This window comes from Ictalurus punctatus, chromosome 14 (assembly GCF_001660625.3).
Source record: "Ictalurus punctatus breed USDA103 chromosome 14, Coco_2.0, whole genome shotgun sequence".
In the NCBI taxonomy this organism is placed as follows: domain Eukaryota; kingdom Metazoa; phylum Chordata; class Actinopteri; order Siluriformes; family Ictaluridae; genus Ictalurus; species Ictalurus punctatus.
In genome coordinates, this window is record NC_030429.2 from 3466249 (window position 1) to 3538337 (window position 72089).

Sequence of the window (72089 nt, forward strand, 5' to 3'; positions counted from 1 at the left end):
TGGGAACGGTCACCAAACTGCTTCATTACTGACCTGCTGCCACTTGCTCTCTTGGACGCTTGCCTTTTTAGTATTTTGTTTGTGTTCTTAAAATATGCTGGTAATGATAACTGCTTTCTTTTCACCATAACACTCTACAACGCATGATACGTGACTGTAGGCTTCGCTTCCTGACAACGAATTCAGGTGAACTTTGAACTTGTAATGATTACGTTACGTGAAAGAGGCTGTTGATTGGCTATTAGCAATATTTGAGCCTTTCTATTGCCGTTTTTTGTTGTTCTGTTTTACTTTTGGTGAATTAAAAACTAAAACTATTTGTTTTCATAATACTGCTGTGGGAGACTTTACGTCCAGTTGCAGAGCTGTCAGAGCCACATAAAAAGGTGCCAGAACGTAGGTGTGCTATATTTTAGAGGTGCCAGATCCCGGATCTGTCTCAAATTAAGCTTTGGTTGTAATGTTTATGCTATGGTTTTGTCTGTAATCTGGCCTACTTTCTCTTGATGTATCCTAAATGAGCTCTGAGGCCTGTACATACTATGAGTTTAACGTCCCAATTTTTTGGGACAATGTGTGCAAATCTTTGTTTTTAGCATTTTTTACTGTGTTAAAATGAAATATTTTTGATGTGGATACAAAAAAGAATGCTCTTTAGAACCATGGATGGATGATTATAGCTATGTATAGTAAATTTATATATTTTAAGTTTATGGGGAAGTTTAAGAGGTTATCCATATTTAAATGGTGGACTCTTGTATGAGTTTTCAGTTTTCTTTATTTGGCCATTTTCAATAGTCTAGTTAAAAATAACTAACTTCATCTAGCATTCATTCACTGGACCCAAGAATGAAAAGGGAAAACTAGAGTCGACTCTAAATTAGGCCCCAAGGTGGGAGACCTCTCACAACCTTCAAACCTAACTTACATATTCTTGATGCAGTCACCAATTCCCAATTCCCAATGCTTGTCATTTTCATAAATCGAATATGCAAATGTAGACTCCCATGTTCCAATCTAAAATTGTCTCTAAGAAAAGTGGCGAAAAACTAATCTGATAAACACTTTTATGTAAGTACGCTCAGGCTATTATGCAATCGTTACTCCTAAGATGAAAACTCGTGAATTTGAGAGCTTTTGTGTTTATGTGGTAGATAAACTGAGAATGAAAGCATTTTATCTGTATGTGAGAACATTTTATATGAGAGAAGTAAATCTGAGGGCCCGTTGTGTGCATGTAACATAAATAAGCATTAAACATAAATATGAATCATTTGGGTGTGGCAAGTTAATGGATACATTTGATTACATTTTAGTAATATTAGACCTCGTATTTAGTTTTTCTTATCAACCATATTTTTATAGTGATCTTCCACCAGAGAGTGCTGTACAGTAGAGATTATCCTGCATTGTGTCATTATATCCACTGCCATGTGAGCCATACCATGTACCAAGTAACATCACATGCTGTGACCTGTGCAAAACGATGCGACTCAAGCTGAAACACATAAATGGAGCTACAAAAATGTGTTTTTCAAATAAATGATGATATAGGGGGCATAAATTACATATACTATAAAGCATGTTTTGATTTATGAAGATGTATCCAATGTTCCCTCAATTTTTTGTTTCTGCTGGAGTAAAACCTATTATTATTGTGCAGATCCTTTTTCCAAATTAAACTGAAATACCCAATTAGCTGCATAGATCACGCCTGCCTTGTCCCTGCCTGATTAGCATTAGCTGGCTAGGCAGGGTGTACTTTGCTCTAAGTAACTTTATCTTTTTTTTAGGATAAGAAAAAAGAATTTCTTCTATAGACTTTTCACGTTTGTGGCATGTATACATTTCTAGTGTCTACCTCTTAACTAAACAATTACGAACGATGCCTAACTCCTACCCCCAAGCGCCTAGTGGTTACCATAAAACCCTGTATATATGCACAGTACAGTTTCTACATTTGATTAGTGATTTGTGGCAGGAAGTGTGTACCAGTGTGATGTTCAGTGATGAAGTAGAAATGCTTTTGTTTGTGGTGAGTGAATGTGAGACTAACAGGAGGTTTCTTAGAATTCGGTCAATTAATTCTGTTAATACGAATGAATATCATTCAATAAATTAATAATCTTACTTTAATCTTCAGAATTGAGTTCATGTGTTAATGTTAATTAGGGTAATGTGTTAATGTTTATGAGACCAGTTACTGTGAAACAACTTGCTGAAATGGAGAGAATAAAGTTTTTATTTGCATTTCTTTCAGAATTGTGGAATTAATTATTATTCATTTAAAATAAGGTATAAAAGGCAGAACTATCGGTATCGGCATCCCTATATTATACCCAAAATAAACACCTCAGTGTAAGTCAATGGTAAACCTAGAATAATTATTATTGATTGTATAGTATAAACAGTGTGTGAATACTTCTACAATACAGCATCTGTTCTGTTCTTTTACATTCCTTCATGCTGCTATGTTGACCTAAATTTCCCCTATGGGGATTAATAAAGTTATATCTTATCTTATCTTATCTTATCTTATCTTATCTTATCTTATCTTAATGTTATTAAATAAGATCGCACTGGAACAAAAGATTATGGCACCTTTCTGTATGAATTAAGGAAAGCAGCTGTTACCTATCCTGAATAATCAGATTTTTTTATTTATTATTCAGGGAGTAATTTCTCAAGAAAAAAAATAATAAACATTCAACTATGAGAAAACAACTACAAAATGACAACATGTGCAACTCCCTATTTTTATTTCAACATTTTTTAAATACAAGCTCTTTAAACAAGAGCTGTATGGCACAGATCTTTAGAGCAAAGTCTTCTTACGGCCACCACCACCCATCTTCTCCATAGCTTACTTTAAATATTTGGACATTATTTTCATGTGTGTTGTTCCGTAGATGCTCATCTAAAGAAAAACAAACCACACATAAGATGAATGCTGCAAATTTCAGACCATCTATAAAGAATTCTGTGTATTTTTGCAAACCATTTTCCAAAGTTGTATCAAAGTCGTTTACATAGTATCAGTTTTTCCCACTTTGCATGTCAAAATACACTAAAGTGCACAAACTCTTCGTAGCCACTAGTTAACCATGCTTCACTCCAGAATGTCGTATTCAAAAGAACTTCACAAAAACATTCATTTAAAACACTGGTTAGAACACAAGTTTAAAAGTAATCATGGATAATAACTAGCTGAGGATAGTGGATAAGCACAGCCTAAATTATATCTCACAAACATGCACAAAACTTCAAATGGACAAAAACGTCCAAAGTCATCATCTTGATATGAAGTCATCCTCATATTTTTTATTAACATTTTAAAAACTTACCGCAGATGACCTGGCAAAGCATGGACTGAGAAAATGGCAGCTTTCCACATTTCCCCTTCAAACACATCTGGGCCATTAACCCATTTGAGAGAGTTCTGAAAAACACAAACATTAAAGTTTAAAAGATTAAATCTAATAGAACGCAATTCTTTGGGTTATAAAATGTCAACTGTAGCCCAAGAACAAGTTATAAATTTAACTAACATTGATGCTCATTTTTTATTTATTTCCCGAACAGTTGGCAATACTCGTCAACTGATCATTAATCGTTACCCGACAAGATCAAAATGTTAAACTAGATAGGTAAAGTTTGTCACTGCAACATTTGATGTTGGCTTTAGAAAGCAAGCCAACATCTAGGGTGTTCTGGGTGGTTGCTACACAGTTGCTAGGGTTTGATGGCAATTTAATTAGCTGGACAGATAGGGTGCCAATACCTTTCGAGTTGAATAGATAGATACTGTCCCAATAGTTTCAGAGCTAGACAGATAGATGGCGTCCCAATAGTGTTGGAGCTAGATAGGATGTTGGGTGGTTGCTGCGCGGTTATTCTGGGTTGCTAGGGTATTGCTACGCGGTTGCTAGGTTGTTATGGGTGCTATTAGCCATAGCTGGCCTGTTGATAGCCCTGGCTCACACTGGCAATAAAAACAAAAGATACTTATGGAGAATTTTTTCACCATGTCCACATCATCCACACCACCAGTTTAAAATAAATAAATAAATAAATAAATAAATAAATAAATAAATAAATAAACAAACAATTTTTTACTGATCTGTAAGATGAACAAGTTTGAAACAATAGCCTTGCTTACTGGTAGTTTCTTTTCTTTTAAGTGACCACACTTTATCACGTGCTAGAGTCGTTATACAAAATGCGTTCATTAAGAAGATTTAAAATGCCCAACACTTTTGATGTATGTCTGTGGAAATCAAATACTGGACTGTGCAATTTTATCCTAGGACATAGTGCATACGTTAGATAATCAAAATGGAATCAAATTAAAAGGCCATCTTTTGTTTAATTAAGTAGATAATTAAAAATCATTATACTGCAGTCAAAATTTGTTGCTGTATAAAAACAGACATATTAAACCGATTGTAATTGTATCATTTGAATACATGCAGAGATGATCTTGAAGAAATTTTTTAACTCACCAAGGTTGCTCTCTCATTTTCATCCTTCAGACTCAAGTTCTCGGAAGTCCATTTGAGTATTGGATGGCTTAATTTCAAATACTTTCCATCTGTGGATCCTATAGCAACTTTAATCGAATCCCTATCTCAGTCAACAGTTGGAGCACTTTCTTCTGAATTCTAAAACACAGGAGACTACAGATGTCACTTGGAACTGTTATTTTACTACAGATACCATAATAACCTGAATAAGCAGTGAAGTGGAACATAAACTCTACCTTGTGGAGAGAGATTAAATACAACAGTTAACGCAAATTGTGTCTAATATTTAAAAACGACGATTTTCAACAAACATTAGTAAAATGAGTGACCACTTACTTGCCTGTATTAATAACCCCTGCATCATCCAAATCATCACTAGAAACACTGTGTGATCCCCAGCTTGCCTCTGGGACCTCAGACGGACCCTCCTCTGGATCACTGCTTGACAATGCCATTGCACGCAACTCAGCATTTCACCTCCATTTTTTATAGTAGGTCATCTATTAACATAAAAAGTATGTGTACTTAACAATACATTTTCACTGTCCTAACTCATATTTGTTCCTTCATGCATTCGTACACTCTCTGACTTTTTTCCCCCTAGCAGTCTCTTTATCCATGTTTCCAAAGATTTATCATATGATCTGATACTACAATATTCTACTAAGATTATTTAAATATATATATTTCTATATACTTACTGCAGAAATGCACCAAAATTGCCATAATACTGTTTTAAATAATATGTTTTATTTATATAGCGCCTTTCAACAAGCTCAAGCATGCTTTACACCATGCATGTAACAAATCAAATTCAACAGAAGAAAAATATAATTAAAATATGTTCATGAAAATATGGTTTTAACAATTAAAAAATTTGGCATTTTTTACAGATAATGTTTTGAAAGTGGAAGGAGTTCATAGATTTTGGAAGTTTATTGAATGCATTTTGGCAAAATTATTCATTATAAAACAGATTGCTCCGGTCCTTGATTCTGACTGGTTGAGTCGTGTTCATTCACCTGTGTCTTCATTACATCAGTATTACTGCGCCACTGCATCTGTGTGTTAATTTTTTTTAATTCCATATTTGAACCATGAACAATTAACCGAAGTACAGGCAAGTATAACTTTAATTATTATAAATCTAAATAAATATTAACCCTTATGCTCTGTTGAGATTTGCTTCACCTCCTTGTTGTTTGAGGTCACTGTTACCCCAATAATTACAGTGTGAAAGGGGGGGGTAATTAATTAAATAAAAACAGTAAAATATTATCTCCCTTCAATCCACCTCCAAATAAATCATTACCATTTAAAAAAAGATTCCCCCTACCTCTGATATTACACTACATTTTTCAATACTTTTAAAAGGATATAAATCTACCTATAAATCTATATTCACAAAAACACATGGTGGAAGTACCACTACTGACAAAAAAAATATTCACGTGAGCAGAGAGATTTTTTGTCCCCAGAGCTGGAGAATGCATCTGAAGAAGAGTTTTGATGATTTCAGTGTTGACCAATGCGTCTTTACAGTAAAAAAAAAAAATCTAAATAGGAGGTGAACATAAGCTAGTTTATAATCCACATTATATTGAGAGAAAACAGCAAAATGGTGCCAAGTTTTTATCACCAGCTTGCCAAAATCACTTTTAAAAGCTCCAATAAAAGCTCGGCGCCATTTTTATGTCCTTAAAAGGGAGTGGAACCACCAAAAACGCCGCCATACTTTTATGTAGCGGTCTAACATTTTTTCCCTGACTAAGCAGCAATTAGCAAACTGTGGTGTTTGTTTTACCAGGATTTGGCATCAGTCATTTTAGCAGTTTCACTTTTTATATGTAAATTATTGTAAGTAAGTCAAAATATTGACTTACCTTTAAATCTAAAACCGTATGACATCTTTGCTGCACTCGTCAGCTTCTTGATCTGCCATTACAGATTGCCGCTCTGAATTCATACGTGTGCAGACGTCACATGCTACAGTCTTGCGAGATCACGCCACCAGGTCCTGAAGTTCCAGACAGCTCGAAGGTCTCATTATGTGAAGGCCTCGATGTGTGAGATTTCTTTCGTAATTGTATATCTACTCATACTCAACTACAATGTATTATTATTATTATTATTATTATTAATAATAATAATAATAATAATAATAATAATAATAATAATAATAATAATAATAATAATAATAATATTTTATTACTCGTAAAATAATAATTTAAAATGCAACTATGTTGTTGAAAACATTATATTCATACAACATACAGATCTTGGCAAAATTTCAACGTTGATTTTTAAGTATTTTTTTTACCTTTCTGCAATCATTCAGCACCAATCGTTGTTTCAATGTTGAAACGGCAACTGACATTATTTCAACCATATTTCAATGTTGGTTGGTCGTGTGCTGGCTAAATAATCACAGGTTCTGTTTTACTAAGATCCTTAATGAAGGATGCTAATTGGCATATGCAGTGGGACCAATTGAGCATGAAGATGGTCTGTGTGTTGCAGGTGATTTGCACGGAATAATTGCATGAATTACTTCATGTGGATAGTTGGGAGAAGGTAGAATATATAAATGAGATTTATTGTGTGCACCACATGTTCCATGGTAGTAGTGGCAAGTTCAGATTCCCAGAAGAGTAAACTGAGCTTAAACTGAACTCTCCAGACTGTAGGTCTGGAACTAAGGATTATTTTCATAATCGATTAGTTGACGATTATTTTTTCAATTAATCAAAAAGGGGGGGGGGGGGGGGCTAACATTCAGTACCATTTTTTTCATTTCTTGAAGTACATGTTCATTAAAATAAAATCCACAAACTGAGTGTTACAAATATAAACTTCAGACTAATATATATATATATATATATATATATATATATATATATATATATATATATATATATATATATATATATATATATATATATATATATATATATATTACTGAAAAGAACCCAATACACACAGACACACACACACACACCAGAATATATATTATTCATTTAGGACTGTAGTTTAATTCAGTGCTTTTTGTGCATCCATAAAAAATTATGCATAAATACTTATATATTAGTTTATATTATTTATAAACTTATATTATATAATAGTATTTATCCATAACTTTTTATGTGTGCACAAAAAGCACTGAATTAAACTACGGTCCTAAATTAATAATAAAAACTCACTTTCACTGCACCTTATGGTTTCTGTTGCTCACTGCTTTTAGTTATATTGTTTTACTTCTGTTTACTTTTGATCATAGTGTTTTAATTAGACATTACAGGTCTTACTTGGCATCATTACTAACAGATCACTTCTGTTATAATAAATGACACTGCATGCATGCAAATACAGCATATAATGACAATAAACTTAAATGAAACTAAATCTCTTAAGCAACTTATGCCAGTTTCCCCTTGGGGAAACGTTCACACAGTGGAGCATTTTGGATTTGATCTCCGCGGTGTTTTATGCTTGTTTAATGCTTCCCTGCCTCAGAGGACTTGGAGGTCACTAACTTTCTTCCTCAGTCTCTTGACATTTACACCTCCGTCTGATGGTGACTGAGGTCATGTTGGGAATAAAAGGTAACACTGACATAAACAGTAAACTGAAGAAAGTCATTGTCATTGACTCTGGCTATCTGCTAAAGCTAGCAGCATCACATTACGGCCATATGACTGGGAAAAGGGTTATACTTCCAGTCAGTAAAAAAAATGTTATTGTTCCATTTAAGATGATACTACCCTTCTATAAGAAGGGTATGTACTCTATGTACTCCAGACGGTAGAGTATATAGTACATAGTGTAAGTGAACAGTACGTCATTTGTGACACAACTTTAGTATTTCCTCTGCGATGCGTGTTTTCAGAACAGAAATAACGTAGGGAGTAAACGTACCCTGTGCCACACGCAGACCAACTAATCGATCACGAGATTCCCTGACAACGCTTTTCATAATCGATTATTAGTAATTTTATCGATTAGTTGTTGTAGCTCTAAATTCAGTATAAGATGTGTGAAAAAAATATTAAATATTTTTTTAAATACCAAAAATAAATATTCAAATGACTCAGACCTGTCAACCTTTATGCATTTTGTGTAGAAGCTCTGCATTTAAAAATGTATGCAGGAGTATGCCAATATAATATAATATACCAATAGAGCAGTCTTCTCCCACCCAATAAAAACAACACTTGTGCCAATTGACATGTGAATCTGAAATAATTGACATTTGCAAAGGTGTTTTCAACTCTCTGATGTTATTTGACAACCATGTAAACCGGAACGCTTCCACCAGCTCACATTAGTACTATCCTATCTTTGTTCAGTTGTCGTGCTTGAAAGTTTCTGTTAAGGTGCATGGAGAATGTTTTGATTTCATTAATGTGAAATATTAATGTCATTAATGTCATTAATGTCAACGTGATGTATAATTAAATAGGTCAAATCAGTTGACTATGTTTAATGAAATGCCACAGAAATTTTTGGGGGTGAAATGATGAAAAACGGAAAAGGCCAAACATTTTGACTGAAAATAAAATGTCTGGATTATGCATGCAACCCTGTTCCCTGAGAAGGGAACTAGACATTGTGTGAGCTTCATGCTGTGGTGAAACGCCCTCGCGCATGACCAGTAATTGAAGTATGTTTAAAATCACACCTATTTATAGACCTTTGAAGGCTTTATCCAAAGGGGTACCCTTACAGGATGTGTGTGCTTCAGTGGGGTGGTCTACTTCATAGACAGTCATTCGGTATTACAGTTTGGACATGGATTCCACCCTCAGTATGATGGAGTGGGTATACTTGTTCCCACAGCATGAAGCTCATGTAATGTTGACTTCCCTTTGAAAGGGAATGTCTGGGTTATGCATGTAACCCTGTTTCCTGAGAAGGGAATGAGACATTGCGTAGCTTTGTCATACTGGGGCATGCCTGTGAATGGCAACTTCGCTTCAAATAATAAAAGCTGATGACATGGTTTATAGGCACAGTTTTATAGTCATGCCATGTGTGAAATGTGTGAAGGACACAGACTTCAGATACTGGTCACGCGTGAGGCTGCTTCCCACAGCGTGAAGCTCACACAACATTGAGTTCCCACAATATTTCAGGCTTAGCAAATCTCACTGCGGGTGCCAGAATTAATTGATTTGCATAGATACTACACTGTTTTTGAGACCTTTAGGTAGAGTCTACGGAAAGTGCATATTCATTAACCAAATGTGTAAAATGGACATGGCACAATATGGCACAATACTCCATTTTTACACATGCAAAACTTTGTAAATTAAGGTCATAGTGTTACTGTGTCCCCAGTAGCAGAGCTGTACATGATACATGCACTGTGCAACAGAGGAGGTATAGAGGAACAGATGTACTAAACTCAGCAACTGTACACATGTACAGGTGCATAGTGGTAAGTATACCTGATAATATGCTCAGTAATTGTGGCTATCAGTAAAGAGTACCCAATAAACCAGCTATTAAATGTATTTATGACTGAAATAAAAAAAAAAAAAACATACAAACAAACATTCACAACAACACAGCTTTACTGCTTTGGTTCTCAGAAAGCTTTTCATGCCTGTGTGTATACTTCCTGGAGTATATTTATTAGTGCATTTGGAGACTTCAAAGCCAACAAATCATCCTTCATCTCCCTCTTTTGTTGCCATGGAAACAAGAGCAGCGAGGGAATGTAGGAAAGGATTTCTGTTTCCTTTCTTGGGATCTCCTCCCGATATATGCATAGGGTCTCAAATATTGCAAGTACATTTCATACTATCACAGTAATAGCTAAAGCAGTTTAGCTGGGAAACATGACGTCAGACAATCAGCAGTTTATGTGAAGTGAGACCCTTTAGTGTAGTCTAATCATTTGCTAGTCATATTCAATTATTTCCAAAATTTACACCACAGCACATTTCTCTATTGTGCTTCAGCCCAAACAGCAGATGTTAATATTTTGGATAAGTGTTTGGATAAAAATTCCATATTTTTCAGATGCAGCAATTGATTGCTTTATAGACTAAACAGAGAATGTGTCAGAATTGCATGACTATGGGCTATTTTTTTAAATCATGGCACCTGCACAAAACTATAAGACTATCTTTGTGACCATTCCAGATGGAACCATTCTACTGAGCAGCATAAATGTAAAAAGGGGTTGCATTTGAGTTAATACAGTATCAAAAGTTGTGGTTATGTGTTCTCTAGTATAATTACCATAATGAAAGAATAAATGAGTGTAGACATGAGTATGCATTATGTTAATACAGTGCATTTAAATGAAAACCTTTTTAAAGGCCCTGTTAAAGTGCTGTTGGAATGCTGTATGTGCAGTGAATATCTAATAACCTACACTTTACCATGGTAATATTCAGTAATTATTTTCAGAAACTCTGTGATTAAGGAATAATCTAGATTATCCTTACTAATTTAAATTAAATTGTATATTTTTTTGTCTTCAACTGGTGGAAATGGGCTGCCACAAATGCATGTTCTTCATGTGTTAATTTGTACATACAATTGCTGTATCCAAAGAGACTTAGTAAATCATATTGCATGGGCAAAATTAATCAGGTTAAATCGACACCACCAACATACCTTTAGCAAGAAGTGTCCTTCTGTAAATAACCAAACATAGAGCCTGTGATTAAATCAGTTTGCTTTTTTGGTGGGGGCAGGTGTTATCAAGTTTGCATTTGTTTTTATACATGCAAATCTTTAGAATATCAGGGCCTTTTATTGTGTGCATTTTTTGCATTCCATCTCAAAATGTTACATATCTTCATGTGCAAATGACTGAAAATGTCAGGTCAGATAGATGTTGTTTGTGCATGATTCTTTTTGAATAAGTCACTAACTTGAAAAAATTGGTATGAGTCACTGCATTGCATTGAGTTATTCCTTTTGCAATTGCAAACTGCAAAACTGAAACACTGAAGCCCTACACTTCCATACATATCCATAATCGATCCAAAATCATGATTATCAAATAGTTTTCATGTAGGTTTGTTTATATGTCGTTTATACATCTATTAGTATGTTTTAATATTTTATTCATACAATCCAGTTATAAGGACAATGTATTTTAAGGCACAGGTAATGATGCATGTAGCTGTGGATCTACATAGGTTTTAGTAACAACAGTCTACATATATCTACATAGGCATTAATAACAACAATATAGTACTCTGTACACAAACATAAATATGAAATAAAACAAATTATAATGCTTTATAACCTCTCTGTCCCAAACCGTAGCATGTTTACTCTAGTTGCTTTTTCAGCAAATGCAATTGGGGGAAATTCATATTGCCATTTCATTTCTGATTCAGATCTTCATCAATAGTTTACAGTTATAAATATATATAATTTATAATTGCACTATCCAACAAGGATCCTTGTCAGATACAGATAGGTTCCCTTTAGAATCTGGTTCTCTTAATGTTACCCCATGTTGTCTCAGGAAGTTTTTCTCAGAACTGGCTTGCTCATTAGGCATAAAGTAAAAATTTTAATAACTATTTCATATCTGGATTTCTGTAAAGCTGCTTTGTGACATTGTACATAAAACTGATGTAGGACTGCAAGTAACGATTATTTTGATCATCGATTAATCTGTTGATTGTTTCTTCAATTGATCAATTTAGTTGGATTAAAAGGCCAATTTTTATTTTCTGTATTTCTAAAAAAACAAAAAAAAAAAACAAATAAACAAAATACTTTATTTCACATTCTGCCCAACGTTGTCCTTCGAATATTGTGCAAACTGAAGGCTATGTAAAAGGTATTATATGTGGTATTATATGTGGTATTTTAAAAGGTATTATATTATCTATATGGGCTATGCTATACATTGGGCAAAGGATTTTTTTTTTTTATATTGACATTATATTTTTTAAGCAAAAAAAAAACAAAACAACTGATTGTCCACAGGCTTTAAAGCAGAAGTTAAATCACTATATTAAAAAATGCAAAACAATAAAGAAAAAAAAAAAGAAAAACAAAAGCAGAAACTAAGTGTTAACTGGTAAGAGGTTGAATGTTCTGCAGTAACACACACATTCACTCATCTGAACACAGTAACATGTTCCTTTTTTCTGTAAATGTATGACACTTCTTACATTTAAATACAGTTACAGGTTATAACCCCCTTACAGTTACTGATCTCAAAAAAAAAAACCACAATTACTTTAGTTTATAAATATCGCTAAATATAGCATCAAACAACATATTTGATCAAAATTAAAATTTTATGAGTTATTGCGCTTCCTTTCTGTTGTGCGCTGTTTGATGCTCATTCATTGAAGTTTAATGGAGACTGACTTGCTGTCAGGACGAGCCTTTATGTAAAATGGAAATACTGGCGTGAATTTATAACATTTACAGATAAGGATATACAGTATCTCACAAAAGTGAGTACACCTCTTACATTTTTGTAAATATTTGATGATATCTTTTCATGTGACAACACTGAAGAAATGACATTTTGCTACAATGTAAAGTAGTGAGTGTACAGCTTGTGTAACAGAGTAAATTTGCTGTCCCCTCAGAATAACTCAACACACAGCCATTAATGTCTAAACCGCTGGCAACAAAAGTGAGTACACCTCTAAGTGAAAATGTCCAAATTGGGCCCAATTAGCCATTTCCCCTCCCCGGTGTCATGTGACTTGTTAGTGTTACAAAGTCGGGGAGCAGGTGTGTTAAATTTGGTGTCATTGCTCTCACACTCCCTTATACTGGTCACTGGAAGTTCAACATGGCACCTCATGGCAAAAAACTCTCTGAGGATCTGAAAAAAGAATTGTTGCTCTTCATAAAGATGGCCTAGGCTATAAGAAGATTGCCAAGACCCTGCAGAATGGTGGCCAAGACCATACAACGGTTTAACTGGACAGGTTCTACTCAGAACAGGCCTCGCCATGGTCGACCAAAGAAGTTGAGTGCATGTGCTCAGCGTCATATCCAGAGGTTGTCTTTGGGAAATAGACGTATGAGTGCTGCCAGCATTGCTGCAGAGGTTGAAGGGGTCGGGGGTCAGTCTGTCAGTGCTCAGACCATATGCCACACACTGCATCAAATTGGTCTGCATGGCTGTCGTCCCAGAACGAAGCCCGCATGAAAGCCCGCAAACACTTTGCTGAAGACAAGCAGACCAAGGACATGGATTACTGGAACCATGTCCTGTGGTCTGATGAGACTAAGATAAACTTATTTGGTTCAGATGGTGTCAAGCATGTGTGGTGGTAACCAGGTGAGGAGTACAAAGACAAATGTGTACAGTCAAGCATGGTGGTGGGAGTGTCATGGTCTGGGGCTGCATGAGTGCTGCCGGCACTGGGGAGCTACAGTTCATTGAGGGAACCATGAATGCCAACATGTACTGTGACATACTGAAGCAGAGCATGATCAGTATGCAGTATTCTAGCATGAGTACAACCCCAAACACACCTCCAAAACGACCGCTGCCTTGCTAAAGAAGCTGAGGGTGAAGGTGATGTCTCCAGGCCAAGCATGACTTCAGACGTAAACCCTACTGAGCCTCAGTGGGGCATCCTCAAACGGAAGGTGGAGGAGCACAAGGTCTCTAAAGTTCACCAGCTCCGTGATGTCGTCATGGAGGAGTGGAAGAGGACTCCAGTGGCAACCTGTGAAGCTCTGGTGAACTCCATGCCCAAGAGGGTTAAGGCAGTGCTGGAAAATAATGGTGGCCACACAAAATATTGACACTTTGGGCCCAATTTGGACATTTTCACTTAGGGGTGTACTCACTTTTGTTGCCAGCGATTTAGACATTAATGGCTGTGTGTTGAGTTATTTTGAGGGGACAGCAAATTTACACTGTTACACAAGCTGTACACTCACTACTTTACATTGTAGCAAAGTGTCATTTCTTCAGTGTTGTCACATGAAAAGATATAATCAAATATTTACAAAAATGTGAGGGGTGTACTCACTTTTGTGAGATACTGTATATGGGTATAAATGTCATTTCTGTGCTGAAGAAAACATGTCTGGAACACATTAAACAGCACACACATCTGTCGCAGGATCTGATATGACAAGCCACATTAATACACTTACGAGTTTGTTTGAAGTGCTTAATATAAAAATTCTCATGTTCTGGACGACCTGGATCATGCATTTTTCCCGCACTGTTTTTCAGATGTGTTTTTCAGATGTATTTACAATGTCAGAAGTGACGTTGCTGACAGGAGTTATCCACAGTGACGTCACAGATCCAACTAATCGATAATTAAATTCATTGTTGATTATTTTAATGATCGATTATTATCGATTTTATCGATTAGTTGTTGTAGCCCTAAACTGAATTGAATAAAATTTTATTAAATAAGTGCATTTGAAACATATTTTCAGATTTGCAACAAACCATGTTCCAAACCTGATCCATGACTATTTAGTTGGTGAATCCTTATAGCCAAAACCAGTATTTATTTCCTTTCATTCACGTGAGTCAATAAATACCAACAAATACACTTGGCTCAATAAATCCCATTTCCATTTGTGAGCTGGAGATTTGCAGTGTTTCAGTGCAGGTAATAGGGGTCTAGGTTGTGGGCTTGGTGTGAAATAGAATTCTTCTAATCACAGATGTGTGAAAGGACATTATAAAATAACAAAATAGTGACTATTATTAGGTTTTTTTTCTTGTTTTTTTTTTCTTGTTTTTTTTTTTTCATTTTTTTTTTACAGTACTCAAGCTGTTCATTGCCTGCTTTAGACAGCAGCATGATCAGGCTGCACATGTGACCAAACATGCAACTGGTGAACAAATTTGTATGAATCATTTAATATAACAGACAGAAAAGACTTCTTTGCATGTAAGATACCATCACCTACAAGTAGGGACACAATTAAGGTAAAAGTATACAATTAAAGGTAAAACTAAGTGCACACTGTCCAATAAAATTCAAAGTACATAAAAGGACAGAAAAAAAGGTTATAGCCAAGTATGTGGGAAGTAGGAGTGCTTTCAGGATTCCCTTCAATGTTACCGCAACTGCTAAATAATGATTATATTTAGATTAAAAAACAGACTAAACAAACTTTAATAGTATTTTGAAAGATTTTGAATTTGGATGTCAGAGATAACATTTTTCTTATACCACAGTGATTTGCCAACATTTTTTTTTCTTTTTTAATGAACAATGCATTAAAAAAAAAAAATCTTTACATATTATGGAATGTTTGTGAGGAGTTTGAGTTCCCTTTCAAAGGGAACTTTGACGTTGCGTTTAGCATAACACTATGGGAGCGCCTGTGGCATTGGTGGGCAAGGCCTATGCCAGCGATGGGCAATCTTATCCGGAAAGGGCCGATGTGGGTGCAGGTTTTCATTCCAACCAAGCAGAAGCCACACCTGAGTCTACTGAAAGCCAAGATCAACTGATTAAACAGGTGGAATCAGGTGTGGCTCCTACGTGGTTGGAATGAAAACCTGCACCCACACCAGCCCTTTCTGGATAAGATTGCCCACCCCTGGCCTATGCGGTAGTAGTCTTGATTGTGGGTCACTGCAGACAATGACAGTGTTGCAGACCTACCAAGCAGACCTGCTGAGTGAGCTCGACATATGGCAGCATTCAGCCAGTTACTTCCCTGTTGTCTGATCTGAAAATCAGTTTCAGTGCTGGTTTGTGACAATAGATCTAAAAGGTGCATATTTCCACATAGAAATATTGCTAGCTTTATCCCCTCGCACCTTCACAAAGTGCATGGATGGCACTCTGGCTCCATTGTGACTCCAGGGCATCCGTGTACTAAACTACATGGACGACTGGTTAATTCTAGCACGATCCAGGGAACTGGCTGTTCAACATCTCGATGTTGTTCTCGCCCACATGAAGAGCTTGGGGCTCAGGTTGAACCTCAGAAAAGTATGCTTTCCCCAGTGCAGTGGACAACTTTTCTAGGGGTTATAAGGATTCTACTACGATGAGGGCGTTTCTATCCCTAGCATGCGTAGGGTCAATCCTATCAACACTGAGCAAGATAAAGCTGGATCTTGGGAGACTATTGGCGCTTATGGTGCTATTGCACAGGAGACCATTCAGTGGTGGCTGAGAAGTTGGGGGTTTCACCCAAATCAGTGTCACGCGGCGATGCCTACGTGCTCTGAGAATTTGAGTGTCCCCGGTTTCTAGCCTTGGGTCACACTCTAGTGGTGTCTCCTTAGCGCAAGGCGGTAATGACAGACACCTCCCTCACAGACTGGAGCACGGTCTTAAACAGCTGTCCAGCTCACGGTCTCTGGTGCGGCCCTCATCTGGAGTGGCATATAAATTGCCTAGAAATGTGGGCCATATTTCTAGCACTGAAATTCCTTCTTCCTCGATTGAGAGGTCACCATGTGTTTACAGACAACACACTGGTGGTTTCATATATTGACTACCAGCGAGGATTATGTCCATGCCCCCTGTTCAGGCATATGCAACTAATTCTTCTCTGGGCAGAAGGAATGTTTGTCAGTGAGTGCAATGTACATTCTGGGACTATTTTGCCAGCTCAAATATGGTTAGCTGAGATAATATCCCTGCTAGATGGAACTCCATGGGAGATTCCCATCTGCAGGGATCCACTGTAGACCCAGTGAACTGTGCAATAGCTATACTCTTGGAGTTCTTACAAGAACGTTTCTCAGCGGGGTGGGCTCCTTCTACAGTCAGGGTTTACGTGGCCGCCATTTCGGCCAGCCATGCCCCTGTTGATGGAGCCTCTGTGGGGTAACATCCTCTAACTTCGAGGTTCATGCGTGGTGTCAGGCAGCTGAGGCCGATCTGCAGGCCACGCATACCTTCCTGGGACCTTTCTGTGGTCCTGGACGGTCTGTCAGGGGCTCCATTTGAGCCCTTAGTGTCAGCCTCTGAGAAGCTTCTGACCCTAAAGGTAGCTCTTCTGCTGGCCCTGACATCTCTCATGCAAGTAGGAGATCTACAAGCTCTCTCTGTTGCCCCTTCCTGCCTTGACTTTGCCCCTGGATTAGCCGGGGACTTCCGGTATCCTATGCTGGATTATATTCCTAAAGTGCCTACATCGGCTGCTCACCCTGTGGTGTTGCAGGCTCTCTGCCCTCCTCCATTCCCCACACCGGAACACGAGAGAAAATGCACCTGCTGTGTCCAGTAAGGGCTCTCTGTACTAACGTCCAGTGGTGTAAGATGGAGCAGCTGCTGGTCTGCTTTGGCAGCGACAGTAGAGGTGATGCTGTGTCAAAGCAGCACATCTCTAATTGGATAGTGGAAGCAATCTCTATTGCTTATGAGGCATGTGGTCTCGCCACGCCTCTGGGCATAAGCGCTCATTCCACTAGGGCGGTTGCCTCTGCGAAGGCTTTGTCCAAAGGGGTATCCTTAAAGGATGTGTGTGTGCAGTGTGCTGCTGCAGGGTGGTCTACGCCACACAAATTAATTCGTTATTACAGCCTGGATATTCATTCCAGCCCGGGCTCAAGTGTCTTGCAGTGACCCTCGGGCTTGGGTCTTTTTGAACAGGCCGTACCCACGGTATGATGGAGTAGGTATTCTCATTCTCATATGCTAAATGCAACGTCGAAGTTCCCTTTGAAAGGGAACGTCTCTGTTACACATGTAACCCTGTTCCCTGAGAAGGGAACGAGATGTTGCGTAGCTTTGTCATAACAGGGCAGGCCTGTGAATTGCGTCTTCGCTTCAGATAATACAGGCTGATGGCGCGGTTCACAGGTGCCATATTTATATCACGTGCCGCGTTTAATTGCCACGTCACCTGATCATGGCAGGCCTATAAATAGCCATGATTTTACACAAGCTTCAGATGCCGGTCACACGCAAGAGGAACTCCCATAGTGTTATGCTAAACGCAACATCTCGTTCCCTTCTCAGGTAACAGGGTTACATGCGTAACCCAGACGTTTTCCAGTTAGGCATCATGACAAGTTGCATTTTTGTTTGTTTGTTTGTTTCGTATCCCATTTTCTTCAAGAGAGAGAAAAAAAGAGGCTTGTGAGGGAATGATTATTTATAGCTGCTATAATGTGTTAACAGGAACTAACTCCCTTGTCGGGAAACTTAATGACTTTTACCAAGCACTGACACTATTATATAACGACACTTCTCTGTGACTACTGATGCCTGTTGGCAGTGTCATTTTAAGCAATCTCACGTGGGATGGAAACAACACCTGTATCACAAAAAGGAGCTCAGCAAATGCAGTTTTTCCCATGACAGCTGAAGAAACTCAGTCTCCCCCAGGCAGTACTGGTATAGTTCTACACAGCTATCACTGAGTCCATCCTCCATAATTGTCTGATTTGATGCTGTTTCTTCTCAGGCCATGGGAAAACTGCAGCACATCATCCACTTTTTAAAAAGGGAAAATTAGGTGTAGTCCGCTAATCATCATTGAACCCATTGTTACATTATTTATATTTGCACTGTTTTTTAATATTATTTGCTTATTATTCAATGTCTTATATTATCTGCACTGCACTGCATATCTTGTCCATGTATGTACACTAATTCTTCCAAGTAAAATTCCTAATACATGCAAGTGTACCTGGACAATAAAGTGATTCTTTTTCTGACTCTGTGACCTAAGTACATTTGTGACCTTCAAAGAGCTGACTGAAAAGGAATGCCAGTCTTTCCCTCTTTAACAAAAAATCTTTAAAAACTGTCAAACATTTTTCCCCCTCAAGCAGCAGACTACTGACCCTTATATATGAACAAGAAGCCCAGTTAGTCTAGGTGGTGGAGCAAGTACACAGATGTGAGATGTGCTCATTCACCTGATCACAAAACTTATTGTCCAGGATTTTGCCAGTTACTATGTAACTGATAGTATGTTAGTATGTATGGGGCGGCTGTGGCTCAGGTTGTAGAGCGAGTTGTCCACTAATCATAGGGTTGGAGGCCCACATGTCTCCACATGCCAAAGTGTCCTTTGCCAAGGCACTGAACCCCAAGTTGCTCCCGATGGCAAGCTAGCACCTTGGCATGGCAGGAGCTGCCATTGGTTCAGCCATTGGTGTGTGTGTGAATGGGTGAATGAGAAACAGTGTAAAGTGTTTTAACTGTTAAGGATAAAAAGCCCAATATAAGACCATTTTCCATGTCAACCAAGAACTGGTTGAGCGCTCTTGCTGAGTTGCGAGGATTCTGGATTCTACAAGCGTCTGCCATTCCTAAACACTGATTGCTGAAGATGTACAGTAGATTAAGATAATGGTGCAGGCATTATCCACTTTATGCCTTCATCATATGACTAGCATTCATCTCTACAGGTATGGTCTGCTTTGTAGCATTCCTTTTCAAATTTAGGTGAAGCAATAAGAAGGGGGCATATTTTCTAAATGTCTCACTACTTGTGAACTTCCTCGTGATTTGTTTGTCAATAGGAGAGAAAAAAGTATTTCTAGGTGAGTAAAACCTTTTAGATGATGTCAGTTCAAGGATAAACTTTAAAGGTGACAGCTCAGAACAACAAAAATCAGGTGTGGCAGTGAGAGCAGATCCGTTTAGGAAAATCACATGGAGCCAGTGGTAGAGTACAGACTTCGAAGGTGCGAGTCAAGAACAAACTGTGCATGACCAGTGGCTCATTATACTGACAGCTGTAGAGCAGAATGCTCCACGCTGATAGGAAATATCTTATTTTATATGTTCTCTTCTTTCTTATGAACAGCTCTAATTACCTCTGGGAGATTGCTGTGCTCCCCCAGACATGAACACAGCTCCTTTATGTAGACTTTTAATTAATGACATAATACAATAACAACAGAAAAGATCACCTTGAGGATTACTTTAATTCCATACTGAACCAGTTTCAGCTAAAACCATTAGCTACACTTTATTAATTAATATTGAACACTGAACACTATTTAGACTGTGTTCCTCGTGTTATAATGTAAGACTGACAATTTTATGTCTAATTTCACTTGTTCTGTATGATTCATATTGGATAAATGAGACTACAATTGACCAGACAGTACATTTGCACAGGTTTTGCATTGAAAATGTGACTGGATTGTTAAAGGTAGTCCTTCTACGGAATTTACAATCAGAATGAAACAGTGACCTAAGAATCAGTATCATGAAGCCTATGCCGTTTTGATAGTTTAGATAACTGCAGAACTGCCTTTGTTAATGTTAATGAAGCAGTGAATAGCTTTGTGAGAGAATCTTTACAGAGTGCATTTCTCTAGGAAGACACCATTAATAACAGACTCATATGTTTTCTATTGCATCACTCGATGTGTCTTGACATTGCTATCTCACTACACACACACACACACACACACACACACACCCCATATCCCCATGAGTGTTAGACCTGATCTGAATTAAAAATTGATGGCCTGCTCTGGTTTGCCATCCCTCTTTAATTAAGAACTAAAAGTGTTTTGTTTTGTGCTGCACTGAAAATGCAAAGTCATCCTGTGGGAAGGCATTAAAAACATCACAGAGCATGCTATCAATAGTAAATATACTACTATATAAGTATAAACCTTAATATACAACCTTAAATGTATACAAAAGGTACAACAAGGGAACAACAGCCAAATTCTCAGTGTCTTTTTATCAACAGAACTGAATAATTGTGTGAATTTTGTGTGTGAAAATATTTTTAATCTACTCAACTAAGAATGTTAGGGATTCAGTGTCCTGAATATCACTTCAGTATCCTGATATATATATAAAGACTGTATTTTAAATATAATTTTATAAAATCCAAATAAGCTTTACAGATCTTTATCGGAAAGGGTTTAAACTTTAAACAATGTTTTTCATGCATGTTCAATGAACCATAAACAATTATTGCACATGCACCTGTGGAACAGTCCTTAAAACAGTTTACTGGTGGTAGGCAATTAAGGTCACAGGTACAATAACTTAGGACAATAACTTTCTACTGACCCTGATAAACACCAGAATAAAGATATCTAGGGTTCCTGCTCACTTGCGTGTACTTGCCATAGGCCTGCTGCGGAGAGGTAAGAATATTGCAGATGTGGCCAGAGCAATAAACTACAATGTCTGTAATGTAAGACGCCTAAGATGGTGCTACAGGGAGACAGGAAGGACAGCTGATCGTCCTCGCAGTGGAAAATTACATGTAACCATGTGTCCCCCCCAGACATGATTGAGAACTTGCAAATGCCTTGGTGGAAGAGTGGGATAACATCTCACAGCAAGAACAAACAAATATGGTGCAGTCCATGAGGATGAGATGCTCTGTAGTACTCAATGCAGCTGGTGAACACCCCACATACTGACTGTTCCTTTTGATATTGACCCCCCCCCTTTGTTCAGGGACTTATTATTCCATTTGTGTTCCTCAAATGTCTGTGAAACTTGTTCAGTGTATGTATCAGTGGGTGAATCTATCTATCTATCTATCTATCTATCTATCTATCTATCTATCTATCTCTCTCTCTCTCTCTCTCTCTCTCTCTATATATATATATATATATATATATATATATATATATATATATATATATATATATATATATATATATATATATATAAATTATGTTATATTATATATATATATATGAAGTAACTTTTTACTTTGTATTTTGATGGTCGGTGGTGTGTTGGGACTGATGGGACTTAATATTTGAATATTTCATAAATAATGCAATTATGTTCATTTGTACAAATGACAAATATTGTCCGGGTGCCTAATTAATTCCTTGTTTATGAAATTATCTCATAGATAGATAGATAGATTGATTGACCACATTAGCTGTAGAGATAGTTTTAAATTTGTTATATGATTGTTATAACAGCTATAATGTTATGGGGGTTTTTTAAATACTATTTTATGTCTGTTTTAATTTTGTAATTATTGTTGAAAAGCACTTTGGTCAACTTTTTTTAATGTTGCTTTGTAAATTAATTTGACATGAACATTGACATTCACAAAATAGATACACATACACACTTTACACACAATTAGACACACTACATATATTTATACATAGACATCACTACACCAGTCATTTTTTTTATTGTGCAGAAACACAATATCGGAAGGTTGACTAACATAGTCACATTGCATGTGGAATGCAAGGCTTTGAATTTAGTGTGAAGAATCATTTTACATGTGTGCAAATTTAGGCGGAAGATTTAAACAATGTCACTTCTTTAGCACTTGGGGGAATGAGACAGTGGTATAGTAAAGTTGACAGTAGTAAAGTTATTTTAGTTAATGCCATTCTTTCACTTCTGTGTATTCAAAACAGTCATGAAGCATGTGAAGGGGTTTTTATGTGTCTGTTTGCATAAATATTGTTTATATTGCTAATCATTAAGATTGGACAGCATGTTGCAGAGTATACCATTACTGCCTAACAGCTCCAGATTACCTGGTTCAATCCTGATCTTGTTCAATACTGTCTGTGCTGAGTTCCCAGTGTCCATGTGGGTGTCCTTGTCTAAAAAAGCATGTATGTAGGTGGATTGTCTACAGAAAACTGCCCATAAGTATGAATGAGTGTGTGAATGTATGTGTGCATGGTACTCTGCGATGGACTGGCATCCCACCTAGTATGTGTTCCCTCCACATGTCCAGTGTTCCCAGAATAGGCTCTGGATCCTGTCCAGATCAGTATCATATAACATTAATGGTGAAAATAAGAAATAAATATGTTTAAGTTATTTGTTTGCATTTCATTATCAGAGGTGGCAACATCTACACTTTAGCTGTGGCACTTCCTACTAACTAATCTTACTCTCCTCCAAAATCACAGTTGAATAAACAGGAAAAATGACACAATCAAAAGAATTATTGCCATTAAGTTGTAGCAACAACTTAAATAAACAGGACAATGGTTACACAGGACAGGTGGCCTTGTGAATGCAGCAGTTGTAATGTAGTAAGTCATGTAATTACAAGTAATAGAGTGACCCCTATGATTTTCTCACAGTCCATTGTGGGGGTTGGGGGGTTCAGTCTCAGACTGTGCATTTCCCATACCAGACAATGAGCCAGCTGGTCAGTATGCTCTCTATTATCCCCCTGTAGAAGGTGTTGAGAATGGGAGGTGTGGTAAAGAGTCCAGGGGAGGTTCTCTGTGATGTGAACAACAAGTAACTTGTTGAGTGCTGTGGATTCTCCACAGTTGCTCCATTGATGTGCAGCAGAGAGTGATCACCAAGGGTCCTCCTGAAGTCAACAATCTCAATCTCTTTCATTTTATTAACATTGAGAAAGAGACTGCATATCTCTGCAATACAGAGCTGCTCCACCTCCTTCCTGTATGCTGACTTGACATTACTGCTGACGAAGCCCACAACTGTAGTATCATCAGCAAACCTGATGATGTGATCAGAGCTATACTTTGCAGCACAGTCTTGAATCAGCATTGTAAACAGAAGTTGACTTCCCTGGAGAGTACCGATGTTAAGTGTGGTGGTACTGGAGGTGGTCCTGCCAATTCTGATGGACTGGAGTCTCCCAGTAAGTAATCTAGGATCCAGCTGCAGAGGGAGGTACCCAGTAGGCTCAGTTTTCTATGATATGTGGTGGGATAATTGTGCTGAATGCTGAGCAGGAGTCGATGAACAGCGTCCTTACATTAATTAATATTATTTGATATTCTTCTCTAGGTGGGTCAGAGAAAGGTGGATGGCAGCAGAAATGGGGTCCTCTGTTGACCAGTTAGGGCAGTGTACATACTGAAATGGGTCAGTGTGATGGGAAGACTGCTCTTTATGTGTCTCATGCCTAGCCACTCAAAGCACTTAATGCTGATTGGTGTGAGTGTAATGGCCCAGTAGTCATTGAGGCATGACAGAGATGATGGTGGTTAGCTTGAAGCACGTAGGGACATCTGCTTGACTCAGGGAGATAATGAAGATGTCTGTAAACTGCAAACTGATCAGCACATTCCCTGGGCACCGGGCATGTAGTCAGAACCTGCAGATTTCCATGAAAAACTCTGGACAGACGTCCACTACAGACAGACAGAGTACTTGGTTGGTGGAAGTTTGGATGGGAGCAGAAATTGTTCAATGCATCTGGAGGCAAGGCATTGCCATCACAGACATGTGATGTAGCTTTGTAGTCAGTGATGGCCTTAATGCCTTGCTGCATACATTGTGTCCTTGATGTTTAGGAAATGTTCATGGATTCTTTGTGCATAATTGTGCTTCAGCTCTCTGATAGCCCAGGACAGCTTTGTGCTGCTTTGTTGCAGAATCTGAATATTCCAGGCAATGTCTCAGGTTTTCAGTACAATGCGTATGTATTTGTGCTCCTGAGTCTATGTAAATTTATGCAAAAAAAGATTAAATCAAAAATTTTATTGATGGACTTCAGATCATATAATTTACATGTATTACTTTTATATATGGAATATACTGTCAAGTTTAAATTACTAATTAATTTACATTTAGAGCATTTAGTAGACATCCTTATCCAGATCAACTTAGAAAAGTGCTTTGTAGTCTCTAAAAAAAAAAAAACATTGACAAAATTGTGTGAAACCCAATCTTTGAGTATTATTGGCATTAATTTATAAAATATGAAAAGTAATGAAAGTGCTCAGAACAAATCTATAAATTAAGACAAATAAACTACCCATTTAATTATGTTCAAGAAATGGCACCATATAAATAAAAGCTGGACAGGTCTGTGGGTGCATAGCCCTAAACCACGAACAAATGCCTCAGCTGACAGAAGATTTAGCAAGGGAAAGGATATTTAAAGACCATTCTGGTTTATTTTATTTTTTTCAGAGGATGAAAGCTGGCTTTTAAATCAGTTCCAGCTGCCACAGCATCTTCTTTTAATGATGTGCAATCTTCAGATCCAGCACATCAACCAAGACATTTTAAACAATTTTAAAATAGCAGTTGCCCTGTGTGATGTGCTTGGAGTGCATGATCACCTGGATACAGTGTATGGAAGGCAAGTTCAAGGCAAAGGGTCAGGCGATCAGCAAACATGATATCGTAGAAATAACAGAGAGCAAAAAAACAGGAACAACACAGTAAAAATTAACTGTAAAAACAGCATGTTCAAAGGCTTTGTAAACTCAGAGTAGGCACTGCTGAGTGTTTACTTCACAACGCCTTAGCGAATGAAAGGTCTCTTTTAAAGGGTGGTGTGTGTGTGTGTGTGTGTGTGTGTGTGTGTGTGTGTGTGTGTGTGTGTGTGTGTGTGTGTGTGTGTGTGTGTGTGTGTGTGTGTGTGTGTGTGTGTGTTGTAACTGGCAACAGCTGGGTGTGATTGGCAACAGCTGGGTGTGATTAGAATGCTGGAGACTGTGATCGCTGGTGTACTGAGTTGGGAGTTGTAGTCCATGGTGGCCATGTTTGTAGGCTGCAGTGCATTCTGGGAATTGCAGTTTGAAAACGGAATTGACCTGAAAACTTGATAAAATTGACTTGTGTAGAGATTTTATTCCTTGTGCACCGTATATAGTTATGTTCAGTTGTTTTTATATTGTTTATTAAACTATTTATTAAATCCAAGCCAAAAATAATAAAATATTGATTCTGTTCATTCTTGCATATAACATAATTTGATTGGTGTGGGTGGGGGACCTTCAGAGTTTAAACAGTGGTGACAAGAATTACACTTCACTTTAAGTTAATTACATGGTAAGTTACATCCCTAATGCTGCCTATCAGGCTGTTGCTGGTTCTTGTGGCCAGAATGCAAAAGACAATGGCTGTTATGTGCATTTGGTTAGAAAGTCAGCTATGCTAACCATTGATTAAGTGCTTGTTCCTTTTGACAGAGCAAGTATACAAGTTTGCAACAAGTTGATGTTTGAGAGGTGTTTCTATCCTCGGGTACATATATTGTTTTAAAATGAGCTTATTGACTGTGACATACCTGTTTGTATTTCTTGAGAATGGTTTGTGTGTATGATTACAGATGGACTGTGCAAGTGAACAGGATGTTTCTACACTTTCTACCTAGGTCTGTGAGTATGCATTTATAAAAATAAATAAATAAATAAATAAATAAATAAATAAATAAAACTGAACCAGCTTACTGTATTCCTGCCTAATGAAAAGGTATTTGGTGTGGCAACTAGCTCTTTGAATTTAAGTGTTTGATGTATGAACAATGATGTATGAACATTTCTTTGCTACATTCTAGTACAGAGCAGCCACTATTCTGTAGACTGTGTAGTAGGGATCTCCCCATTCACTGTAAGACTGAGCACCGTAATGTGCACAAGGAGAAGTGACATATCCCAGATAGTCTGCTCCTTGGTGGGTGCCCATGGAAACACATTGTACCTATATGCCTATGGCCACACAACGCAACAAGGTGGCTGTCTGTACCCTCTGCTTTAGAGAGAAGGCAGGTAAACCCGGAAGGAACTGTGTTCCAGAGCAATGAGTGCATGAAGGGTGTATTGCACAGGTCTACTGATGGGGATACAAAGACCCAGACAAGGGCCACTGTCCTTTCTCTGGAAGTATGTTTTCCCATTATTCTGTTCAAAGGATCTATATTTTCAATTGTGCATATGTCCAGAGTAAAATGACTTTTGTGGAACAAAAGCTAGGTCATGGCTACTCAAGGATGCAATCTGGATGATCCATTTGGCTGCAGTGGCTTCTGATTCTGAAGGATTCTTTTGTCATGGGACTAATGAATGATATGGTATGCAACATGGGTTGCTGGGTTGATTACACATGTCCAGCAATGTGGATTGTGCCAACCATACCTAGTCTTATCCTTAAGTCAAATTGGTGGAGATCTATCCTGTATCCTTGATATTATCAAACAAATTGTACTGGTAGGGGGTGTTTATGGTCTTTCTTCTTTCCTATGGTTCTTTAGCTTTGTCCATTCAAGTGTTTAAATATGTTGTCTCTGAGAACTTCAGGAACACTGCTGCTTGTTGCATGAAATCTTCCCAACTAATGACAACCATCTCTTATAATGAAAGCAGTTGCAATTTGCACGAGAACATTTTTTGCAGCATTCATATTATATAATCTTAATTTATTTGTACATAACCTTTACATATACATACATATACTGTATATACAGTATGCATACTAGTATATATATGTACAGAGTCAAAGGACATTATGTATGTAAAGTGGATATATGCACTGGAAGTACACTATATGTCCAAATGTTTGTGGAGTTTGTGGACACCTGGACATAAAACCCATGTGTCGCTTGTTGCATGAAATCTTCCCAACTAATGACAACCATCTCTTATAATGAAAGCAGTTGCAATTTGCACGAGAACATTTTTTGCAGCATTCATATTATATAATCTTAATTTATTTGTACATAACCTTTACATATACATACATATACTGTATATACAGTATGCATACTAGTATATATATGTACAGAGTCAAAGGACATTATGTATGTAAAGTGGATATATGCACTGGAAGTACACTATATGTCCAAATGTTTGTGGAGTTTGTGGACACCTGGACATAAAACCCATGTGTGCTTGATGAACACCCCATTCCAGATTTCCCCTTTGCTGTTATAATAACCCCCACTCTTCTGGAAAGACTTTCCACCAGATTTTGGAATATGGATGTCAGGATTTACCCATTCAGCCACAAGAACATTAGTGAAGTGATGTCATGTGAGGAGGCCTGGGGCACAGTTGGCATTCCAGTTCAGCCCAGTGTTTGTGGGGATGAGTTAAGGGCTCTGTGCAGGCCACTTAAGTTTGTCCCTACATAGTTGGCAAATCATGTCTTCATGGACCTCACCTTGTGCACGGGGGCATTGTTATACTGGGACAGGTTTGGGACACTTATTTCCATTGAAGGGAAACTGTAATCCTATCGCATACAAATGCATCCTATACAATTTTGTTCTTCCAACAGTTTGGGGAAGGCACACATAGGGGTGTGATGGTCAAGTGTCCTCAAACTTTTGGTCATTTAGTGTAGTGTAACCACTATACTTGGTCATTTACCACAAAAAGCCCACTGCAGTAGTGGATTGGCAGAGCAAACATGGGATTATGAGGCGTGGGAGGGGGAACCAGCTCCAGCTATAATGAGCTCTCTGCCAATGGGCACAAGCTCTCTCTATATGTTGCTTCTGCTCTGACATCACTTATATTAGCTGGCAATTCCTTGCTGGACAAAAAGTGCCTTTCATGTGCCTCCACCGCTATAGCATGCTTGTTATATTTAAATGAAGAGCTGGTGGAAAAATTATCTCTTGGCCTTTGCCAGACACTCTACTGACAGGTGCAAGCTTCACTGCATGTGCATGCTGTTTTAGCAGCATAGAGTTCAGCCATGTCTGACACCAGGTCATCCATCAACCTTAAAAGCGACTCTGAGCTTTTTTGGCTTCTTATCTGTTACAACTAACAGCCTCGCTGGGCTCTGGTGTTCAGCTCATATCTGACTCCAAACAAGAGTCCAGATCTGCCAACAAGTGTGCTATGTCAGCATCGGCATCAATTCTGCATCTGTCCCATAGTCTGTTCCAATGTCTGTTCCAACAACTGCCTCTATGAGTTGATTGTGACCTAAGCCACGGCTGAGAACCCAGAAGTTAGTGGCCCATAAGGCTTATCCTAACTTTTAATGGGTGTTTGTGTAAATACAAATTTGCAGTCATAATGACCAGAACAAACTATACTTTTAAGGCTGAGTTGTTACTTTTTGTTCCTATACCATTATTGAACTTGACTCTCAGCCTTATTAATCTGTGAAGAAGAAAATAAAGGCCTTCATTAATGTTAATTACTGAAAATCCCCCACTAGGGTGTATGTGCTTCTGTAAACAGGCATACCTGAGCAGAACACTAAGCGTGGCTGCATAGAATGAAGTGTGACTAATTAACTTGTCTGAAAGAACTTAAAACCTGTGATCTGGAGCATAGGGGTATGCAAGGAACTCAAACAACACAAAATCAAACACACACACACACACACACACACACACACACACACACACACACACACACACACACACACCTAATCTAATAGTGCACTGTTTAAAGCAAATAATAATTGCCATGGCCTTATAGTATGCATCTAAATTCATAAAATCAAATTTGTATTAAAGTTTACAATGTTATGCTTAGGTTAGAGGTGGAGTTAATATTCATACCAATTCTTAGAACTTCATTCTTTTTAACTTGAATGTTAAAAAAAACTTTAACCTTGCTTGTTCAAATTTGTATTAATTTCTAACTAGTTCAGTCTGTTAATAATAAATTGTTGGCAATAATAATAATTGCCAAATTAAACTGACTCAAGTACTTAAAGTATGTGATTTATGTTAGATGATTTATGTTAGACTACAGTGCATCTGGAAAGTATTCACAGCACTTCACTTTTTCCACATTTTGTTACGTTACAGCCTTATTCCAAAATGGATTAAATTAATTATTTTCCTCAAAATTCTACAAACAATACCCAACAATGACAACATGAAAGAAGTTTTTTTGAAATCTTTGCAAATTTATTAAAAATAAAAAAACAAAAAAAGCACATGTACATAAGTATTCACAGCCTTTGTTCAATACTTTGTTGAAGCACCTTTGGCACCAATTACAGCCTCAAGTCTTTTTGAGAATGATGCTACAAGCTTGGAACACCTATTTTTGGGCAGGTTCTCCCATTCTTCTTTGCAGGACACCTGTTCCCAAACCCACTGACAATCTCACCACACTGCTAATTGCGAAATAAATGTTCACATACAGCTAATTGCAAAGTAAATGCTCAGTTGCCTCATGTCAGACTAAACCCAGCAGTAGTAATGGAGCTAGCCTGCCGCGATGACCAACTTATCCTCGACTCGCTCATCAAACCGTCTATTTGCCTCGATCGCCTGCTTCGAAGCTGCAATGCAGCCCATAGCGAGGGAGCTCTCACAGCACGATGTGCCACCTTGGAACCCATACAGATGGGGCACGTGTGACTCAATGAAGTGGAGCGGAAGAGACGTCGTCAAGAGTTTCTCTGCTTCTACTGCAAAACAAAACACACATCTCATCTGGCAGTGTCCTCTCAAATCTTGTCCCGACCCCGGGGAGAGTGGTGGCTCCAAACCCTGCTCCAAAAGGGTGAGTCCAGCCCAATTATTCTCTCCTCAAGCTTTCATTTTCCCAGTCATAGTCGAATGCTCAGGTGTATCTTCTGTTCTCACAGCGTTAATTTACTACGGAGCAGCAGGGAACTTCATCGACCATGATACAGCTCGCCAGCTCGACATCCCCATTCATCCCCTACTTCAACCACACAAGATTCAAGCCATTGATGGAGCTCCAATCGGGGGAGGAGTGATCTCGTACTGCACAGAGACTCTCTCTCTCCAGATCGGCACACTCCATAAAGAATCCATCACCCTCTACTTCACAGTCTCTGCCTGACATCCAGTCATCCTAGGACTTCAATGGCTGGACCAACACAACCCTACAATCTCCTGGACTGACAGACAAATCGCACGCTGGTCTACGTATTGTCAAGCATAGTGTTTGCAAGGCTCCATCATGCATCTAGCTACTACCATCATCAAAAATCCAGACCAACCGACCCCAGTTCACATTCCATCCAATTACCAGGGTCTCCAAGAAGTATTCAGCAAGTAAGGAGCCAGCGGACTACCACCACATCGCCCCTATGATTTTGCCATCAATCAACTTCCTAGAACCAGTCCACCATGGGGGAGGGTATATACACTGTCTTTGGCTGAGCAAAGAGCCATGGAGGAGTACATTCCGGAGGCACTTCAATAGTTATACATCAGACGCTCCATATCTCCTGCTTCAGCTGGTTTCTTCTTTGTGGAGAAAAAGGGAGGTGGACTCAACCAAGTTTCAGTCAAGTACCGTTATCCCTTACCATTGGTTCCTGCAGCCTTGGAACAACACAGAGCAGCTAAAGTGTTCACTAAGCTGGCTCTTCGCAGTGCATATAACCAGATCCGCATCCGAAAGAGGAGGACGGGTGGAAAACAGCCTTCAGTATCACTTCCAGTCACTATGAATACTTTGTCATGCCGTATGGGCTCTCTAGCACCTCCTCACTTTTCCAGTACCTCATCAATGACATTCTGAGGGACATGTTGGGGAAGAGTGTCAACACATGTATCGATGACATTTTAGTATATTCCCATTCCCTTGAAGAACACATCCTCCATGTATGTCAGGTGCTAAAGGAGCTTCTCCAGCATCAACTCTACATCAAAGGATAAAAGTGTGAATTCCACCAACACACCATATCATTTCTGGGCTACATCATTAGCCATGAGGGAGTTGCCATGGACCAAGACAAGGTGAAAGCGGTGGTGGATTGGCCCATTCCCCACACAGTCAAACAGTTGCAGTGATTTCTGGGTTTCGCCAATTTCTACAGGCGTTTCATAAGAGCACCATAGCACACCCCTTGACATTCCTGCTGAAAAGAAAACCTAAGTGTCTGTTGTGGCATGACATGGGAAACAGGGAACTCTTGGCAGTATTATTAGCCTTGGAGGAATGGTGACACTGGTTGGAGGCGGCCACACACCCATTCATCATCTTTACCATCCATAAGAACCTTGAATATCTCTGCACTGCCAAGTGTTTGACATCTCATCAAGCCCGCTGGTCATTTCCAGTTCACACTGTGCTATCGACAAGGGTGTAAGAATACCAAGGCTGATGCACTCTCCTAGTTACACAGCCCAGAGGTACAAGAGAACTTTGACAAGTTCATTATACCACCCACATGTATCCTCTGCTCCATTGAGTGGGAGTTAGATCAGACCCTGGCAGGAATCCCAAGCTCACAGATCCCAGCTGCATGTTCCACTAGGAAACAGTATGTGATTGACAAGCACCAGCTGGAACTCATCACATGGGTCCCCACAGAGGTTGCCACAGGCCACCCAGGTACACAGTGCACCTACTATCTAATACGTGAGAAGAACTGGTGGCCCAACATGCTGAGGGATGTACATAGGGTGGTATTGTCATGCTCCACCTGTGCCCAGTCCAAGGTTCCTTGAACATTGCTAGCAGGCAAACTTTATCCTCTGCCCATTCCAGAACATCCCTGGTCACAAATCTCCAATGACTTCATCACCAACCTGCCAGAGTCTCAGGAAACCACAACCATATTGGTGGTCACAGACCAGTTCTCCAAGTCACTATGCTTAATCCCACTACCATCTGGGATCCCCGAGTAGATCGTCAGGGATCAAGGACCACAATTCACATCACAAGTATGGTCCAGCTTCATGAGCAAAATGGGCACCAACATCAAACAGGGTACCATCCACAACCCAAAGGCCAAGTAAAATGCTCCAACCAAGAGACTGGGCAGTTCCACCGGAAATTCTGTGCAGCCAACCCAGAGGACTGATCCAGATTCATCCCCTGGGCCGAATACACCCAGAATTCCCTACGTCACTCAGCTACCAGCTCACCCCGTTCCAGTATGTCTTAGGTTACCAGCCACCTCTGTTCCCATGGAACGCCAATACCACAGATTCCCCAGCAGTCGACAATGGTTCCAGCAGATCAAGCAGGTCTGGGAAAGCACTTACCAACTCCTAACACAAGCCACCCATATCTACAAGCAGATAGCTGACCATCATCACAGCGAGCATCCACGTTACCAGCCAGGTAATAGAGTCTGGCTCTCAACTATGGACCTCAGACAACCACAAACCTGTAATAAACTCAGGCCACAATACATCGGGCCATTGAAGATCATTAAACAGATCAATTGAGAACATGTACAGATCATGTAGAAGTTGGAATTACCATGTCACTGCTGCATCACACCCTCTTTCCATGTTTCCAGACTTAAGCCAGTCACCTGGTCCTTTATCCATGGACTTGCCAACCGAAACCCCTCCTGCCCCACTGGACATCAAAGGTCAACCAGCATACATTGTAAAGAACATTCTAAACTCTCACCATAAGAGGGGTAAGATAGAATACTTAGTTGAGTGGGAGGGATAAAGGCCAGAAGAACAATGGAGCAAAAAAAGTACGTTCAACCTCTCCTGAGTTCTAATTTAAGACACCTGTTCCCAATCACACTGACAATCTCACCACACTACTTAAGAGATTGTCATACACACAGCTAATTGTGAAGTAAATGCTCAGTTGCCTTATGTCTCTGTCGTTACCAAGCCTTGATACCATGTTTGTTTATTCTGGTTTTGACTTTGTTCACATTCATGACCTTGTCTCTTTGACTTGCCTAATTTGGACTGTTTGCTTGCTTGATTGACCCTTGCCTGCCTATATATTTTGATTTCTGCCTCATCCTTTGGACTTGTTATTTTAATAAACTGCTATACCTGCTATGAGCTTAGTGTTTAAGATGTAGGACTACTGATCGGATGGTCGTGAGTTCAAATCCCAGCGCTGCCAAGCTGCCACTGTTGGGCCCTTTGGCCCTTAACCCTCAAATGCTCATTTGAGCATGTCAGTCGCTCTGGATAAGGGCGTCTGTCAAATGCTGTAAATGTAAACTGCTATACCTTCACTTGCTTCAGTCTGTGCTTCCATTACTTGACATAAAGTAACTTAATTTCAGGTAATTTGCTGTTGTAATCCTGTAGAAAATGCATAGTTAAGTTTCCTTTTGTTTTGTACAAATTTAAATACACTGACTGTATTTTTGGAATTCTGTATTTCCATGTTAAATAATTGTATGTTCAAATGCATGTGGAAAAGATTGCTACTTTGTTCTACGAAAATGATAGAAAATATGAAAGATAGAAAATTATTTGCTTCTAGGTTAAAATGTTAGCCAATCAATGGGAAAGGTGAGAGGTCATGGGAGGAGGCAAGTCCTCCGTATGAAAAAGTCATGCTCTCTTTCGGCTTCAGGCGAGACACGGAGAAGATCACACTGGATAACTGTAAAGTGATTAATACTACTTTTCATGCTTAAGTAATACTTAATGGTTGTCAGACCGATAACCTATTCACTACTTGGCATGCGGAAGAAGTCGGTATCACATAGAGACATTTTCAAAACGAATTTCTTGGAATAGCTCAGCTAATAGTATTGCCTGAAAAGTTAGCAACTCGGTAGCTGGGACTGTGTTAGGCTAACTGGCTTCACTGGCTTAGCCAATGAGTTGCCTCTGAGGAACAAGACTGCGAGACTAACTGGAGGAAGACCGCTTGCTGTTTGAACTGATACGCGAAATACAGCGTCGCGTGAGCAACTGCGCACTCCGAGAGAGCGTGAGCGGGGCTGCAGTGACGGTGCATGGACCCTCTCTGGGCACGGACATCTCCATCAACCTCGTGAGTGAATTTGTTTGTTTTTTTTGCGCGATTCGCATGAAGCGGCCAATACAGTTTTAAGGCCTCAACGTCCCCGAGCTCCGATTCAGGCCTGCATCAGGAACAGTGGTGTGTGTGGGGTTTATAGAAATTCTGGTGTGCCGGCTTAGGTAGGCTATTGTTTTGGGCCCATAGGTTAAAGGGTATAACTGAAAACTGCTTGTTTTATGCATGTACATGGGGTTATATGTAACCTGTTGATTTGGTAATTTTATTGATTTAAAAACCTCAGAAAAAGGTATAGCATTGAGTTAAAGTTTTGAATACGTTTTATTTCTAAGTTGATATACATGCAAAGAATTGTTTTAATACATATACCTAAACTTTACCTGGTTGTTGGGAATTCGTTATTGCTGTATGGGGTGTGGAGGGTTGACGTATCAGATTAAGATTTATATTCATTTAATATAGAATAGAGTGTACGCATTAGAAGAGGTGTTTGGCTACACTTAGTATTACCTCAGTTAACAAGCTTACACATAGGTATACCATTTAAAAAAAAAAAACATTCATCTAGTTAGTGACATTGAAATACATACAAGGGGAATTGCAACCATAGACATTGAAGTTGAATAGGGTAAGAGAACCCAGGGCGTCTTTTGCCGCAATAATTATATAGGCAAAAGTCCGCTACACTGTGATAGTCAACTTGACCATTTCCTTACAGAATTTATTTAATATATCTTTATCATTTACTGTATAAGCCACATTTAAACAATATTTGACATTAATAATCAGTTATTAAAATGTTAGTTTTTTTGCAGCCCTAGTTAAAGTCAAAAATGTATATAACAGTTTTTTTTTGTTGTTGTAGTATTGTTTAGTGTTTTTTTTTTTTTTTTTTTTTTTTTTTTTTTTGAAATCACACACAACGTAAGGTTCAGGACTTCCACAATCTGAGTCAGTGCTTCTTTTCTGAGTATCTTAGGAGCATTAGTGAAGTGTGTTTTGATTCATTTCAGCTGTGTTTAATTAATATTGAACAGTGGCAGGTGTTCTTGAGCGGCAATCTCTGAGCTGATAAATAGTGTCATCCCTTAAAAGGAGTTTGTTGAGGCATAGATCACAAGATTCAATGGCTGATTTTAGTTTACACTAACACTGAATAACTCCTGTCTAGCCCAATCTGCAAACAAAGATCCATATGCAATGCTCTAGCTTCATCATCAAAGTCTCCACATTACAATGCATAAATTAAGCACATTTTATGCTCAAATACATTCATACATTTTTGGTTTCTGTTCTTTGGAAATAAAGTAAATTGACTGTTATAATGGGGCATAAAATCATAATGCAGCCTCTTGATCTAGTAAATTTGAATGTAATTTAACCAAAATAAAATCATTTTGTTGACCATAATTCTTTTGATGTTTTGTTTAAAATTAACTATATATTATATTTCATTTATAAGTTTATATTAGCAATGTGATTGCTATAACTATATCACTTGCTTGGTAGTGTAGCCTGGTGTTAACTTCTGTGTCCTGAATTCATATTGGCTGGACTGGAATGATAGAATGAAAGCTCATAGTAAATAGATATAATGAGTAAAGAGAAACCAAAAACTTAATAGTATTTAATAAAATTGCTGATCACCCTTATTATAAACTGTTATCTGACTAGTGAGTCAATGAATTCTTGATCATGACCAAGATTTGCATTCAGTGGGTCAATACTTCAATTAATTAACCTTTCCATCATTTTTTTTTTACATTATCCATTTGAGTTTCTTTGATTATTGTATATCTTTGATGTATATCTTTGAAAAGATATACAGTACTGTGCAAAAGTCTTAGGCACCCTATTTGTTTTTCTACAAACGTTGTTATAGATTGTAATTTTATGACTTCTACATTATCAAGTCAGTACAAAAAAACATTTTACATTAAATGTTACAGAAAATTGTTTGTATGTCAGTAAAGAAAGCAACATATTAAGTAAGACACCACTTTTCAGACAAAAAAACTAATGAAGGCTGTTGGGTTTATCTGCAAAAATAAGGTTTATCTTCAATCAAGTCTAAGTTTGACGCAACTTGGGTGATTTCAGTTTTTTCCAGCATGTCAGTATCTTTAAGTGTTATTTTTGCAACAATTTATTGCATTAAGCTTGGGCTATTGCCTGTTTGTCTTGTACAAAGGTTACCATCACTTGAGCCAGTTATGGTTTGGGCATTAATCTTGACAATGTGTTAAATTGTATGTAGTAATGCTCCTTGTGAGTTTGCGGTGAAATTACTGAGAAACTGCCTTTCTCCTTTACACAAACAATATATTTTAACTAGCTAATTGTGTGTCTCTTTGATTTGTAGGCTAAGTGCTTTCGTATACAACAGAATGAGCACTGTTTGGTTACCAACTTCCACTGTTCCTGTGGAACACAACCTTTGAGAAGTTTGTGTGGTTCCCCTACAGTGGAGAGGAATGGGTATCTTCACTTGTACAACTCTGGCTTTTAGATGACAGACGACCCTGGCTGATTGCCACCGAGAGATCCCACCTGAATACAAGTAGGAGAGAGCATATGGTTGTTGATCAGGGAAATGAAAACAGGGCTTCAGGTCTAGTATAGCTGGAACTTCATCATCGCAATCAAAAAGGTGACATATAAGCTACAGCTAACATCACAGTTTTGAGTTTCCATGTGTCTCCTTAGACCTGTAGCTCTAAGGAATCCTGTAAGATTTTGTCCAACATGACATTCCACCACCCATGGTCTTGGATCTCCAGCTCATGTCATGAGAGCCCTCCTGAATACTTGCAGGAGAGGGAGACAGATCCAGTATATGGTGGGAGGGTTATTGTCTGGAGGAACACTCATGGATCCCCACAGAGGATGTTCTAAATTTCCTCCTACCCTGATCAACCAGCACCACATGGGTGTGGCTCCTCAGAAGCAGATTCAAATAGGGGGGCTTCTGTAACAAACTCCGTGCCTCAGCCTGGTTCTCTATTGACCCTGCTATATGTAATATAACTCTAACACTCCACTTTGCCTGATTATTATGAACTGTTGCTCATTTCCCAGATTGTCAAGGACTCTTTAAAACATTTTCCACACTGATTTGCACCATTGATGTGCTCTTGCTCCACCATCCTTTCTGCCCCAGAATCCTAGTGCAATTTCTAGTCTTTACCTTGCCTACCTGTTGTTTATAATAAGTGTTACTTATTATCTGTTTAATCCTGAGTCTATACATGAGCCGTATTGCCAAAACTTTGTGGACACCTGACCATCACATCCATATTTGGGTCTTCCTCACACTGTTGGCACAAAGTTGGAAGCACAAAATTTTCTAGAATGTCTTTGTATGCTGTAGCATTAAGATTTCTTTTCACCCACATACTTTTGGCCATATAGTGTATATTCAGTAATTTGTTTTTGGGGTATCCTGGCTTGCCATTGTTACCAAATCATATTTGCTCATACTTTTGTATGTCTGAATGAACCCTATTTTAGGGTTCTGTCCCTTGTGAAGTGTTCTGCTTTGTTACACTGTCCACAGAGGGTGTAAAATAATGACATTCTAGTGAATTACATTTGGGGCACAGCCACAAAAAAGGAGCATTACCCCGTCAGTGTTAGTAAAGCTATAAGTGTAATTACTTTTTCCAATGGTGAGGAGGATCATTGTCATGTTGTATATCTATGTGCTTGAAGAATTTGACCAAGTACTGGAGTAGTACTGATAAATGCTAGATTATTTATATTGTTTTTACATACACAGCATGTGTATCTTGTGTGTGTATTCAATATGCTCCATTTTCTGTTGGCTGGTTGGAAGCACAATCAAAGGAGACAAGATTACTTTTCCTTCAATGTTTCGACACGTGCAGAAAACTGAGATAAATCTGTGTTCCTGTGCTGATTACTGGGCTAGAATTTTTTAATAACCCAACTCTGCTTTCAGATATTGGAGTATGCTGTTTACATGATCACTTGAATAATCAGGTCTGACACCCAGTAATGGCTGCAGTATCAGAACACATGTAAACACATTAATTCATTTGCTGAAATGCATATTTAAAGGAGGCTTGTAGATTCTGGCCAAAAATGGTCAACTATACTTTCTTAGACTACTGATACCCCTGAGGCTATATGCCATCATGTCCCTGCTGTAGATGTGCAGGCTGCTTTGCCTGCAGTTTTCAGAACAAAGAGACATGTTGTGATCAATAAAAATACAGGGTTCCATGTGAACATTCAGCAGCCAATAAACATTTTACAGTATGGGAAGGTGGTCTTTGACATTTCCTTTTTCTGTGAAACACTACAAATCACTTCATGTATCGTCATGGGACGAGTGAAAGTAACAGGTATGAAGGGTGACGGGTATAAAGAGATGGGGTTTTTCATTGTACAGGAGGTGAATATGTGGTAGGTGGTGGAGTGAAACAATCTGGTCATGGAGAGAAGCTTTCCTAATTGGCATCTTTGTAAGGCTGGGGCATCATCTAAGATTGCAGGTATGTATTGAAGATGTGTGTTGATCAAACTATACCGTAATGCTTCAACTTAGAGCAATGAATGTTTATATTATGTGTGCTACCCAGACATTGATACATTGCTATTTTTATATTGCTTATCATATAATAATGCTTTTAGGTATGAGAGATATGTAATTGTAATGTGCCACTCTAACTTTATGAGTGTAATTATATTAAAGAATATAATTAGTAGTCTTATGAAGCCTGATTTACTGGGAGAATGTGGCTATCCTAATGTTTCACTGTATTATGTCTTTTTTTGGGCTTTTCATCATAAAGTGCTATGATTGCTTTTCAGTGTATCTTTCATTATACGACTAATTCAAGATATTACTAGATTCCAGATGGCAGACATGTGACTAATTAATGGATTGTGGAGAAGCATTTAATTGAGAAACTCAAATCATGTCAATGAGCAACAAGAATTCTGTAATGAGAAGCTTAAACCATAGCAATGAGAAACCTATTGAATGAAATATCAATGCTTTTTTTTGGCTTAACAAATATTTGGATAATTGGCTATGTATTAATTCAGTACAATTAATAAGTACAGCTCATTGTGAGTATGGCATTAGATTTTTCTATAGTCAATGCATAAGTTGTATAATTGAGATGTACTGTTTGCTTGGTAATGGTAAGATTTTAACTTCAAAACAACATCGAAACATCCTGAGATTGAACTACACATTTTTGTGTAGTTTTGAGATTTTTGAGCTAGTGTTACTGTACCAAGGCATTGAGAAAGGTAAATAGAGCTCTTCTCACACCTAACTGAGAGGTGGTATGTGTAAGCCTTTCCTGCTTTGTTACTAAGGAGAAATGTGAAATTGAACTTTGTCAATATTTAACATTAAAAAGGGCAGGCTCTTTCTTTTCACAACAGCACAGTCCTGTTTACTTAAATGAAAAACGTACAAACAGTGCAATTTCTGCCCTGAATAATGTATGCAGCAATAAAGGAGCAACGGCACCATTGGAGATAATGAGCAATTGGAGGATATACATGATCTTTAATGGAATAATAAATGCAAAAAAAAAAAATAACATAAAATGAAAGCTGGTGGAATGTAAGATGAGTGACAAGAGTGTTTGTCCTAACACTGTGCTGAGTTTAAAACTCACGGCCATTACCCTTTTAGCACATAACTCTCAAATCCAATTGTGATCAAATGCCAGTCAAATGATCCTCTCCTACAGACTAACAAAAATGGTCGCTTAAAAATAATTTTGGGAAATTTATTTTTTGGGGGTAATTAACAGCTTATGAAGTGAATTTACTACTGACTGCAAAAGATAAAGATGGTACTCTTTTTTTGTAAGTTTGATGTGTTATAAAAAGAGTTATTTATATAATAAGTGTTATTATTAAAATTAATAATAAAATCTCTCTCTCTCTCTCTCTCTCTCTCTCTCTCTCACTTTCCAGAACTTGCTTATCACAAGCACTTTTTGTCGTGTTTGGCTTAAAATAGAAAATACCCCAAAATACTGTATACCTCCCTCATATTCTTACTTTACAGCATCTCTCTCTCTCTCTCTCTCTCTCTCTCTCTCTCTCTCTCTCTCTCTCTCTCTCTCCCTCCCTCCCTCCCCAATAATCCTAGGTGACCTTTGAAAAATGTGCAAGAAAAGTTAAGTGAGTGAAGTGGGATTTTTCGATATGAAGCAGCAAGAGCTGACATGCTTGTTTCTTACACATGTGGAAATACACTTGCATGGCACAAGTAATGCATATCTGTTCTATAAAGGGCTGAGGGTGCCAATGTGAGAAAAAGCTAATTATATGCACAGTTAATTAACTAAAATGTGGAAAGATTATTTTATTGGATGATTAATTAAAATGTTACATAAAAAAGAATAAATTGCTGATCTATTTAAATTGATTGCTCTCACCTATAGGCTTACGCTGTGTGATGTGAAATTGGTTAAATGGATTCTCCAAATATGCATTGGTTTATTTATTTATTTATTTATTTTCACAATTGCTTCTGAGAAGCATCTGCAGTGGATGTCAGAAAGCACTGAGTTCTGATATTGTTTTAAAACAGCATGATATGATATGTGAAATGATACATTTTATTGTAGTCCATTTAAATAAAATGGCAACGCTTTTTGTGGTCTCATGAGAGGAAGATCACATAGAAATGTTGATTTAAAAGCATAAATCAAAGCTTTTATTCAGAACGTGGTTAAAGCAGAATGCTGGTCAGACTCTTGTCAAATTTGTCCCAGATTACCATTTGAACTTGAATGCAACCTAATTTTAAAATGTAGCCAAAATAGACACATCATTCTATTTATGTTCCTCCATCAGTTAAAAACAATACTGCATTAAGAAAATGAAAATGTTTTTATTCTTTCATTTTTTAATTACTTGATTTAAAAAAAAAAAAAGATATGCTTTCACCTCACTATTAAACTGATTCACTAAGACTGCTATGATTTATTAAGTCTATAATTAATGTGTTTGAGAAAGATAGTATCAGACACAGTCAGAGCTTCGTAATGAATTAATCCTGATAGAATGGACAACAAGAATGAAAAACCAGACAGACAGACTAGGCTGTTTATAAACCAAATATATGTGAACACCACCTGCTACCTATAGCCCAAATAGCAACAATTAGCCCAGTCAATATGTGCTCAATAAATTTTCTTTAATAATCATTTCGAACAATTAAATTAAAATCTCATGTCACTATTAAAGAATGCTTAGATTTTGGTGTATAAAAATGTACAGCACTTTTATAAATAAACAGATTGATGAAGAGCACTGTAGTAGGGGATGCTTCTTTATTCTGCATACAGACATGCAGACATCGAGTGTGTGCCCATACCATAAATGTATATGCACCTGATCTTGACTTAGTCTAATGATGCTCACAGAGTACAGTTAAAAAGAAACAATTGTGAAAAATGTGTCAAAGTTCATAGCATCTTAGACACATTCATGGACAACATGGACACCAATATTATGTAAAAATGAAGCAGGTCATTCTGTACAAACACTACAAAGACATTACAGTGATTAATGTGTGTTATATAACCTTGGGTTTGCCTTATGGTTTAATTTAACCAGCGTTTAATGTTCTTCATGGAATGTCTCAAATCTCTGTAAAAAATAGCATGGCTTGTCAGAGTGACAAAAAAGGTCATTCAGTGGTGGGCACACAACAGTTTAAGCACACTTTCTCTCCTAATGCACAAGACGGATGCACTGTAGTGCTAAGAATGTTCAATATTAGCTATGTTATATTAGTTCACAACAGAACAGCATACCTCATATTACTGCTAATTTACCTGTGTACAGGTATAAATGATGATTACATTATTACTCTAGTATTACTCTAGTATTTAAGTAATCTAGTATTTAAGTTTTAAATGTAAGTTTTTGCATTGTAGCAAGATGAAGTGTGCTTTAAAAAATACATTTGGCTTCTTCAAATGATATACAATTCATTTCAACCAATAATAATGTTGCACAGCTACTGATAACAAAAGTAAATGATTAGAGGGGAAATTAGTCTGGCATAATCACCAATGCTGTTTCAGTTAAAGATGTACCTGCTTAATTTACATCTTTAATGAAGGAGAGTTTTAATGAAGTTAATAACTCCATGGGTTTCCTCTAGGTCCTCTGGTTATCTCCAATCTACCAAAAAAGTTGGTGTATTAGCTATTCTAAATGTCCCACTGAACAAGTGCATGAATGAATGATGTCCTACGATGGACTGGTATCACATAACAGGTGAAGTTTTGTTTCACACCAGGTTTTACTGGCATACACTACTGATCAGCCATAACTAGGATAATGCAGGTAGTGAAGATGAATGAATAAACAAATAAAATAAACTGATGGACCAACAACTGATGCTAGTAATAATATAAATTGTATGAAACTTGTATGAAAGGGAGAAGCCGAGGTGGGAGAAGGAGGGGATGTTCTCCCTCATAATCAGTCGGGAATGGCTCAATGTGATGTACTCCGTTATGGGGAGCCAAAGGGGAGCCTTCCAAGCAGGCTGGAACCATCGCTCCCCCACTGTGGATCTCGTCCAGCCTGCCAAGTTGACAGAGAAAGTTGTTCAGCCTCCCTGCTAGTCTGAGGATGCCGCTCAGTAATCCTGTTCAGCTGAGGATGCCGCTCAGCATTCCTGTTCAGCTGTGGATGTCGCTCAGTCTCCCTGTTCAGCTGAAGATGTTGCACTGCCTCCCAGCGCAGCCAAGAGCTCCTCTTTTCTTCCCTGCTCCACCTCAGACATCACTACGCCAGGCTCCGCTTTGGACATTGCTTCGCCTTCCTGCTTGGATGAGGACATCGCTCCGCCTTCCTATTTGGCTGAGGACGTCACTCTGCCTTCCTGCTCAGCTGATGATGTCGCGCTGCCTTCCTGCTTGGCTGAGGATGCATGTTGCTCAGCTGAAGACGTATGTCGCTCCCCCCCATGGTTCACGGAGAGCATTGCTGCTCCCTCTGGCCTTGTGTAGAACCTTGCTCTCCCCACTAGCCTCGTGGATGAAGCTGATGACCCAGCTTCCCATGCTTGTGTGCTGTCTAGCGAACCCGGCAAGCCTGCCCCAGCCTCCTGCCTGCCCCTTTGCTCCTTGAAGAGCCTGCTATCTGTTGGACAATGCCTGCCTCGGGATCTAAGGGGCTGTGAAGACCGCCGGGGGAAGGAGTGTTTTCTGGCACTCCGGGAGTAGCTCCTTTTGGGCAGGGGCGGTTCTGTCATGTATTTCAGAGAAGGAACTATGGACTACAGTTCCCAGCAGCCACTGGACCTCACTGCATCAGTCACATGACCACCTGCACCTGAATCACTTTCATGTTAACAAGCACTCGTGTATATAGCCACAGTTTGCACTGCACTCCTTGTCTTGCATTTGTCTTTCTCTGCTGCTGTTTTTGTCGCTGGGATTATGGTATTTGTTTAATGTTTATTATTTGCCTTAATTTTTGCCACAAGTTCTATAGTTACTGTTTTGTGTTCACTTGTATTTTCAACTAAAAATCTAATCTGCACTTGCATCCGTCTCCGCCGCTAAATCGTGACATATAACACACACAAGGGCATAGATTTGGTTTGAACATTGAGGGGGTTGAAGTGTGGGTATGCTTCCTGATATTTTTTTTTAAAAGAAAAATAATAAATACATTTTTAAAAAATCAGCTTTGTTATATGTGCAGTGGTATTGGATAATTTCTCTCTTTTACATGCTGTACTCCTTTTGGAAGGGAAACACATACAATAGTGAGCTCTTGCACAACTGTCAAGTTATCTTTATATAGCGCTTTTTAGAGTACAGATTGTAACAACTGTAAATTTGGGATTAGGATGCACTAACACATATAATTATGGGAACTATTACTAAGACTATTTTCGCTAACTTGTTATATTGATAGTTATGTCTGAACTGCAATGAAGCAGTGAAATTTGTGCAATGGAGGGGGACCTAAGTATTTCTGTCTAATTTATTATGAAAAACTCACGTTCAATTCGGAACAAAAAATATAGTTACCAAATAGCACCCCCCCAACTAAAAAAAAGTTTTGTTTTTTCTGTTGTCACCTGACCACACAATTGTTCCTTAGGCCCTGATTAATAAAAACAAGAATGAGGGTGATTTACTTTCTTTTTCCACACTATTAGTACATGTCTTTTAAATTGTTAACAATTTTCAGAGGTCCTTTTTCTCTCACCTAGATTTCTGCTATGACAATCAAATGGAAATGCTGCTCACAGCCACTGATAAAATTTACCTTTTATTTTTTTCCTGCCTTGATTGTCTTATTGTGGTTTTTACCCTGTATTAGGTAATGTGATAAATATTGATGTTCCTTACAGTAAAGACTTTTTCTTTTTTTTTTTTTTTTTTTGCCTAAAATATTTTAGCTGTTCTGCAGTTCCCAAGCCTTGGCAAAAACACCATAATACAATTGTCTCCTTCAAAGCCATTAACATTGCTTTTCTTCCTCCCTGAAGAAAATGACAAGCATCTTGTAAAAGTTGTGATGCTCAGTATATTTTGACTCAAGTGTCTATCTCTGAAGAATCTATATTTAGAATCATAATTTATTTGTATGTGCACATGCATGACGGCATTGAGCTTTCAAACTGTGTGTGTGTGTGTGTGTGTGTGTGTGTGTGTGTGTGTGTGTGTGTGTGTGTGTGTGTGTGTGTGTGTGTGTGTGTGTGTGTGTATGCATGTGTGTGTTTCCTGCACCATCAAATAAAAGTGGCTCTGCCTGCCTCCGGTCCATCTAGTTTTGCAGTTTGGCAGAGAATGAAAAGTGATGGACATCTGGCACTTTCAATGTTTTACACATGCCAAAGATTTAGCTTGAAAAACTCCTCCCTGCCTTTATCAAACATGTACATGTGAATGTTCTAGAAAGTGCACACAATGGTGTACAAGCACACACACACACACAAACACCCACACACACACACACACACACACACACACACATTTTTGTTTTCAAAGATGATTTGGTTTGCTCTCAGCATTTAACCACAGTCTGCCAGGCTCATGCCATGAACACAATGTGAAGAGAAGAGAAGAGAACAGAAGAAAACAGAAGTGAAAAGAGAGTTAGAGAAGTGCTGTGGAGAGGACTATGGCGCAGTCCTCTCCAAAGGTATTGGAACAGCAAGGTCAGTGCTTTGGTTTTTGCTATAAACTGAACACAACTGTGTTTGAGATCAAAAAAAATATTATATAACAGTTAGTTCCTGTCCACTAATTTGTTCGGTTGAGCGTCATTCCAAGAGTGCCTACATTTCGTATAACTGCACTGGGACATTTCACTGTGTGTATCACTCTGCTTGTCTGTGTTCACCACATTAAATTCCACTTCCTAGTTCACAACCGGTACTACAGTAGTGTTAATGACATCATTAGGCAAATGCATTTCAGGAATATAGCTTTTGGACTAAAATATGAAAGCTCATCAGATGAAGATCAAAAGGAAGAAAGGATGCCACTTTTAACAGAGGTACTTTCAACAGGAATGTACAAATAAATATGAACTAGCTGGCCAGCTAGCTGATGTGCTATAAAGTGAGTGTGGCATCTTCGGGATCTATTTCTGCTAGAAAAAATAAACAGAACATTTGGCCATACTGTGTCCGAAAACTCACATAAGCAATATTAATTTATTTTTTATAGAATTGTTGTATAAAAGCAATATGCAGTTATACTTAATATTGGCATGGCTGTGATTTGGCTGTAGGCACAAGTGTGCAATGTGAGTGTAGGTAATCACGGCCATAAGTGACACATCACAACCATGCTTTTGATTGTCTAATATTACTATGATATTCACATCTAGATGTGTTAAAATACTTACAGCATGCCCCCCTTGGTTGCACTAACTGCATTAAGCCAGCGGCCCACTGGCATCACCAAACTGTTGTTCTTTTGTGATGGGGGGGATCTCCCTTCAGCCTCCTCTTCAGGGGGTGAAATGCTGCTCAACTGGGTTATAGTCTGGTGATTGACGCTAATACCTTCCACGTTTTTCACCCATAAGTCCTTTGTTGTGTTTTGGGCGATTGTCTTGCATCATTAATTTCCTCCTAGTTAGATTAGATGCATTTCTCTGTAAACTGGAAGACAGATTGTTTCTGTAAACTTCTGAATTCATTTTGTTGTTACCATCATGAGTTACATCATCAATAAAGATTAATGAGCCCATTCCAGAAGCAGCCATGCAAGCCCAAGCCATGATGGTACCTTCACCCTGCTTTACTGATGAGCTTCTTTGTTTTGCATCATGAGCATATCTATTCGTCCTCCACACTTTGGCCTTTCCATCACTTTATTAGAGGTTAATCTTGGTTCCAAAACCTTTGTGTCTTATATCTGTATTTCTTTGCAAATTCCAATCTGGCCTTCTGATTCTTACTGCTGATGAGTTGTTTGCATCTTGTGTTATGGCCTCTATATTTCTACACTAAATGTCTTCTTCGAATTGTGATACCTTCACCTCTGCCCTGTGGAGGTTGTTGGCGATGTCACTGACTGTTGTTTTGGGGTTTTCCTTCACAGTTTTCACAATGTATTTGTCATCACCTGCTGTTGTTTTCCTTGGCCAACCTGTTCCATGTCTGGTTGTTAAACCCCTGGCAAAACCCAGGTTCAAACAAAATGTGCCATGTTCTAAGTTGTTTCTCACATCATAAATATCAGCAAATGAAAGCTGAAATTCTGATCCATCATCTCAAATTTATCTTTTAATCTTAAACACAAATGTCTTCAGTGTACAGCAAAAAAAAAAAAAAAAGTATTGGCCTTGCTGTTCCAATATTTTTGGAGGGGACTCTGTATAATAATATACACATTCTCTCACTCACTCACTGACTTTCAGTAACCATTTTTACTAACCACCTCTATCCTGATCAATGGATCTGGAGCCTATCCTGCGAACACTTAGATGGGATGCCATCTAACATGTCATAACACACTGAAATCACCACCTCTGAAGCATTGTGATTTCTTCAATGTGGCAGTGACTGAAAAATGTAAAGGTAGAATCTACTAAGCTCATGGAGTAAAATGAGTTGCAATATGCAAAACAACTGGGTCTTGGTAGATTGATCATTTCCTAAATGGACAGTGATCTGAAATGTAATGCAAAAGGCACAATGAAGTGTATTAAACCAAAACAGTTAAAGCCCTGGAGTGACCCAGTTAAATTCCAAAGCTTAATCCATAGATCATGTGTAGAATAGCTTAATATTTTATGTTCACAAATTATATACACCGAACAGGATAACATGAGAACAGTCAAGATGAGACTTCCCACAAAAAAGATTGCACAAGAGTAACTGACACCAATCACTGATGTACTTGTATAGTTATATACTTGATTTTTATTTTTTACATTTTTTATTAATGCAATAAAATATTTTCTGACTTTACAAAATAATTTATTTTAATCAGTGGCAAAAAATCCATAGTTACATACATTATGGTTCTATGCTGTAACACAATAAATTATTAATAATAAAGTATTACTTTATATAGGCACTTTTCTTGACAGGGGTATTTAATGGGAAGTTAGGGGTATTTTATCAAATATCAAATTAGAACTAGGGAGAGTAAGTTGCACTATACTGTCTATATTGCCTTAAGATGAACAAGCAGTTAACAATTGCTAAAATCAGCTGTTCTAATGTTCTAACAACAGGATCAGAAAGAATTTTATGCACTTAAGATTATGCATGGAACACTTGCCCCTGCTTCTCACAGAAATTTGTAGTTTCTTACAGAAACCAATCAAAAAGAAGTACACATAATCAATATTCTTATATTGATTGATATTATACTGGAGAGGTTTTGCTGCACAGCTTTACAAGATCTGGGTCATTTGTCAATATGTCAGTTACACTGTCTTTCACATCAGGTCTGTATATTTTGTATCAATCAAATGTTTGCAGGTTTTACCAACCCACCAAGTGTTCAGCAAAATCAAAAGAAAGAGGCCTTACCAGCAACTACTGCAGAGCTGTATGTATTGATCTGCTTCTGCATCCAAGAGGGCTACTTAAATCCAGCAAACAGCAATATGACTGTAGATGCCATTAGAGCAAATCTGCCAGGGCATAGGTAAAATCACTGATAAATAGATATATAAGTCGAGAAAGAAATATGAGATGGCTGTTATCTGTGTCCACACATTTCAGAAATCCATTTGGTGTGAGCACGCAAGAACATAAAGCAAGCAGAACATGCACGAACTGACACACACATACAGCATGTAGGCAGTACAGAGTGAGGCAGAGTGTAAGAGAGAGAGAGAGAGAGAGAGAGAGAGAGAGAGAGAGAGAGATAGATAGAGAGAGAAGGAGAGGGGAAAGGAGGGAGAGGAAAGGTGGGGCTTCCAGGATAGAGCTACATAGAAGGAGGAGCTGAAAGAGTTTGAGTGGGAGGTAGAAGAGCAGAAGGGAAGAATAACGGATATGTGAGCAGACAGAGGCATAGCACCCACAGGGGACACAGGGAATATGCTTTCATGGATGGCAATTCTATCCCCTAAAATGAACATTAGAAAAATAATTGGGAAATATGTACACTGGATTCTATCCTGAAGGAAAAGAATATTATGAAATATGTAGCTAGTTAGAACTTAGCTGTAATTATATGAATTGACACAAAATATGCCCTATAAATGAATCCATGAACCACACATTTAATCACAGTTAACTGTAGTCATACAGAAACAAAAGTTAACATTTATGATAACAGCCTAATGCTTCCTTTAAGTAAGACATATATCAATCTACAACAGGTAGAGAAACATTATACCTCTTTTTATTCAAATGGTTAGTGTCTTGTCTGTGTTGTATTTTGTTGTGTAAGTATTTGTATTATGTCTATGTTGCAACAGGTTATAAACATGTTAACTGTCATTACTGTCAAATTGGGAAATAACAATTTTGTCTCCATTGCTATGTCATTCTGCATTTTCATCTGATGGTTCAAGTAAATATATATTGTCATCCTTTTTCATAGGATTACTCCAACGTACACTACAGGGGAAACTCAAAACTGTAAATAAAAATAACGAGAGGATACAGGAACATTGAATTAATGATCCACTGTAATTAATGATCCACTGTAAGCCAGTGTACCCAAAAATATTTATACCATAGCCAGAAAAGAATCTGAGAAGGGTTTATTCCCATTTTAAGAAATGATAATTATTACATATCAGGCTGTGCAGTATTTAAAGGGGCCTCCAAAATAGCTGTCAGAAGAATTCCATACTTGATATATAACATAATTGAATCAACTTTAATGATATCAAATTTAAGTTGAAGGTTCCTATAGCCTATACCTTCATAGGGATAACCTATATGAGGTGACACTGGAGGTTTTGATTTGTCTCCAAGCAGCCATAGAATATGACATTTTTTATGGACTTCAACTGGAATGTCCAGTAAAAATTACTGAGATTGGTTAAGGCAAGACAATGTAGTTAAACTGATCTTGGCATGTTGCCCTGACCAAATTCAGATATCTGAGCATTCACTCTTAAAAAAAAATCTAGTGACAGAGGAAGTGGTATCATGAATAATATAAAGTTAAGCTGTAATCAAAGATCATCTTAATAGTGGCTATTTTTCCCTGAAGAGAAGCATGTGAAGAACTCCATTTATCTAAATCTGTTGCAATCTTCCATTCATCTAAATCTATTGCAAGGTTCCATTTATCTAAATCTACTGTATTTCTGAAGTGCCTTCAAAATTTCTTTGATATATTGTAAATTGTGGAGTGTATTTTAATGCCAAGATAGGAAAAGAGCTCTTAGATAAGTAGGGTACAGAATTTCCTTTGCAGACTTATTACTAGGCATTAATGTAGATGTGTCTTTTTCTTCTTTTAAGTTTCTTCTGTCATCTTGCACCCCATCAGATCAGTTTTATCTGATATCTCTGCCACATTGTATTTTAGTCTGCTTCCTAGTGGGTGACTGTGGCTCAGGTGGTAGTGCAGGTTGTCCATTAATTGTAGGGTTGGTGGTTCGATTTCCACATGACTCCACATGCTGAAGTATCCTTGGGCAAGACTTGCTCCTGATGGCAAGCTAGGTAGCTTTGCTACTATTAGTTTTGTGTGAATGAGAAATAGTGTAAAGTCATTTGTAGAACCACTAAGGTTAAGAAAGTGCTATATAAGTGCAGACCATTTAGTGAAATAGTTACACTTTAGACTTTTGTTCTAATGCAAACTAAAGTTAAATTTCAAATATGTGTGTGTGTGTGTCTCACATTGGCTCCATCTCCATATTTCTATGGTTCATAGGATCTGCTGAAAGTAAAACCAGCCATATAAGTAAGATCAATCACTCGTTAAATGCCAGTTCAACCTTCCTCCTCTCTCACAGCCAATGGTTGACCATGCCCCCACTGCCACATATATCTCTCAGTGGAGTGAAGAATTCTGAACACAAATACAAATGGACAGGCAACAGGTCTCTCATAAGGGAAGAAGAGCTTTTAGCCTTAAAGTGGACATTAATCCCTTAACAGTGTTCCTTCTCCCTGATCATTACATCTAGCTCCTTGTGAGGAAACTTTTACTCAATGCTATAATGCTATTACCCTTGAAAAAGGGCTATACTGGAATGAAGAGAGCTTGACAAGTCAGCTTGCAGAAACACATGCACTTCACTCCATTACAAAAGCTCCTTGTGCATGTCTCATGTCTAAGGACTGCTGTGGTGTGGATTGATACTGTATTGATTATTTTGTTCTACACTGTGTTGCCGTCTCCTGTATCTCACTCTGTTTCTCTTTGTGCTGACCTTTGCTGAAATATTTCAAAGCTTGCCAGCATTCACTAACTTGTACATATTAACATGGTTCTCATTACACTCATTATCACTCACACTAATCATTATCTAGGGCCCCATTATGCAGCATTTTGGATTTTGTGCTCTGATGAGCACATTCAAATTTAACTGATTTATACATATTAAAATACTAAATTTTAAAATGAATATTTTTTTAAATAATTATTTGCTTTAACAAATGGATAAACAAATGAGTAAATTCATGAATGAAAAGTAAACAAAATGTCTTGGTTAGACGTGTAACCTTGTTACCTGAAAAGGAAACAAGATGTTTAGTGAGCTTCACGCTGTGGGGAAACATGGTATCTGAAGTATGTGGGGAAATGCAGTATCTGAAGTATGTGAAAGGGCAACAGAGAAAGCTTGTAGATTTCCTACTTGCTTGAGAGATGTCAGTGCCAGCAGAAGAGCTAGCTTTAGAGTCAGAAGCTTCTCTGAGGCTGACCCTAAGGGCTCAAATGGAGCACTTGACAGACCTTCCAGAACTACAGAAAGGTGCCAGGAAGGTATGCATGGTCTGCAGATGGGTCTCGGAGATCTGAAACAATGCATAAACCTTGATGTTAGAGGATCTTGCCCCACAATAGGGGCATGTCTGGCCAAAATGGGGGCAACGTAATTGTAAAAGGAGCCAAGCCTGCTGAAAAATGTCTGGGTTATGTATGTAACCCTGATCCCTTTCAAAGGGAACGTCACATTTCATTAGCTGAACGCTGTGGGAACGAGAATACCCACTCTGTCATACTGAGGGTATGGACTGTTCAAAAAGACCCAAGCCTGAGGGTCACTGCAAGACACTTGAGCCTGTGCCGTTATGTATATTAAGGCTGTAAAATCGAAGTACCCCGTTCCCTGAGGGGGATGTTGCCAGACAGAGGCTCCATTAACAGGGGCATGGCTGGCCGAAATGGTGGCTCCGTAGACCCTGATTGTAGGAGGAGCCAACCCTGCTGAGAAACGTCCTTGTAAGAACGCCAGGACTCGAGCTATTGCGCAGTTTGGTGGTTCTAGCTGACGTTCCTCACACCATGAGACAAAAAGTTGCCACCTGAGCGCATAAAATTTCATCATGGACGCCATTCCAGCATTCTACATGGTCTCTACAATCTCAGTTGCGAGACCAGAATCTGTGAGCTGGTGCCTCTCAGGGGCCAGACTCACAGTTTCCATAGTTCCGGCCGAGGATGATAAATCAGCCCTCAGGCTTGAGACAGTAGATCCCTGCAGATGGGAATCTCCAGAGGAGTGCCATCTAGCAAGGATATTGTTGCTGGCCAATAAGGTGCTACCATCATGGCGAACTCTCGCTAGAACTTGGGGGAGAAAACCAGTCATCAAACTGAATCTGTGGAACGATAAGTTTGGGCGTCAGCATCTTGAACCTGTATGTCCGAAGAGTACAGTTCAGATTTTCCTTGCCGTGGGACAGCTCGCTGAGCAGAGAACATTGAAAACTTGGAACAGCCTTGGATAGGGGAGGCCCTTCAGTAGCACTGGGGGCTAACTTTCCTAACAACCTCATGTCCCCTGATACGTCCCTCCATGGCCCATCAGAACCACTCTTCTTTGTCTGCTTGGCCTTTATGACCATTCTCAGATCAGGCCTAGTAGGAGGCCGCGACTGTGGCCGCCCGGTTCCCCTGGCTGTCTGCGGGGGTTGGCGGCTGCCATACTCGCCTTCTGTGTCTCCCTCGCACTAGCACTGGCCCGGGCTCCACTCGTGGATGCCCAGGTGAACTCAACACAACAGGGAAGGAACTGGCTGAATGCCACCGTATGTCGAGCTCACTCAGCAGGTCTGCTAGGTAGGCCTGCAATACTGTCATTGCCTGCAGTGACCCACAAGCAAGACCCTCTACTCCATAGGTCTTGCCCACCAATGCCACGGTGGCCTGGATAGCAAGCTAAATTACCTGCCGTCGATGGAGAGAGCTAGCTCACAAGCGCCTCCTCCACCTTGAGCATAGCTAAATAGCCATGCCGTTTATTCTCTACAATGGCCGAATAATTCGACATCGTGGGGTTATAAATATGGCTTATGCATGGTTTTCCCCTACAAGCCTGATATTTTGTCTTGCACTTCTGGAAAAAAGGGGACTTTTCTGCAGTGTGAGGGATTTACTTTCACTGGTGAGAAAAAAGCTCATCCAGCCTTAGTAATCACTTCAAGCAGCTCTTTATACGCTGCACTCTACATGTGTATGTTTTTGGCTTTCAGTAGTGGAAGGAGGAGTCGTGACGTGAGCTCCAAAATCCAGCGGAGAGCAAGAGTTAGAGCAGCGCTCATCTCCGGCTCCTCTTCCAGATCCATATGGGATTGCCCGGACCTGAGATGACTACCTCAGCAGTGGTCACCCAGATCCGTGAGGCTCTGAAACTCAACTCACTTTCCGAAAAGAGAGCGAGTCGCAACCGGAGCCACCTAATGTAAGGCGTTACAATGCGCACAGTCAGACCTCTCAAGGGCTGCTGTGGCATGCTCAATACCTAGACACTTCACACAGAAAGTGTGCACTCCTCCCCATTATGAAACGGGAGCAAGGCATAATACACTTCCTGAATTCTCTCATTCATACATTTCTCTCGTGCTCATTCTTTTCTCTTCTCTTTTTTAAAGGGATAGAATAGTCCAGAGATTTTGAGAAAAAATAGAGAGGAAATGAAGCATCTTTTTGTTTTCATTACACAAACGACCAACATGCAGTCTCGCTGAAGTTAATAAGGCTGACAGCGCGGTTCACAGGTGTTGTTTATATATCACGCGATGTGCTTAATTGGCACGTCACCTGATCACAGCAGGCCTATAAAGGGCATGATTTTTACACAAGCTTCACATAACGGTCACGCATGAGGGCACACCCAGCAGCGTTCAGCTAATGCAATGTGAAGTTCCCTTTGAAAGGGACCATCCCTGTAAGAATGCCAGGACTGTAGCTATTGTGCAGTTTACAGGGTCTAACTGACGTTCCTCACACCACGAGACAAAAAGTTCTCACTTGAACACATAAAATTTTCTAATTCATGGTGCTCTAATATTTAACATGGTCTCTACAACCTCAGTTGAGAGACTGGAATCTATGAGTTGGTGCCCCTAAAGGGCCACAGTTTCCATAGTTCCGGCCAAGGGTGATAAATCAACTGAAAGGAAATTCTCTTATATCATGTACTCTCTTATATTATGAACTGCTTTTAATTACCTATGATGATTATATTCATTTAATTACCTCTTTGAATAAGCTGATCAACTGCCATCCTTTATTATAGCTGACACATGTATTTTCCATATCTTGAAAAGACTTATTTCCGTAGTGTGCTGTGTGTTTTGTCTAAATCTGTCTAGCACCCACACAAGCAGAAACCTGCCTACTACGCAATGCTGTTATCAATGTGTATAAACACTCCTGTTCTAGACAAAATAAACTGGATGTCTCTGTGAACAGCAGTGTGTCAGTGTGTGTTCATTTAGACTCTCCAGGTGCCTGAACGCTCTGTGGTAAACCACACATAGCACAGAACTAAGAGTTAAAAGAAATAAAAGGCTGTAAGGCTGTCAGAGGGCTGAAGGACATAAGAGATTCTTTAAATCTAACATCAACCCTCTGGCTTGAGACAATAGGTCCCTGCGAATGGGACTCTCCCAGGGAGTGCCATCTAGCAGGGATAGTATCTCCAAGAACCCTATTTGAGCTGGCCAATAAGCTGCTACTAGCAGCAACCATAGACGGTCTTGGCAAACTCTTGCTAGAACTTGTGGGAGCAGAGTGATTAGGGGAAAGGAGTACAGACGTGTCCTTGGCCATGTGTGTACCATGGCATCCAGCCCTACTGGTGTGGGAGGAGTGAGGGTGAACCACAGCGGGTGGTGTGTCGTCTTCTCAGAGGCAAACATATCCACTTCCGCTTGGCTGAACCTCCGCCATATGAACTTCACCACTTGAGGATGGAGCCTCCAAGGCCCGGGCCTCAGCCCTTGCCTCAACTGGGTGTCTGCCCAACATTCCGGTTGCCCAGAATGTACATTGCACTTAATGACAAAAACTTTCCCTCAGCCCAGAGAATAATTAGTTGCACCTGCCTGAACAGGGGGCACGAACATAATCCTCCCTAGTCGTTGATATATGAAACCAACCCTGTATTGTCTGTCACAACTACATTTACATTTACATTTATTCATTTAGCAGATGCTTTTATCCAAAGTGACTTACAAATGAGAAAATACAAGCAAAGCGATATATCAAGCAGAGAACAATACAAGTAGTGCTACCATACAAGATCGATCCATTAATTGAGACCCAGAAGAAGCAAAGTGCACAGAGTAGAGGTGTAAGTGCCAGAGCAAGGTTTTTTTTTAAGGTGTTGGTTAGGTGTTCATGGAAGAGGTGGGTCTTTAGCTGTTTCTTGAAGATGGTGACAGATTCAGCAGTCTGGATTGAGGTTGGAAGTTCATTCCACCACTGAGGAACAGTTAGTTTGAAGCTTCTTGAAAGGGATCTTGAGCCACGCTGGGTGGGCACTATTAAGGTCATTGATTGGTCGCAGATTGCGTGAACAAATGTAAGCCTTCAGGAGAGAGTTGAGGTAGGAGGGTGCAGAATGAACCTACAGGACCGTGCAGTTGTTGAGATGCAGTCTGTTCTGGTTGGCTTGAATGTGGTTGAGCCACGCTGCACAGTGATGTTGTGGTTGATTGAGGAACAGGCTGGGATGACGAGAAGTTCAGATTTTGCCAGGTTGAGCTTAAGGTGGTGTTCCCTCATCCAGACTGAGATGTCCGACAGGCAAGCAGAGATTCATGCCGAGACAGATGGATTGTCATGCTGGAAGGACAAATAGAGCTGGGTGTCATCAGCATAGCAATGGTATAAGAAGCCATGAGACTCAGTCACCTGCCCCAGAGATGTAGATAGAATAGAGCAGTGGACCCAGAACTGAACCCTGTGGAACACCAGTTGTGAGTTGCTGAGTTTCAGAAATACCTCCCCTCCAACTAACAGCTAACACATGGTAACCTCTCAACTGAGAAAGAAAGAATTTCAGTCCTAGGAATATGGCCAGCATTTCTAGGTGATTTATATGCCACTCCATGAGGGCCGCTCCAGAGACGATAAGCTGGACGGCCATCTAAGACCATGCCTCAGCCCATGAGGGAGGCGTCTGTCATTATCATCTTATGATGAAGAGATGCCCCTAGACTGTGACCCGAGGCTAGAAACCGGGAATGACACCAAATTCTCAGAGCACGTAGGCATTGCTGCGTGACACTAATTACTCTCAGGGTTTTGTCCTCGGATGAAACCCCTGACTTTTCAGCCATCGCAGAAACGGTCTCATATGCAATAGGCAGAATGGTATGATGTTGGCTGCTGCTGCCCTAAGGGCCAACAGTCTCTCATAGAGACTGGAGCGGATGCCCAGACCCAGCTTTATCTTGCTCAATGTTGATAGGATTGACCCTACACATGTTGGGGATAGAAACACCTTCATCGTAGTTGAATCCCATATAATACCTAGAAAATCATCCTATGCACTAGAGAAAGCATAATTTTCTTGAGGTTCAACCTGAGCCCCAAGCTCCTCATGCCCTGGATCATGCTAGAATTAACCAGTCATCCAGGTAGTTTGGTACACAGATGCCCTGGAGTTGCAAGGGAGCCAGTTGGCATCCATGCACTTTAGTAAAGTGCAAGGGGGAAAGGTAGACCAAAGGGAAGAATCCAGTTTCGGTATGTGTTGCCTCCAAACGCAAATCTCAAGAACTTCCTGTGACTGGGCAATATTTCTATGGAGAAATATGCATCTTTTAGAGCTATCATCACAAACCAGTCCTCGAATTGAGTCTGTGGAACGATAAGCTTGAACGTCAGCATCTTGAACTTATATGTCTGAAGAGTACGGCTCAGATGACGCACGTCTAAAATTGGCCGCATACTCTCATCTTTTTTAAAGACCAGGAAATAATGCCTGTAAAAACCTTCCTCCCTCAGAGAAAGGGCTACATGTGCTATGGTCCTTTTGTCCAAGAGAGATCTTGCTTCCTTGCTAACATCATGCTCTGCTCTGTGCTGACAACTGTGGTGAGCACTTTTCTATGATGGACAGAACTGATGGAGAGACATTTGGCAGTAGTTTTGTCCGCCTGTCTGTGCTGTCCAATGGTCTTTTAGTGATGCTAAATTTTTCACATTTTCTTGGAGGGAAAGCATCAGATTTTCATTGCCTGTGACAGCTCTCTGACCATAGAAAATTGTAAAAATGGGATGACATTGGCTAGAGTTAGCCCCCAGTACAGTAATACTGGGGGCTAACTGCCCTTACAACATCAAGCCCCTGATACCTCTCTCCTCAGCCCATCAGGATCACTCCTTCTTTGCCTGCTGATACTTCCCTCCTCAGCCCATCAGGATCACTCATTCTTTGCCTTCTTTGCCACTGATAATCATTCTTAAATCAGGCTTACTAGCAGGCTGCAACTGTAGCCGAGTGGTCACCCTGGTTTTCCGCGGCGGGAGGCAGGCCGCCACACTCATCTTCTGTGCCATCCTCACACTAGTACTAGCCTGGGCTCTACTCATGGATGCCTGGGCGAACTCGCCATGACAGGGAAGGAACTAGCTGAAGCGTTATCTGTTTCGTCTCCTGAAACCTGTTGGCGATTGCTTTAACTATGTTGCCGAACAGGCCTTAAGGTTCAACAGGGGCTTCCAGCAGGGAGACCTTATCTTTATCCCCTATGGCTGAGAGGTTGAGCCATAGGTGTCTCTCCTCCGCGACCAAATCTGTGGCCCGGCAAAGCTCCGCCACTGCCTAGGCCCAATTCCCTCCCTACTGTCGAGCTCATTCAGCAGGCCTGCCTGGTAGGCCTGCAACACTTCAACTGTATGCAGCGACCCACATGCAAGTCCCAATTCTGCATAGGCTATGCCAACCAGTGCCGAGGTGGTCTTACAAGGCTTGGATGGTAAAGCCAGCCCCCAATTTCCCTGCCGCGATGGAGAGAGGTAGCTCGCAAGTGTGTCCTCCACCTTCAGTGTAGCAAAATACCTTTACTGTTTATTTCCCATGATGGTCAAATAGTCTGGTGTTGCAGGGTTATAAAAATGGCTGAAGTGTTCTGCAATGTGAGGGAGAATTATTTTCACTGGGGAGAAAGTGCTCATCCAGCCTGCCATGAGCCACTTCCTCTTCCCTGGGCCAGTCTAATCTTAGTTTCAGCCCTAGTGATCACTTCGAGCAGCTCTTTATAGGCTTGAGAGCTGCTCTCTGTTTTTAGTGCACTGGCTCCCCCTTCTGACTCCTCAGAGTCAGAGAGAGTGGGTTGACTCTACAAACCAGAAGGAGAAGTTGCTACATGAGCTCCAAAACCAGAAGCGGAGAGTCGGATCCAGAGTTAAAAGCAAGAGATAGAGCAGTGCTCATATACGGTTCCTCCTCCAGATCCATACAGGACCTCCAGGACCTGAGTCGGCTGGCTGCCTTGACAGCGGCTGGCCCAGAGCCCCGAGGAAGGGAGTTGGGTTTCGGATCCTTTCACTTTCTAAACTCTCTACGGCTCATTCTGTTCAACAGGATAGAACAGAAAAGAAAAGAGAAAAGAGATATATGTATATGTGTAATAAAAAATATATATATATATATATATATACAAACAATATGTGTGTGTATATATATATATATATATATATATATATATATATATATATATATATATATATATATATATATATATATATATGTATGTATGTATGTATGTGTGTGTGTGTGTGTGTGTGTGTGTGTGTGTGTATAGTTTCTGAAAATAGATAGAAGTGAAGAGTTTTTAGAAATGTTCACACAGACAACTATCATGCAACTTCGCTGAAGATAATAAAGCTGATGATGTGGTTTAAAGGCACCGAAATGCCATGTGACCACTGCAGGCCTATAAATAGGTGTGATTTTACACAGACTTCTGATACCGGTCAAGCGCAATGGCGCTTCCCCAGTGTGAAGCTCACACAATCTTGAGTTCCTTTTGAAAGGGAAATGTGTCTTTATTAAAACTTTAAAATGAGTACTACTTTTTTATATTTTGCATGGGGAATCAGTATAGTATCAAGCAAAAGAAGTTCACACTTCTCATTCATTACCTCTGTCCACATTAGCAGTACTATGATATTACATTCATACACACGTGTAGCACATGATGTTCTGCTATAGTCTACTCCAGCATTAAGGATCTGTGTCTGCTTTTGTTCCCCTGAGAGCATGTTTTTCATCCACATATTGATTGATTCACACAAATGGAACAGATTTCCTAACTCCACTGCTTGAATCAAAATGATACCTGGCTGAGTGGCTGCTCTGAAAACCACACTCTGTTTCTCTCTGTCTCAAATGAAGCGGCTGTGTTGAATTAAAGGGGAGTATCTTGTGATCATTTAAATGAGATGCTTGGTGCTTCTCATATTTCGTATCTGTTTTAGAACTGTGCTGGATGTTAAAAAGAAGATTTATCAAAGTCAAAGCTTTATTGTTGTATTACTGGAATGGCATGATTGTTCTGGTATGTAAAACATGGTATGATTTACCAAGCACCCCTTCATTAATAGTGACTACTGTAGTGAAAGTAAGTGTACGTTGGTGAAGCTCAGGGCTACTGTCTGTCATTGTTAAACAGATCTGATGTGAGAGATCAGAAAAAGAGGTACAAGTAATAAGACTAAGTGTACCTTGCTCCAATTAATTAATTAAATTCCTTTTCATTTGTGTAGCACTTTTAATAATGGACGTTGTCACAAAGCAGCTTTACAAAAATACATAAATTCCAGATATAAATTTTAAATTTATACATATGTCCCAAATGAGCAAGCCAGGGGATGACGGTGGCAAAAACAACATGAGGAAGAAACCTTGACAGGAACCAGACTTAAAAGGGAACACATCCTCATCTGGGTGACAATGGAAGTGTGATTATAAATAAGTTCCCTGTTATGAATGTATACTATATAGTCAAAAAGTGCAATCGTGTAAACAGGAACTTAAGAACTTAAGTATGAGCATCAGAGTCATTTCTGAATTCATTATAGTTTTAACTTAAAGTCTATTGTGTTGCAGTTATTGACTGTTTAATAATGGAGACTTGAGTGCAAAACTGATCTTAGCAATTGCAGTCCTAAGGCTATCAAAGGAACACCATCCTCGAACCACCCTTGGAGCCAGGCCTGGGGTTGGTGTCCAGCCCCATAACAGGTTATCAGGTACAATGCCGGTCAAATGGGAAGTATGTGATTGACAGTATCCCATGGCTATACGAGCATTAAACACATAGGTAATCAGCCATTGTGATGACATCTTATGCTCTGGCATTTGTTGTGTGATCTCGATGTTTCCTTTTGTTCCCTTCTCCCCTCTATGCCTGTGATTGTTTATGATGGTTTATATGTATAGTGTTGTTGTATTTGTTTTTCTATGCACCCACAGTGGAAACAAATTTCCTCTTTGAGGACAAATAAATTATCTGTCTATTAGATGGATTAGACCATTGCAATGGAAACTCTGGGAATATAGCCCTGTCACTTTTTGGTTGGGAAAAGAATCTAAGTTGGTCAGTAAGATGGAAAGGTATGGTAGAGATATATTTGGCCTGATATCCATACGGTGCTGTACTTTTTGCCCCATCCTGATTTCTTCTGGTTTCTTTGTGTATATCTAATAGTAAATAGTTTTAAATCTTCAAATGAAATACAACATAAAAGAAAGGCAACCTGACTAAAACCACAATAGAGTTTTATTTATTTATTTATTTTATTGAAGCAAAAAAAGTTATGCAACACCTATCACCAATGTTAAAAATTAATTGCCCCCTTAAACTTAAAATCTGGTTGTGCCACCTTTAGCAGCAATAATTGGAAAAAATACTTCCGTTAACTGGGGATCAGTCTTTCACAGCACTGCAGTGGAATTTTGGCCCACTCTTCTGTGCAGAACTGCTTAACTTCAGCCACACTGGAGGGTTTTCGACTATAACCCAGGTCCTGCCACAACATCTCAATTGGTTTATGTCAGGGCTGACAAGGTCACTCAAAAACGTTAATTTAGCTATTTTTGAGTCATTCAGAGGTGGCCCTATTCCTATGCTTTGGATCATTGTCTTGCATAGTCCATTTGCGCTTGAGTTTCAATTTCCGGACTGAAGACCGGACGTTCTCCTTTAAGATTTTCCATTAGTTGCCCAGACCCGGAAGCAGCAAAACATCCCCACGCTGCCAGCATCATTCTTGACCGTAGGTATGATGTTTTTTTTTGTGGAATTCTGTGTTGGGTTTATACCATATGTAACAGGACCACTGTCTTCCAAACAGTTCCACTTTCGACTCATCAGTCCACAGAACATTCTCCCAAAAGGTTTAAGGATCATCAAGGTGTGTTTTGGCAAAATTCAGACGAACCTTAATGTTCTTCTGGGATAGCAGTGGTTTTCACCTTGCCACTCATCCATGGATACGATTTTTGCCCAGTGTCTTTCTTATAGTGGATTCATGAACAGTGACCTTTATTGATGCAAGAGAGGCCTGTACCGTAGGTCCTTTGATGTTGTCTTTGGCTATTTTGCGACTCCTGGATGAGTAGTTGCTGTGCTTTTGGAGGAATTTTGGAAGGTCGGCCACTTCTGGGAAGGTTAACTACTGTTAGTAGTTACTGTGAGTTTTTTCATTTGGATATAATGTGGTCCTTTGGTCCTTTGGCATCCTAGAGCATTTTAAATAGCTTTGTAACCCTTCCCAGACTGATGTATTTCAATCACCTTCTTCCTGATCATTTCCAGAATTAATTTGGTATAGTGTGTTTCTGGGTAAGACCTTTAGCCAAGTTCTATTTAAGAGTTGATTTGATTGAACAGAGCTGGCAGTAGTCAGGCCTGGTTGTGTCTAGTCCAGATGAAACCCATTATGAATGCAATTTCTTAGATTTGGGGAATTAGTAACTACAGGGGCAAATACATTTTCACACAGGCCAAGTTGGCGTTGGATATCTTTTTTTGCTTCAGTAAATAACGTCATTTAAAATCTGTATTTTGTGTTGAATCAGGTTGCCTGATTTTGTTTTAAATTCTGAGACAATTTCGTATGAGATATACACAAAAACAGAAAAAGTCAGGATGAGGGCAATACTTTTTCACAGCACTGTATCTAGTATGGGCTGCAGTAACAAACTTCTCGGTTGAGTGGTCTCTCTCTCTCTTACTCCTGAGAGTGCGGAGGTTGCCTCTGTAAGGATTTGCATCTCAGGAAGGAAAGCTATGACTGTTGTTTGTGTGTATGGACTAAATAGGTCATGTGGTCCCACATGTGGGGTGGTTAGAGTCTTTTATAACAGCAAGGCTGTTGGCAGTGACGTGCAGAAGGGTGGGCTCTGGGGACTTGAGCCCATGCCCTTTTTCTAAATTATTTAAAAGTGCCCCTCTCAACATTAATTAATAAACAATCATATTTTGTAAAAAGCATTTGAATTCAAAATAACACGAGAGCGTGCACATAACAATAGCTAATTAATCACAAGTAAGTCTGAGAATTTTCCTATTTATTTGTCTGACTCGAGTCTGCAGTCAGATAGTCTGGTTGTCATGACGCAATCACGATGCGTCATGCTTCAACAGGCAGACAGGTATGCTGAAACCACTAGCTCTTCTGCTAACCTTTTTGTAATATTAGTAGCATTTTATATCCTTATCACCTGTAGTTTTCAAATTGATTGAGAGGGAATGTGTTAGTAAGTACTAGCTACTCAAGTTCGTTACAGTTCCAGACATGCAAGTAACCTCATATAATCGGTAAAGGCACGATGCAAAACAGACAGAGAGGCAGAAAATTAAAGAAAAACTGAAGAAGGAGGCAGCAAAAGTGACAGCTTCCTTATCAACATATGAAAAAAGGTGAGCTAATATGAGACAGATAGTTGCAAAAATGTATCATATGTTTACAAATAGTGAAAGTCTGTGTTACCCGTGTTCTGTTCGGCCATACACAGATTACCCTTGCCTCCTGCAGCAACATTTAGTTCAGTTGTAGACCGTTCAACTGACGCTATAAACTGAAAGCGTCTGCTCCATCCAGCATGAGATACAGAGTCACAGCACAGAATAATAACAAACCCACTTTTCAAGATTGTGAATATACTTATACTATATACATATAGTAATTTGCCCCTTGTTACCTAATATGGCAAATTTAGTCCTGTAGCCTAAGTGAAATGAAAAAATCGTGATATAATCATTAAAATCTCAATTTAACTTTTTTAAATGAAAGTTAGAAGGCAAAAATGACCAGCTTTGAGACTAAAAAGCCAGTTCAGCAAGCAGTGCTGCTGCCAAATGTAAATTTAATTGTGAAATTAATAATTTTATTGACTTTCACAGTAAGTGACATACACTGGGTTGGTCACTACATTTGTGGATGGTAATACTGTAGGTTTTTTTTTGTTTGTTTATTTCATAATGTTTACATTTTCTTTTAAAAATTCTTTAGATTCATCTCATCACTAAAAGTTGCTGTTTTGTTATTATTTCTATAAATGTAGGTTATGTCATTCTCATATTCATTATAGTGAGCAAACACAGTCTGTTTACAATGTATACCAGGGTGATAAGAATATACAGTTAAAATAAGATAGTAAAGTAGTTAAAGTAGTAAAGTAGTCAAATGACATCTTTGGTGATATAGCTCTTTTTTTTTTTTTTTTTTTTTTTACATTTGAGCTCCTGCCATTGAGGAACTCTCTGCATGTCCCTGGCTGCTCGTATGGATAAGATTTTAGGTTTTGTGGTTAAAATGCCTCTTCAATGTAGCCTAGATATGGAACAGTGCCTCTGGACTGGGAAACTGGGATGGTGGTTCCTGTTTTTTTTAAGGTTGACTAGAGGCTGTTTTTCAATTACAGGGGCATCACACCCCTCCGTCACCAATGAAAAGTCTACGCTTATTATTTTGCTGTCTATTTACCACAGCCTAGGGTAAGGAGCCCAGTAATTCAAGATAACCTCAGAGAGAGAGAGAGAGAGAGAGAGAGAGAGAGAGAGAGAGAGAGAGAGAGAGAGAGAGAGAGAGAGAGAGGGAGGGAGGGAGAATACCCAATGTAGTATACTGTGTATAACTGTGCTGTTATGCTTGATAACATGTAAATTTAACACCTTGATTTTTTTTTCTCTGAAAGCAATTGAGTTTCCTTTGCTGTATGCTTTGGATCGTTGTCCTGCTGGAAGCTCCACCCACGTCTCATCTTCATCATCCTGGTGGATGGCAGCAGATTCTTTTCAAGAATCTCCCTGTAAAGGGCTCCATTCATCGTTCCTTCAGTTATATGAAGTCTGCCAGTACCATGTGATGAAAAACAGCCCCACACCATGATGCTTCCACCTCCAAACTTCACTGTTGGTGTAGTGTTTTTAGAGTGATGTGCAGTGCCTTTTCTTCTCCAAACATGGTGTGTAGTATGACAGACAAAAAGTTACATGTTTGCTTGCGTCTGACCAGACTACACTCTCCCAGTATTTCATAGGCTTGTCCAAATGAGTTGTAGCAAACTTTAAATGAGCTTCGACATGCCTTTTCTTTAGTAATGGAGTCTTGTGGGGTGAGCGTGCATAGAAGCCATGGCGATGTAGTGCACTGCCTATTGTTTTCTCTGTGACTATGGTACCTGCTGCCTCCAAGTGTTTCTGGAGCTCTTTCCGAGTGGTCCTTGGCTCTTGGGCTACACTCCTGACTATTCTTCTGACTCCCTGGTCAGAAATCTTGTGAGGAGCTCCTGTGCGTGGCCGATTGATTATGGAGAGATGATGCTTCCACTTCTGGATAACGGCCCCAATGGTGCTTACTGGACGATTCATAAGTTTTGACATACGTCTGTATACGATTCCATCAGTATGTTTTGCAACAATAAGTTTGCAAAGGTCTTGGGAGAGCTTTTTGCTTTTACCCATCATGGGATGTTTCTTATGTGACACCTTGGTAATAAAAAGCCTTTTTATAGATTATAGGGAAATAGCCCGTGATGGAGCGGAGCACAGACACGCTGGAGACGCTGGATACAGTGATCAAGTGATTAATTTTATTTTCTCTTATGCGGGTGCTGTCAGATGTGAGGAGGTGCGCGGGGGTGTGAGTGTGTGAGGATTTGTGTGGGACTGGCATTGCGGCGCTCTCCAGGGTGTGTTGGGATTTCCCTGAAGCGTGAGGGCTTTCTCGTACCGTTGTTAAACGTCGCGTGTGAGCTCACCAAGCCACGTCCTTGTCTGCACCCAAGCCTTCTGGAAAGAGAGACACCGAGAGAGAGCGATTAGAAAAGAATGCAGCCGTATGGAGGTCGGAACCATTACCATTCATGAAGAAGTGACACGCACATGTCATGCGAGCTACTACTCCAAATCGCACAGGCGGATGAGCGTCCTCTTATACCCCTCCCTCGTCTGCTGAGTGGTGGAATTCTCCCGACAAATGAAAACTTGGCAAATGAAACTTGATGAGGAAAGTTCAGAATTGTGTACCTTCAATACGCCATTTTCTCCATCTCCCATATGGCATTCTCTTGGCACCAGAAGTTTACCACAAAACAATTCTCATGATCTTTGAGCATTTACCAAATGTGGAGACTATGATGGATGACACAATTGTACAGGGTTCAAAACAGCAGAAACATGATGCAAGATTGAGGCTGATCCTGGAGCTAGCAAGACAGTCCAATCTAAAATTGAATAGAGAGAAATGTGTGTTTGCAGTTAAGAGCTTAACTTTTGTTGGAGATGTTCTGTCTGAGGAAGGTGTTAGGCCAGACCCAAGAAAAATTTCAGCAATAGTCAACATGGAATGGCCTCAAAATAAAGAGGAAGTGAGAAGATTCCTTGGAATGGTCACATACCTGACCAAATTCACTCCCCAGCTGTCAACACATTCTGCTCCACTCAGATGTCTCCTTGAGCAAAAGAATGAGTGGTTGTGGTCTCACAAGCAGGAGGCATGCTTTCAAATCATGAAACGTATCATTACAGAAGAGCCAGTGCTAAGATATTATGACCCACACATGAGCACTAGGATCTCAGCAGATGCCTACGATATGGCCAAGGTGCTGTGCTGTTGCAGCAACATGGTGAGAGTTGGCAGCCAGTAGCCTATGCATCACGAGCCTTGGCAAGTGCAGAATCCAGCCATGCAGTTCCAACTATGATAAGGAACTTTATAGCTAGTACATGTGCCTGTGAAAGATTCCATCAGTATGTTTATGGACAGACCTTTGAAATGGAAATTGATCATAAGCCACTAATGTCCATAATGTCCAAGGCCTTAAATGACTGTCCCATGAGAATCCAACGCATGCTATCAAAATCCAAAAACATGATGCCAAAATGATCTACACACAGGAAAATTCACTTTTGCGCCAGCTACACTTTCTTGGGCTGTCGACAAGCATGAAAATTCAAACAATGAGAAAATTGCAGACATATGGTGACATAATCATAACCTCACTTGCTGTGTCTCATGAGAGAATAGACAAATAAGAAAAGGAACTGAGTGGGATGGAACATTCAAGGAACTCAAAGAGGTCATACTGAAAGGTTGGCCAGAAAATAAAAGTGATTGTCCAAAGCTAATCTGGATGGATTAATGCTGTGTGCGCACGTGCAAAAAGTTAAGTAAAGTAAAGTAGCTGCATCAATCATAGTTTATCAATCATAATGTAGCACTGACCAGGCAAAAATGTTCCCAAACCCCTTTGTCCAATCAGATTCCCACCTTCCTCTCATTTTTGCAAATTCATTAATTTATGGTTAATTCATTCATTGTATCTTTTGTGTGTGAGATACTTTCCAGAGTTTTGCACAGGAATGTTTTCTTGAAGATAAAATAGGTGTATTATGACTTGTAAGGGGGTATCAAAGTTTGACTCAAAAGTTGTATACCAGTTTCTGTTTTACCAGAATTTAAGGAGACAAAAAGAAGTTTTTATTTAAGGAAGAAAATTATGTAGTAATGAAATGAGAACAAGTGTTTACAAAAGGTTTATAGCAAGCATCTACATGTACCAAATATTCTTTAAACATAGACTTATACAAATGTTCATACTAAAACGTGTGCAAAACAAACTGAGCATAAACATGCTTTAAACATAATCTTATAAACGAGTTATCCTGAACACAAACTAAGCATACACGTGTATATACATAGTTTTCACTGCGCAAATTGCTTTACTTGTACAAAAGTTAGAAACATGTTTTAAACTTGAACCTTCACACTAAGTATAAACTTAGAAAAGGTTCAGGCCAAAGTGTGTCCAAAAGTTTTACTAAGCACAAACTACTGTATATGCAAAAAACTTTGATGGAATAAAGTCATAGCATGCATATTAATATGTCCAAACTTGTTTATATATATATATATATATATATATATATATATATATATATATATATATATATATATATATATATATATATAAAAGCTATGAAATAAGCATAAAACACATTAAAAACTCATGTTTTTACTGAGTCTTGGTATTGGGAGAAAAAAAGAGAAGGTTGGCACCGCACTTCTGCTCTATGTGTGGCAGAATAGCAAGCAGATCTGCGGAGATGAACCAATCAGTGATTCATCGTGAGTCGGCCAATCGTGATTCCCTGGCTATAAATGCAACCCTAGTGTCGATTGGAAGTAGTTAGGAAACTTGATTATAAACACCATCTGTCCTGTAATGTATTATTTCAAAACATTTTAGACATTTAAGACTCTTCAGGGAAAGTCTGCTTTCCTAATCAAATTCCATCTTCATGTTTACCATACAAAATAATATAATTTTACTGCCTTTCACTTCACTTTCCTTAATCCTTAAAAGGAAAAGTTTGCTTTTCCCTTGTTTTTCCCCTGTATAAGAGAAGATGATTACAATAGGATGGGAACACTGCCAAGGGTTGCATGTTGTAATCATCTTCAGCAGTAGTCTCCGGGAGTCATTTAAATGTCCTCCAAAATGGAGTCTTTCACTTACAGGATGTCTTATTATTTCCCATAAAAGTTTATTGTTGGAAAAGATGAGAAAGAGAACAAAAACTTATTTCATGACTGTTTTCATTTCTTACCATATGTCCAAAGTTTTGTGGACACCTGACCATCACAGCCATATGTGGTTCTTCCCCAAATTGTTGCCAAATTGAAGGAAACAATTTTACCATATAGAATGTCTTTGTACGCTGTAGTCTTACAATTTCCCTTCACTGGAACTAAGAGACCCCAAACCTGTTCCAGCATGACAATTCCCCTGTGCACAAAGCAAGCTTCATTAAGACATGGTTTGCCAAGTTTTTTAGTGGAAGAACTCAAGTGTCCTGCACAGAGCCCTGACCTCAACCCAACTGAACACCTTTGGGATGAACTGGAATATAGACTGCACCCCAGGCCTCCTCACCCAACATCAGTGCCTGATCTCACAACTGCTCTTGTGGCTGAATGAAAACAAATCCCCACAGCCACGCCCCAAAATCTAGTGTGAAGCTTTCTTAGAAGAGTGGATGTTATTAGAAAAAAGGGGACTAAATCTGAAATGGGATGTTGACAAGCACAAACACATGGGTGTGATGGAATTTATATACAATATACAATAAAAGTGTATCATTTTACTTTTTAGGTTTCAGTGACCTGTCTAAAGATGAGCTCATTGATGCTAGTGAAAATATAGAGGCTTTGCTAGAAATACAGTCCCCTCCAAAATTGTTGGAAAAGTAAGGCCAATTCATTTGTTTTTGCTATAGATTGAAGATGTTTTAGGATCATCATCCTAAACTCTTTTGATCTCTGGTGTAAAACACAAACAGATTAATTGGCCTTGCCATTCCAATAGTTTTCGAGGGGAGTTTAGGTTCTTTATTTGTAATAAAAAAAAATAAAATAAAAAAAGGTAACAATATTAAAACCTGGACTACAGCACAAACAACGGCAATCTACCCTGCACTTAAATAAGTTCAACTAATTGGGTGTAGATTGAAAGTTATTTAATTTTCTTCTTCTGAGATTCTGAGAAAACTCTATATTATATTACTGGATATTTTAGGTAAACTATATTATAGAGTATGTACAAATGTTTAGCAAATATGATGGTAAAGACACATTATCAAACAAAGAAAAGGAACCTTGCCATGATGATTCTTTTATCCATTATTAATCAACATGATTAATGAAATAGAGGATCTACATCCTTCTCCTGAGAATGACATGGAAAATGAATATGCATTAGTACGCATAACCCGACATAAAATGAAAATAGCCATCTCTATCAAAATATGTTTGATGAACTTGACCAAAGCCTATTTACCTTGCAGAATATCATAAACTAAAATGAGGCAGGAGATAATGCAATTTCACTTGGACATTATGATATTAATAAGTAGGAAACATTACCACTGGTTTTGGTAAAGCGACCTCTGCCTAGGTCCATCTGAAATGATTAATTCTAATAATCAAGTAGTCAATGAATCCTTACAAAATGAAAATAATCCATTTAAACTTAGTCTGTTTGATGAACTAGAACGTCACCTCTTGTTCTTACATACAGAACAACAAGGCCAATTCTATGTTTTTTTCCATATACATTGAAGACATTTGGGTTTGAGATCAAAAGATGAATATGACATGATATCAGAATTTTAGCTCTCATTTCCGGTATTACCTACTAGGAAGAGAGTTTGACCTGGAGATGGATCACCGAACACTTACATGGATACATACCATGAAAGATCATAATGCCCAGATGACTTGCTGGTACCTGTCCCTGCAACCCTTCCAGTTTCTTATCTGTCACCAGGCCGGGAAGTAAAACATCCCAGCTGACTTTTCTTTGGGTGCACACTTGGGACTGCACTACTGCTTTATCCTCACACATGCCTACATTTTCATTATACCTCACTCTTTACTGCTCATCACATGCTAAATAACCCCATGCACACACCATTTAAGTTTTATCACAATATCTTTATTACTTATCTGTATACTTGTTAGTCATTGTCGTTGTTTGTGGTGTGGATTATTTGTCATGTCGCGTCTTCCAGGTCTGGTCTGCTGAGGGTACGGCAAACATGAGAGGCTAAACGCAGGCGGTGGATCGCAATCGATTTAATCAGAGATTTTGCCACGCTACTCAATGTCTCTGATGGCCGGACTGTGCTATGTGTCTATGTCGGGGGGGTCGGGTGATTGGGGTTGGGGGTTATTTGGGTGTTATTTATAATATGCATTTTTGGTTTATTAGTTTTGTTGTTTAATTTGATAACTGATATGCATTATTATGAACATCAGTAATGTGCAGATTGTTGCTGTACAAAGACTTCCTTACCTGTGTAATAGCCCATAACTCATGTGGGCGGAGCCTGGACTATATAGGCTACAATAGAATGGCTTAGTAACAACAGAGAGTAGAGCATTCGAGCATTTACTTCACAATGGTCTAGTATAAGAACAGTCTCTTTTAAACTGTGGTTTGATTGAGAATCTGATTGGGTGCTGGTGTGTGATTAGTCTTCTGAGGAAGGTGAACGTGTCTGTGTGTAGTTGTAGTCATCCTCGGCGATGTTTGTAGTTTGCGGTATATTCTGGGAAATGGAGTCACTAGTTTGCCAGAGCCTTGTGTGTGCACATGTCTGTGTATATCCATGTGCATAGTAAAATAAAAAAATCAGTAAAAAGTTAAAGTAATAGTGACGGAAAATAAAGAGCCCCTTTTTGAGTTGTCCTAAGTCTACTCATTTCCGGTCCACCCAGAAAGAGTCACAAGCAGCATATGCAGGAAACATGTGACATCAGTCTTGAGAAGCCATATGATTTCCTTAGATGCAATATTTCTTAAATTTAATATTGCTTGTACAAAAATCATACTATAATTTGAAGAATGTGTGTGATGTGAGGCCATCTTTGGTTAGTCTGGGCACACAGGAGAATGCAGAAGTATAATCATTATCTATGTACTACAACAGTCTGTGTTCGATCACCTATTTGTTGTAGACATGGCTCAACAAAAGCAGTTGCTCATAGTTGGTCTGGTAAATGGTCTGCACTTATATAGCGCATTTTTTTTAACCTTAGCGGTTCCAAAGCACTTTACACTGGTTTTCGTTCACCCATTCACACACACCAATGGTAGCAGAGCTGCCATTCAAGGCGCTAACTTGCCATCAGAAGCAACTTGGGGTTCAGTGTCTTGCCCAAGGACACTTCAGCATGTGGAGTCATGTGGGCTGTGAATTGAACCACCAACACTACGATTACTGGACAATCCACTCTACCACCTGAACCACAGCCGCCCAACTAAGTTGTCTTAATATTTGCGCTAACTTCTGGAGTATATGATATAGTTTAACTTAACTTCCATTGTATTAGATTTATCTTACTTTTGTCCATCTTCAC

The 72089-nt window shown here is 39.1% G+C and overlaps 1 long non-coding RNA gene across 1 annotated transcript; it reads right to left on the reverse strand.

Moving 5' to 3' along the window:
• Positions 1-2733: 2733 nt before the first annotated feature.
• On the reverse strand, positions 2734-49057 carry LOC128634975 (uncharacterized). The gene is made up of 5 exons (XR_008397883.1): positions 48806-49057; positions 4860-5023; positions 4503-4661; positions 3345-3439; positions 2734-2917 (listed from the first exon to the last, which is right to left on the reverse strand). It is a non-coding gene; the product is annotated as an uncharacterized LOC128634975 (long non-coding RNA).
• Positions 49058-72089: the final 23032 nt, after the last annotated feature.